Source organism: Sceloporus occidentalis, unplaced genomic scaffold (assembly GCF_023333645.1).
Source record: "Sceloporus occidentalis isolate IW3139 unplaced genomic scaffold, rSceOcc1.0.p SCAF_45, whole genome shotgun sequence".
Taxonomy (NCBI): domain Eukaryota; kingdom Metazoa; phylum Chordata; class Lepidosauria; order Squamata; family Phrynosomatidae; genus Sceloporus; species Sceloporus occidentalis.
This window is the reverse complement of record NW_028317025.1, coordinates 1314010-1374957: the sequence shown is the minus strand read 5'-3', so window position 1 is coordinate 1374957 and position 60948 is coordinate 1314010. Positions and strand designations below refer to the sequence as shown.

At 43.0% G+C, this 60948-nt stretch overlaps 2 protein-coding genes across 2 annotated transcripts; both read right to left on the bottom strand.

Moving 5' to 3' along the window:
- Window positions 1–10018: 10018 nt before the first annotated feature.
- Window positions 10019–21858, bottom strand: LOC149289427 (basigin-like). The gene is made up of 9 exons (XM_089490515.1): window positions 21558–21858; window positions 20555–20611; window positions 18327–18674; window positions 16225–16387; window positions 12535–12623; window positions 11893–12029; window positions 11094–11370; window positions 10447–10468; window positions 10019–10076 (listed from the first exon to the last, which is right to left on the bottom strand). Exons 1-9 carry the CDS (start codon window positions 21856–21858, stop codon window positions 10019–10021), a joined length of 1452 nt encoding a protein of 483 aa, XP_089346641.1.
- Window positions 21859–49442: 27584 nt separating this feature from the next.
- On the bottom strand, window positions 49443–56162 carry LOC149289426 (ubiquitin-conjugating enzyme E2 R1-like). Its single transcript, XM_089490596.1, has 5 exons — window positions 55980–56162; window positions 54848–54934; window positions 53280–53377; window positions 50657–50791; window positions 49443–49653 (listed from the first exon to the last, which is right to left on the bottom strand). The coding sequence occupies exons 1-5, from the start codon at window positions 56160–56162 to the stop codon at window positions 49443–49445; spliced, it is 714 nt and encodes a 237-aa protein (XP_089346722.1).
- Window positions 56163–60948: the final 4786 nt, after the last annotated feature.

The following is a 60948-nucleotide window of genomic DNA, read 5'->3' as shown; positions in this document are numbered from 1 at the left end:
ACATAGTGTATATGTAGCATTTTATAATTGCCCCCCTACTTTGGTCCCTGTCCCCCCATGAATACTGGAGACGCCACTGGTACTGAACTATCAAATTTACAATGCAGGAAAGTGACTGATTCACTTTAACCAGCACTGGGATACAAACAGACTTTGTAAGGTTGGTTTTAAAAGAAACCATCGGCCCTAGTGATTGCAGACATGATACAAAATCATTATCTAGGCAACTTACCAAACTCGATCTTACTAAGAAGATTTGTCTCTTGCGACAAAGATTTAGTACATAATCTCACTGCCGGCCAGGGCTGTCTCATTAAACACAATTAATGCATGTCAATTTCATACATTACAAATGTAAAAATAAATTAAAGTGAAAAATTGCTCTATAATATAACTTCTCTATTAAGTTTAACCTACTCTGGATTTTAAATTTTTTTAACTAAATGCACAGTTAAAAACATGATTGTTAGTACTGTCATATGCCCAAACAATTTCTTAAAAACAATAAAAAAAAATTCTGAGTGCTTCTTTCAAGAATAGCACCCGGAGGTACATGACACAAGGGCAGCTGCCCTTCATTCATATATGCCAGAGGAGGCCCCTGCCCAAAATTAACATCCCCTGGCCAAAATTAGTTCCAGGGAAACGGATGGTGGAACTGGGGGGGGGGGGAATTTGCAAAACAGTTTTTTTGGCAAAGTACAGGACCAATACCAAATCAGCTCCACACTCCTCTGAGTCTCTAATATTTAGGGAATATGGTAAAAACTGTACCGGGGGGAAATCAGTAGAAACTGACCCCCCTGTACCTACACACAGAAGTCTTTACAAAGCCAGGGCCCATAGTCGGTAGGGAGGAGGCTGTCTCTCAGGCATCTCCAGGGGCCCCAGTGATGAAGGGTTCCGTCACAAGCGACTCTATTGGTCGCCGGCACAGAGCTCCTCTCCTTCAGCTGACCTTCATTGATTGATGCCAGAGGAAGCCCCTACCGGCGACCAATAGAGTTGCTCGTACGGATCTTTAATTCCTGCATCAAGAGTTAAAGGTCTGTATGTGTGACTCCATCGGTCTCCGGCAGGGATCTCCTCTGGCATCAACCAATGAAGGGCAGCTGAAGTTTTTGTTATACTAAAGGTAATCATGGATTATACGTTCCTCAGCTCTTTAGGCACCAATCCACTCTGGCAACAGATGCCAGGGGGTTATTAAAGTGGCAACACACAGTTGTTGTAAATTCAGCTTGCTAGCATGCTGTTAATAAGGGCTTATCCTTAGCCAGGGCCGCTGTTAGGGGGTATGACCGTTACTGGTGTACTGGGGTTCGGCAAAGAGGGTTGGGGGTGAGCTGTCCTGCTTTTTTAACTTGGTAGACTGTGTCCATCTTGAACCGTATGTAGTGTTTCAGATGCCCCAGATCTATGATGAGCCTCAGTCTCCCTGATCCGAAACGAGGAGTGGACCTAGCCTGAAGTTTCATGCCGTATCCCTGAATTAAAATCTACAGAATTATTCCTGGATGCCTTAAAGAGGATTACTTTGGATGGCTCCTGACGAACGAACCTGGTGACAGATCTTATGAAAAGTGACCATGTCACTACCTCTCCCTCTGCTGTAAGGCAAATGCCGCCTTGCTGAATAGGCCTTCTCTCAAAGACTTCCATCTATGTAGATCTTCTTGATTTCTGAAGCCACAAATTCTTGTTTGGAAACTTCTGAGGCAACCAAAATTTATAGCCTGTTGTACGTTCCAGCAAACACTCCAGCTCTGGCCCAAGAAATGCATAGAACATAACTGCAGATCAGGCCTTTAGCCATAAGGCTCTGCATGCCAGCACAGTTACAACAAAGGACCTAGCTACCATCTCACAATCTTCTTTGGCCATATCACAGAGAAAATCTACAGTGGAGGCAACAACGTACATTACTAGGGATGTCTCTTTCCAAAGCTCCAGCACTCAGGTCCTCTTGCAGCTGCTGCATCAAAGACTTAACTGACTAGGCCACTGAGGCTGAGGAAATATAGAACTGCAAGAAATAGCCACCAAGGCTTTAAGAACACCACCTTCAAGTTTTCCATAGGGTTGGGAAAATCCTCCACTGTAATGACCACCTCCGGAAGAACCCATAAGGCTTATGGAAAGTACAGAGGTCCGCAGAATTGCCTTCCAGTCGGGCAGGCCCCCTGAGTTCCTCCAGTGGACAGAAAGGGTTCGGCTTCAATCCCTTGCAGCTTCTTAAACAAAGCTGCCAAAGAGATCCGCCATCTTTATGGAGTTTACCGTGTTCAGGCGCATGCGTGGTTTGCATGATTGCCTGAACTGTAGTATCTCGCGGGCGCCCCTGGTGACATCCATGGACAAGTTTTGGCGTGAAGTTCAAACTTTAAAAGCTGAATGTGATCCCTGAAGCAGTGAAGTGCTGTGTTTGTGTAAATTTAGTGCTCCCTGCCATCGTATTTTGGTACAGCTCCTTAAGCTAACAGGTTTTCTGACTATTTTTTTGCCTTTTGGGACTATTTATACACTAGCTCTAGTATAATTTAATAAGGGCTGATTTTTTAATTATTTTTAAATTGTTTTCAGGATGTCAGCCTGTAATGATCCTCCCCTGGACACTTGTCTTGAACCAAAACGCAAAGTCTCTTCAAAGTCAAAACATTTAATTTGTGCCTCCTGTGATCACCCCTTGCCTTATAACTATAAGAAAAAACCCCGTTCAGCCTGTATTAACCCCTTAAGGACAATGGATGTTAAACGTAAATTTGAGGAATGCTTGGATATGTCCTCTGCACAGGAATCAGACTTTACTGGTTTTCAAAGAGGAAGTCTCATATCATACTTAGAAGGGGAAATTATTGATGATTTGTCTTTTTTTTCTTCTGTAGAGGATACCCCAGATTGATCAAGGCTGTTCAAACTTATGGAATATGATAACGCTCCAGCACAGGGCAGTTGCTTTTTGCCACATAAAAAAACGTAAAGTATTTCCTTTACATCCATTATTTAGAATGGAAATATCCTGACAAGAAGGCTTTGATTTCTAAACATTTTACATCTTTATTTTAGATGGATAAGGAAGAATCTAAGGCCTTTGAATCTCCTCCTTCTGTTTAGGTTTAGGTAAACACACTACTATTCCTATTGAAGATTCCTCAGGGCTGAAAGACACCATGGACAGGAAAGCTGATTGTGCTTTGAGATGTACTTATCGGACCTTAGGTGCACAGTGCTTACAGCTTCTACAGTCTCTAGGGATCAACATATCTTGTTAGCTCAACTAGAAGATATTTAGACTTCCTTTGCTCCCAAGGACCAACTTTTCAAACCGTAAGGGAATGTTAAAATGGCCAGTGGTTTTCTAGTTGCTAAATCTATGGGTTTGTCTACAGTCGCTAGACATGCCTTATGGTTAAAAGCTTGGTCTGCAGATGCCTCAAAGCAGGCAGGCAGGAAGGCAGGCTTTTCAGCTCTCGTTTGGATCAATTGATTGAGAAACTCTGATGGGAAGAAGACTTTCCCCCAAGATAGAAAAAGGTCTTGGAATGCTAACCCCTTTTCGCTCCTCTTATAGGTACAAGAAAGGATAGATCATCGTGTCAATTTCAGGACCGTTCATCACAGTCTTCCTCCAAAAAATATTTTGGAAGATTCAAGGGGAAAACAGCGGATAAGGAAAAACGTTTTTACTGTCGGTTGAATAGATTTTCTTCAGCTTCCTCTTCCAATTTTTCTCATTTCAGAAAGAAGTTAATCTTTTACTAAGAAGCCCTTTGTGCTAGAAGTTGTACAAAAACTAATAGACAAGAAGGCTGTAGACACAGTGCTTTGGGTTGAAACAGGCACATATTCCAAAATCTTCTTGGTTCAAAAACCAGATATGACTTTTCGAATGGTTCTAGATCTATCCGAAGTAAACGCTTTAGAATGGAATCCTTTATGTCAATGGCTCATCTTTTAGATCAAGGCAATTACATGGGGGCGCTGGAGTTAAAGCATGCTTATTGCCACATCTTTATTTAGCCTTCCTCCAGAAGATTTTTAAGATTCGCAATTCGGAAAAGATCCTTCGTTCTACACATCCAATATCGGGCTCTTCCTTTTGGCTTCTCTTTGGCTCCCAGAGTCTTAAAAAAAATGGTGGTGGTTTTAACAGCCCTGCTTCAGTCACAAGGTATTTACATTATCCCATATCTAGACAATTTGTTCATAAAGGCTTCTGCCAGCTCGTGGCTCAGTCTACATATATCAGAGGTTGTCGCTTCCTTGAAGGGTCACAGATGGATTGTAAATCTCAAAAAGTCTTCTCTCATTCCATCCCAGAGGATCCATTTCCCAGGTATGTGGGTAGACTCCAATAAAATGCCCCCCCCTCCCCCAAGAGTTCTCAGATCAGTCTGGAGCCTAATTAATTGTTCTCGTTGCTTTATTTGAAAGGCTATAAGGGTACTATGCCTTATGGTGGCTGCCATTCCAGAGTTCTCTGGGGCAAACGCACACACGTGGCCTCTACAGATCCTAAAATTCTGGGACGGACGGCCTCACACACTGGAAAAGTGTATTCCCATACTCAGACTGTTGGTGGCTAGTGCATGCTCACCTCAAAAAAGGTATGCCCATCTATTAAGCTTATGGTGCTACATTACCACAGACACCCCAAGATTGGTTGGGGGTGCATATTCCTGGCCGCATAACAAAAGGACTGTGGGGATCAAAAGATCAGAGATAATCATTATTTTTTTTGAGGAACTCAAAGCACATTTCTTTTCTGCAGTTCAGTCCGTTTGTCAAAGGCCTTCCTGTGCAGATCTATTCAGACAATACTACAAAGCAAAGAGGAACAAGATCCAATTCCCTGGGACATTTATGCACAAGAATAATGGCTTGGCCAGGTCTCCTGAACGCAAAGACCCTTGGCAAGATGATCCATCTTTTTCCACCAATTCAGTTGCGATAGAAATTCATCTGACACTGAAGTTTGTATCTAGATCCTCTTCCCATCTAGACCATTTTGTAAAGATTTCTCATTGAAGGGGTCTTATGTGTGCTTTTGACCAGCCGGCTGCTGGGATGCATGCTGTAGGAACACAGAATGCTTATAGCCTTTCTGAAGGAGCAAGTCGGAGTTTGCTGTAAGGCCAATATTTCCTCTTATTTTCCTGATTTTTAACTTTGGGAGAAGGAGACGCAGGTAACTGGAGTCGACCACAAGACCCAGGAACTGCAGCTTTGTGGAAGGCGTAAGGTTGGATTTCCTGAAATTTATAATCCAGCCATGTTGTTCTAAAAACCTGATTTTAGCAAAGGTCTTGTGCAGAACTGGCTTTGATGAGCCAATTGTCAACGTACAGGGCGACATATCTTTTTCTCTTAAAGCCGCTGCTATAGGATTTAAGATTTGTGTAAAAATCCTCGGGGCAGATGATAGACTTGAACTGGAAATGAAGAAGTCTTGATTTGGTCCTTATTGCGAATCAGATATTTTCTGGATGTTACCACAATAGGAACATAGAAATAAGCATCCTTTAAGTCTAGAGTCACCATTTAATCTCCTTTCTGTTGCAATTGGGTGACCGTGAAAATTGCTTCCATCCTGAAATGCTGGTACTGCAGATTTTTCTTGGCGACAAAGCAAGATGGATCCTTCCGTCCAGTTTTGAACTTAAAGACCTTGAAGTCCTTGTCTTCTTGAGACTGTCTCTATAACTCCTTTTCTCAAAAGAGAAATGCATTCCAAAAAAAGGAGCGGTGTGTCTCACTGGCGAAGGATAGGAGGAAATTAGGAACCATGGCATGGGGGTTCTGATAAACCTGATCCTGTATTCGTCTGCAATGATTCTTGGGATCCAACCTTTGCTTGCTGTCTGCTCCCCAACTTGTTTGAACCACTGCAGTCTTCCTCCAACTGTCAGAATTTTCTAGTCTCTTGCTTTTTTAGCCTGGTCCTGGAACTTTCTGTGCTGACCTCGTCTATGAAAATTCTGCACCTTATAAGATGACTAAAAAAGCCTGGTGTTTTTATATGGATATTTTCTGTTCCATCTGCTCTTTTTTATCCTGTGAGAGAGCTCTTTTAGTATGCAACATATGTTTGATAAGCTCTTCTAATGGAGCTCCAAAAAGCTTGTGCCTCTCAAAGGGTAATTCACATAAGGCAGATTTAGAAGTGGTGTCTGCTGTCCAAGATCTGCCATAATGCTCTCCTAGATGACAGACCCATATTTTTAGCAGATAGCTTTTTACCTCAATCCTTAAACTATTGGATAGTCTTAAATTTTTAATTAATCTTGAAATAACATCTGAATCTTCCGAAAGGCACTCCAATGCCTGCAACCAAACATTGAGCTCTAGCTACTGATGCACTAGATAGCACTGGAAGCCTGAAACACACACCTACAAGACGTCTCTGCTCTAAGACTAGACACTTCCCCTATAGGAATCATGGATTGTTGAGCTATCTGCACATCCACTTTAGGGATAGCTTCTCATTTGTCCCTGGAGCCTAAACATTTCCTTAAAGTGTTTAAACAAAGCACCTTTTGCTGGGATTTATCCATTCTTCTTGAATGAGAGGATTAAGCTTGGGTAACAGGGAAACCCTTGGAATTTTTGCACAGTCATCCTGTAACAGCCTGGAGACCTCTTTATAGAACTTGTGCAGTTCTTGTGGAGGAAAGATGGTTTCATCTTCTCAATCCTCACTGAATGAACATGACCTCAACAGACGACGAACCTGATTCCTGAGTTTTTGTGATCTCTCGATCCTTGGATCAAAGAATTAAGCAGAAGCCATTCTGAACATTTCAAAAGTCTGCACCAGGTTGTCTTGGAAGCACTCTAAAAATAGAGTGCATTAAGCAAGGATTGTACAATTTCTTTTTGCAGCCGTCCGGCAGGGGGGGTGGCATAATCTGCGCACAAGATTTGCTTTCACAAAACAAAAACAAACAAAAAAAAAAAGGCTTTTTAGGAGCAGGTTAACATCTATCAGATTTTTCTGGGGAAACCGGACCAGACATCTGAAAACCAAATCCAAAACAAAAAAGTTATACCTTACAACAGGGCAGAGGAACTTTTAAGGCTAAGAGATTTCTTACCTTAACACTCCTAAATCCATGGGGGGGGGGGGATGCCACAGATATCCAGCACTGACAAGCCTTTCTGCTGTCAGATTGAACCACACAACTCAAATAGCATTTCATTTTCGCATCTTGTGGGAGATCTGATAAACACACTCTGTAGCAAGATTAGATCTCCGATGGGATGCAACGCCTCCAAAAACATTTGGTAGTCTTCAAAAGGATCTGCCAATACGGATGGATGCTCTGCCTCACTCTGCTCGCTGCCCGGGGAGCAACTGGAGGGATCCCCCCCCCCCCCGACACAAGCCGCGTGCCCCACCAGACTAAACATCAGTCCCAGCAAGGGACCAGAAAGAACTTGCTTCCTTAGAATACCAGGGATACTTTGTTGGAGGGGTTGTTAACATTTGTTACAAGACCTTGTCCCTAAGGAAGAACGATATCCCAGCAGTTACTGCCACTATGCCAGGAAGGAACCCAGAGATTCAAAAGGGAAATCACTAATACTAACTTGTTACGTACGTGCATGCAATTGTTCATAATGTCCAGTCTTTAACCCTTTCAGTCCCTGTGCCAAGAAGCCCATTAGGAATTACAGGCATGTTCTGACTTTGTTACAGCAGCAGGGAAATCTCCCTGCCTCTACACAGATCAGACTGTCAATTGACCAATGGCGCTCACACCTAGCGCTAGCACACATTCAAGGAATGCCCAATTGCACAATTGGGTATTCCCTTCATGTAGATGTCACTGCTGATAACTACTGGAGGACAGGAGAGCCTCAGCAGGGTCTTCCCGCTTGTAATTGGCAATGGAGCCCTGCTTGCTGATCAGTGTGTTTAGCACAAAAATCAGTGGAGAAGACAGTTTCACCCCTTTCAAGAAATTGAAAATAAAATCTCTAGCCATAGGGTACTAAAAAAAAAAAAAAAAAAAAATGGGGTTAAGTATGGACGTAGCCCATTTAAGCAAAACAAATATCAGAGGTCCGACTAATCAGATTATTAATTGGGTCATTCAGCTTTGGAGTTTATAGCATAGAAAAAAGATACAAGGACGATTGTTTTGTATTGCAATTTTAGTATAGTTTTTAATCACTTTATAAAAAAAAGTGGGTTCCAAGAAAATGATACCAAATGACAATGTTTATCCTTTTGGTATGAAAAACTCCAGGCCTGAAGGTGTTCATGTCCACACAAACAGGCAGACAACTTAATGAAAAATTGCCAGATTTCACAAGGATCACTGCCCCCTGAAAATCATTTATAAAGGCAATGTCTGGGGTGCACAAGCCTAGGGCAGAGCAGAACTACAATGGTTTATTTAAAATCTGAATTATGAGTACACAAGGCATAAAAGGGAAAAATTTATTGGTGTAATTTATCACATACAACTTTTACAATCCAGTGTCACATTATAAGTCAAGATGTGCATACTTAATAGGCCATGTAATAGGACTGGGGTGCCTATTACATGGCCTTCCAAAAAAAAATAATTAGTTCAATCATGTCTTCAATGCACATTATTCCTAAAGGATCTTGGAATACACAAAAATATAAAATAAAACAAACAACTCGTGGCCCATCACAGCAGATTGTATGAACTACAGCAGGGAGAACCCAAAACCTACTGGATTTACAAAAAGCAGATCCTAAATTCTCTCAAGGTGGCAGATTATAGCCATTTACAAAATGGACAATTAAACATAAGAAATCTAACTTTTTGCACAAATTGATGCATTAACGGCTATAAACACATAAGGTATGTCAGGTAGAAAGAAAATCTCAATGATACCAGGAAAAAAAAAAACTGATCACAAAGCACATAGACCAGAAAGGGTATTATGGTTGCGGCTATGGATGCTATGTGGCACTGTGGAGGATCAGGAAAATCTTCTGGGAGCAAAATTTGAGCATGATAAGTCTGCTCTCCAGATTCATCTGAAAAGAAAAAAATTTAGTTAATCCATTTGAAAAACACAGCACCAACCATTTGATCATTTAGCAGATAAGCTTTATTGAAATACCTTTACATTTATTGATACAATTTAAGCTTAACAGTTAGCCATTGCTTGAGGAATATGAGAATTTTAATTATAAACCATCTGTTCGACTTTATCCACATGGGTTTAAAAATAGTTCAATTTCTTGATTTAAGAATTTTTGTACAAGCACCATGACAGATCAACATACACGATTACCATGAGACTGCTATATCTTAACATGCAAGGTATTGTAAAGCATCAGGTTGAGTAGTCACTTGTTTAAATACACAATCCCTTAAATGATTAATCCTATTAAATTAGATGGCATGTTGTAGATCGTAAACATGTTTAAGCAAGGCACTCCCTTGCCTCTTCATTCTGCATGTCAAATTGTGATGTTATACCAATGTCCTGTTTACCCACTGTACAGCGCTGATGAATACCAATTCTAGAATGTCTAACATGCCCCCAAATTCTCAAGGAATCCAGAACCTTGCCATTTTGAGAATGCATGGATATTGTGGGCTTGAACTTGTAAACTACCAGCATTGCTTATGCAGAAGACTTCAAACTCTCAGAATCAAGTCAGGAGATAAAGGCTACTGGGTGTACAAATGGCTTCCTAAGTGCCAAGGGCTACTTAAATCGGCCACAATAAAATTTTCTATAATGTTAATACTGAAAGCAATAGGGGTGACCAGCAGTAGTAATCTCAATACATATGTACAAGCGCTAATTGGCACAGATACCTGCCAGCAGTGATACAAGTAGAAATTTAACACCTAGCATATGATTTACCAGAATGGAGCAATCAGTGACCTTTCAAATGCAACACTAGAGATCCATATCTGGACAGCCAGGTGACCAAAGGGAGTTTATCCCCCTGATGCTGGAGCCCCCCCCCCTAGGTACAAAGATGTATTGGGCACCATCGAAACACACTTACCCGCGTGACTCAGCTGGAGTTCCTCTGGCGCACAGCATTATCATGGTTTGGGCCAGCATTGCTTTTCCTGAAATTGACAGATTGCCTGTAGTTACAATCTTCATTTGCAAAAAAAATTTAAATATTTGATATAACACTGCCCAAGGGAACTCAACACGCAGAACATGTACATAAGGGTTCTGCAATTATGCAGGTAATGAATACACAAGGGTTCCCATGTTCCATATATTATAAAGGGCGTTATATTTAATCCCATATGCTGGTCATGTCACTTGGATGATGTACACCTGGATTAGACCATCTGTCTTTGTCCAAGCACTGCATGCTCTTTTAGTGTTCACACTCTAGAGAGCACATGGTATTAGCTTACACAGGAGGTCAACATTATCACATGAATGAATGAATCATGCCCAAAATATATAAAAGTATATACTCACAATGGTGCAGCTCCTTCATCTTCTACAAAAAAAAGAAAAGCATGTTAGGTAAGCTTCTAGAACTTGGAATTTAGGCAATATGTTAGCAATAATCATTATGGGAAGAAAAAAAAAATCTAGCAAATTACTAGATACATGAAGTATTTGAGCCATGGTTACTGCAGATCAACTAGTGCCAAGTCACCCATTACCAGCAAAAATAGGAGGAGGAGGAGGAGGAGGAGGATGAGAAAAATAAATAAAAAAATTAAAAAAAAAAAGCCATCTAGAGTCTTACCAAAGGAACCATTTTCCATTTCCCAGAGCTCAGGCACAGAGGAGAGAATGTTTGGACTGAAAGTCGTTCAGCTCCGATTAACCCACAATGTTGTCTGATGCCAACGCTAAAGCTATCCACTGCATGTCATATGTTAGAGCAACTGTCCCAAAATATATAGCCCTTCCTTCATACCGACAAAGATTGTAACAAAAACAGCAGGTACAGCTTTAGGTTACTCATTTTCACTTGCGTGTTTAGTTACATGTGATGGTCAAATACTTCAGAAAGACTGTTGCAAGAGCTAAATTTAATTTGCGTTCTTCAGATATAGAATATGAGTTTTTCCTACAGAAGACACACACTTCGATCACCGTCTTGACAAACTCACCATCAGGGACTTCATCAGGCTTTCTCCTCTTTTCGTAGATGAAGATTATCGTGACCAAGATCAGAACTTCAGCTACAATGCCTAGGAAGGGCCAGAGGGCAGCCAAGCGACTGCGCACACGCAGGGAGACACTAGCACCAGCGCTGCCCAGTATGTTGGAGCCATTGCATATGTAGTTACCCTGGTCTCTCTCAATGTCCAGTTGGAGGATGCGAAGCTCTGTCTTGTTGCCACTAGACTTTATGAAGTAACGATCGTCACTTCCATTCACTATGGGCTGTAAAAAATAAAATAAAAAGGAATGTTGATGATTACAAGCTGCTTGCATGAACATGTCTGCCAAAACAAGAGTGCAAGAGAGAAACAAGATTAAAATGAAAGTTACATTTTATCATAAAAAAAGCCTAATAAAAATTTTATTGTGGTGCTGCAGCATTTTAATAGCAGGTTGTAAAGCAAGCTCTAAAAAGGTTTATGAAAAGAACCTGAAAATCATTCCTTCTAAAGGTCTACTACATGCAGATGTGCACCACCAGACTTTGGAGCCAAGTCACGAAAGGTGTCCTTTGGTTAAGGTAAGAGCAAGCAGAACATTATCAGGTGCTATATAGAAACTACTTTTCATACAAACATCAGAGCATCTTCAGCATGAGGAAGAAATTTGGATTCTGCATTCAGCATAGAACTTAGGTTGATGATGGGATTATATCCAACATACAGCACTGGTTTAAGTAGTCTTATGTCCCATTTATCATTACCCTTCTACCATTGCTTTATAAATCCACCCACAAGTACAAACCTTATTTTCCTCTGGTAACTCCATGTACCATGTCCACTGTTCCACAGGTGGGAATGAGCTGCTTTTGCATGTCAGCACACCAGTGTCACCTTCGTTACCATGTTCAGATTTCTTGTATGCAACAACATGAGGAGCAACTGAAAGTTACATAAAAATTGTAGAAAGATTTTTTTTTTTTTTATTTACTGAAAAGGAAAACTGTTAAAAATACAGCATTGCGTTGTGAAACACTAACCCCCTCTCCCACATTATACCAACGAAAAATGAAAGAACCACAAATTAAAATCTAAACAAAAAAAGATCAATTGAATGGATTTACTAACTCAGAAACCACTAAAATCAATGGAAGCATGTGTGTGCACATGAGGGTCAAGTTTAAAACATCTCATCTGCAGTATTCGTGTGCACTGAGAAGCATTATGCTGAATGTTTCTTCTGCATGCAAAATAACTGCAGGGGAAGAGGCAAATGCATGAGGCGGGGACAATTTCTAACACCCTCATGCACTTGCAACTGGAACATGAAAATGTTATGGGACTGTCCTACAGATAAACCAGCTACTGGTGAACTGTAGGAGATCGTGTGGCCACAACACCCCCATATACACACACACACACCAGAAAGATGTAATTAGCGGCTTACCCGTCACATTGATGACCTCACTGACTTCAGGCGTAGTGAGGAACTTGCAGGTATACTGCCCAGAGCTGTCATGATTCACTTCTGTAATACTGAATGTAGAAGGGAAAAAAAAAATGTGTTAACCAAGGCCATATTATACTCCAGGCCTGGTCTCTTAGCATTACGCAAAAGGGAACTCAAGCAGCCTATTTTAATCACAACTGAGATGAGACAGGAATTTAGGTCACTGGAAAGCAGAAGCCTAAATAGCCAATCTATTAAGTGAAGGGTGGGCAGATACCGTAGCAGCTGGACATTTGTCATCTTTTTCCTTCAGATTTATGAAGAAACCCCCCACCAGTGTCACACCCCTGAGCTGCCAAATTACTGCTTTTTATTCTTAAGGCAGGCAGTGAACCCTGCAAGATGAACATATGTATGCCATGCATGGGACTAGGGCTGAAACTAATCGATAAAATCGATCATGAAAATCGTCAACGATTGTCATTATCGATCAAATCGATTATCGATTATAAAAATTATAATCCGACCTCAAACAGAGATCGGATTATAACACTAGAATCCAGATCCCCCGCAACGCTGCAGGGGACCTGGATTCCCCTCACTGTCGGCCGGTCTCTCACCCCCTCCCATACACCCCTCTGACTCCTCCCCCCTCCCATACATCACTCTGCCTCTCTACCCAGCTCCGTTACTGACTTCATAGAAGCCTCAGCGTAAGTTAAGGGCAGTAACGGAGGCTGTCTGTGCGCATCGTTAAGACCCCCACCGGCTGACAGAGGATCATCCTCTGTCAGCCGGTGGGGGTCTGCATCACACAGACAGCCTCCGTTACTCACCTTCACTTACGTTGAGGCTTCTATGAAGCTGCAGTAAAAGTTCCTGTCAGTAACGGAGCCGAGTAGAGAGGCAGAGCGGTGTATGGGAGGGGGAGGAGTCAGAGGGGTGTATGGGAGCCACCCTCCCATACACCTCTGGCTCCTCCCCCTCCCATTCGGGAACTCTGCCTCTCTACCCGGCTCCCTGGTGTCTTGTGAAACTCCGTGGCTGACAGGAGGTGGAGTATGGGAGGGGGGAGGAACCAAAGGGATGTATGGGAGCCACCCTCCCATACACCACTCTGGCTCCTCCCCCTCCCATACAGCACTAGAGTGGAGTATGGGAGGGGGGAGGAGGCAGAGTGGAGTATGGGAGGGGGGAGGAGGCAGAGTGGAGTATGGGAGGGGGGAGGAGGCAGAGTGGAGTATGGGAGGAGGCAGAGTGGAGTATGGGAGGAGGCAGAGTGATGTATGGGAGGAGGCAGAGTGATGTATGGGAGGGGGCAGAGTGATGTATGGGAGGGGGCAGAGTGATGTATGGGAGGGGAGGGGCCACAGTGATGTATGGGAGGAGGCAGAGTGGAGTATGGGAGGGGGGAGGAGGCAAAGTGATGTATGGGAGGGGGAGGAGGCAGAGTGGAGTATGGGAGGGGGCAAAGTGGTATATGGGAGGGGGAGGAGGCAAAGTGATGTATGGGAGGGGCCAAAGTGATGTATGGGAGGGGTAGGAGGCAGTGGTGTATGGGAGGGGGAGGAGCCAGAGTGGTGTATGGGGGGTATTATGAATTTCAGGGCATATAGGGGGTATAAGGCATATCAATATTAAGCATATCAGGGGGGCATAAAACATATCTGGGGGTAAAAGGCATATCAGGGGGCTCAGTGGCATATAGGGGGTATAAGGCATATCGATATTAGGCATATCAGGGGGGCATAAAACATATCTGGGGGTAAAAGGTATATCAGGGGACTCAGTGGCATATAGGGGGTATAAGGCATATCGATATTAGGCATATCAGGGGGGCATAAAACATATCTGGGGTAAAAGGTATATCAGGGGGTTCAGTTGCATATCACTGGCATATAAGAGGTATAAGGCATATATGGGGGCAGAGTAACACATGTTCTACACATTGGCACAAAGTGGAGGTGTACTTGGTGCATTTGCATATGGTTTCTGTGACAGTGGTACAAATTGGAAAACTAGAATCCCTGCCCCCAACAATGAACAATGGAGAGGGGGACTGAATGCCATTTGCCTACGTTTTGAGTTGATTCTTACAATTAAGAGGTTTATTGGATTTTACCTAGGTATGCAAGGTTGGGCAAGTCGGGGCTAGCTGCTAAAGCTTGTCAGCCGGTGGGGGTCTGCATCACACAGACAGCCTCCGTTACTCACCTTCACTTACGCTGAGGCTTCTATGAAGCTGCAGTAAAAGTTCCTGTCAGTAACGGAGCCGAGTAGAGAGGCAGATCGGTGTATGGGAGGGGGAGGAGTCAGAGGGGTGTATGGGAGCCACCCTCCCATACACCTCTGGCTCCTCCCCCTCCCATTCGGAACTCTGCCTCTCTACCCGGCTCCCTGGTGTCTTGTGAACCTCCGTGGCTGACAGGAGGTGGAGTATGGGAGGGGGGAGGAGGCAGAGTGGAGTATGGGAGGGGGGAGGAACCAAAGGGATGTATGGGAGGGGGAGGAGTCAGAGGGGTGTATGGGAGCCACCCTCCCATACACCACTCTGGCTCCTCCCCCTCCCATACGGCACTAGAGTGGAGTATGGAAGGAGGCAGAGTGATGTATGGGAGTGGCCACAGTGATGTATGGGAGGAGGCAGAGTGGAGTATGGGAGGGGCCACAGTGATGTATGGGAGGAGGCAGAGTGGAGTATGGGAGGGGGAGGAGGCAAAGTGATGTATTGGAGGGGGAGGAGGCAGAGTGGAGTATGGGAGGGGGCAAAGTGGTATATGGGAGGGGGAGGAGGCAAAGTGATGTATGGGAGGGGTAGGAGGCAGTGGTGTATGGGAGGGGGAGGAGTCAGAGTGGTGTATGGGTGAGTTATAGTGGTGTATGGGGGGTATTATGAATTTCAGGGCATATAGGGGGTATAAGGCATATCAATATTAAGCATATCAGGGGGGCATAAAACATATCTGGGGGTAAAAGGTATATCAGGGGACTCAGTGGCATATAGGGGATATAAAGCATATTGATATTAGGCATATCAGGGGAGCATAAAACATATCTGGGGTAAAAGGTATATCAGGGGGCTCAGTGGCATATAGGGGGTATAAGGCATATCGATATTAGGCATATCAGGGGGGCATAAAACATATCTGGGGTAAAAGGTATATCAGGGGGCTCAGTTGCATATCACTGGCATATAAGAGGTATAAGGCATATATGGGGGCAGAGTGGCAAGCTGGGGGTCAGATGTGCATAACCTGGGGCAGTTTGGTAAATAAAAAAAATTTAAACAAGGCTTTTTTCTCATAGTTTTTATTAAATATGAAAAATAGTTAACATATGAATTAATATTTAGTAATAACTTTGTATTAAAACCTAGTTTGAGAAACACTGTTTGGGTTCTTGTAGCTTATTATTATGTCAGTAAAATAAGAAGTTGAATAGAGAGAGGCCATTGTGATAAAGAGATGAAAGTGTAAATTGTACGTTTTTTATTACATTATTTTAAATTGAAAAAATTTTTTTTATCCGATTAATCGAAAAAATAATCGGCCAACTAATCGATTATTAAAATAATCGTTAGTTGCAGCCCTACATGGGACACTGAAATGTGTTGAGACTGCCTTAATGTCTCAGATGCTCGCTATCCATTCATACAGTCTTTTTACAGATCATTAGTATAATACGTACTTGTAAGTCATCAACGGGGATGCCTCTTCATCTTCCAGGATCACCTTGCTTCCCTTCAGCCACTGGTGGCCAGCAATAGGTAATGTAACATCGGTCAGATTACAGCTCAGGATTGCATTAGCCCCTTCCACCGTTTCTACGGGGCTTGTTAAAATAACTGGAGCTGTAGAGGACAAGACAGCGGAATAAGAAGCGGTCATAGGAACAGGGGAATGAGACGTCCAATCAGATGTTCTACACTGGCACACTGTTCTAGGGTATTTGTATTTAAATGCTTCTATGCAAGAGCACCCACTGTTCCTCCCATAAGTGGAATATTCATATTATCAGTAGGGCACCTGTCAATATGTATCACAATTGCTATAACAACTTGGCATTCTCCAATTTGCTTCCCGAAAGCAAAACATCGTCCTGTGAATTTTCATGGACATTTTACATGACACAAGTTAAGTCTTTTCTATACACAACACCCAGGGAAGCACTTGTATTGGTGGGGAGGGGGGACAAAAGGTCATGGCTTCTAGTACATTCACATGGTGCTCAAACCCATTAGCACCAGCAGTCTTGAAACCTATGTGATGCTAAAGCCCTGTAGTCCATTTTCACAACAAAGCAGCCACATAAGTAAATAGCAATCTTTCATATAAGAAATCCGAGTAAGATTAATATTCTCCCTGTATTTTTAGGCTGGGAGACATCACAAGACTTAGTAGCCTTGTTCTTGTGTTACTAGCACTGCTTCAATTCAAGCTGTGGGTACAAGCTGTTCTAACAAATCCTCTGAAATCTTAGGTATCACTGTACAAAAACATTGATACCCAACAATTCCCTAAATTAACCATTTCTTTTGCTGTGGATTACATAAGGAATGGTTTAGAAAAAAAATACTAAAATAAATAGACATGCTACCTACACACTAACACATGTTCTACACATTGGCACAAAGTGGAGGTGTACTTGGTGCATTTGCATATGGTTTCTGTGACAGTGGTACAAATTGGAAAACTAGAATCCCTGCCCCCAACAATGAACAATGGAGAGGGGGACTGAATGCCATTTGCCTACGTTTTGAGTTGATTCTTACAATTAAGAGGTTTATTGGATTTTACCTAGGTATGCAAGGTTGGGCAAGTCGGGGCTAACTGCTAAAGTTTCTGTGGGAACCACTTTGCTTCAGAAGTACCCAAAGTACCCATTGTCAAGCCCCCAATATCCCTTACCATAAGCCAGTGCATAACAAAATGATGTTGGTGGAAACCAAAGCAATAATTAAAGAAATATGATCATGAATGAGCAGATCATAACAGATTTTACATGAACCTTTTAAAGCAACCAAGGTAAAGGTAAGTTTTACTAAATACCCCAGACACATGTAAATCTGCGTCACAACATCAAAACACTTATAACAGTTGTGAGATAACCAACAGTAACATGATGCAGGAGAGTGTAAGGGAGATCTAATTGGGGTTTGAGGAAAAGCTAGGTTAACAGGAGGAGAAGGAGGAGGAATGCCACCATTAAGCCAAATCTGGCAGTGGACAGACAAGGGTGGGATCAAAAGGTTTAGGGTACAACTGCAAGACAGTACCCATAGGAAAACTGGATATTATGGAGACGAGTGGTACAAGGAAGGAACAAAAGCCAGCAGGTATGGATCTTCTCTTCAGCATGGACCTGGATGTAGGTAGACATCAAGACAAATTCTTCGAGTCTGTGCAACATTGAGATGTGGCAATGAAATCTTGAGAATCCAATATAAGGGGTTGTACAGTGTTTCAGAGGAAAGGAAGGTTGATACAAGTAAAATCTACAGGGTTGCCAACAGGTAAACACTTGTCCAAGCAGTAATAGCAGGAGCCACAGGACCCAAATGTTTGTTAGAAATCCTCAGGAAGGTGAACGGTGTACAAGGAAAGTATCCAACAGTATGTGAGGTAAGAGCTCTAAAAGAGCAGGGTTAAGGAATAATGCTATTTGAGTGAGGCAGTAACAAGAGGGCATGGCAAAAGGAAAGCCAAATTGGTGGTATTGCCACTAGAAAGGGAATACATAGGAATGGGTTTCATCACTAGGGATTCTGCAGCATTCAGTTTTTCACTCACGGTCTATGACAATCACATTAGCCTGGGAGCGGATCCACTTGATGCGAGGGCTCTTTGTTAGATGATTGCGGTCAGGGTCATTGCTTGCACGGCATTCGTATGTCCCAGAATCGTCAGTGCCGAGGTTCAAGAGATATAGCGTGCTGGTAGCATGAAAGACGTAAGTGGCATTCACTTGCACTCTATCACCACGTGCACCATCCCAAAGCTGTGAGAAGCTCTCATTGTTATAGTCCGTCTCAAACCACCACTGAATCTCAGGCATTGGGCGCCCGATTGCCTCACAATGCAGCTGCACTGCCTCCCCAGTCAGCCTGACCTCTGAGAGCGGAGATTTTATGAACCCAGCTGTGAGGGAACAGATAGAGGGGTTCAACAGGAGATAGACAAGAGCAAAGTAGACCTTGGGTGACAATTAGCTACTATTAACCAATACAAATGGCTAAGAACCGGAATGTGTGCAATCCACTTTACTTGATGCCGAACATGTTGGTATAATGAATTTTAAATAAAGTGGTCCTTCATAACATTTAAAGCCTGAGGCTCAAAAAGCTTTTAGGTTAGGGTAGCTATAAAATGCAGAGTAGCTCATAAAATATGCTCATTTGCCATCAGCTAAATAGGACAAATACTAAATTAAGAGATTAGACGAAATAATGTTGGAAACTGACATGATTAAAGTAGAGAGCTAAATCACGAAAAGGTTTGTTTTCAACTTAGTGCCTACCACTGCTTTTCAAGAAAGATTTTATCTTTAACCCTTTACACATTAAGGTCTTGAAGACAGCGTTAACTTAATCTACCTGGCTCAATGAGAACCGAGTGTCTAGACCAGGACACTATAGCCACCATTTGTACTTTAATCTTTAGAATTCATTATGCATTTGTACCATTCCAAGATCCCCTAGGACCTTGGCTTGCATGAAGTGTTTGACACCCAACACATCTCATGCTCATTCGTGCCATTGGTCTAATGAGACCTCACCTCTACAACACATTTGTAGAAAGCACTCTCACCAATTTTAGCCACTGGTTGCTTTAAGCAGTCAAAATTGGCAGGGCATGGAAGGGGTGGTCTGTTGCAGCTTTTAAGGTGCCCATTTCCCCCCTTACAAGAGCATTGAAATGTTTATTCATTGGAGGGACTGCATGGCACAGTAGAGTCACTTTAATGTCAAAATGTTAACTCTACATGGTTAGTAAATTCTCAATACCAAACCTTACACCAAGAATCTACCGAGTCAGAGAACCTAATACAATACGATAAAATGTTTTCATGCAGGGCAGCCTTTTATTCACATATCTGCCATCTTTGAACAGAGTGTCTGGTTGGAGTGGAGAGTGATAATTGATCTCCAGGCTGGTTAAAAGGAAGACCCCAGTTATGTTTTACTGATGTATATGACAGCTGCAGGGTCCTTGCATGGTGGGGATTCTGCAAACAGCCCTAAATTTGCATTGGCCCCTTTCTCTACCCAGCTATATGCTGTGCAGGAGATGTGTTCGGATGAATATCTGCACGCATGCGATATACTTTCCTACAGTGCTGGCTCAGCAAGCACTAGGGGGAGAACATCTATCCCATTTTTCTTTCTTAGCATAGTTTAATACATTCTTTATCAGGGCTGGCTGGAAAAGGGAAGGAAATGCTGAATTGTATTCAGGGCCGGCCGAAGACTTAACGCCGCCTGGGGCGAAGTTTAAAATGCCGCCCCCCGCCGACCCCCCCGGTACTTACTCTTAAACAGTCCTGCGGCTAGTCTCCCTGTGCTGCCACGGTGCCGGCTTGTAATGCTGAGCGCCGGAAATTCGCGTCACTTCCGGCGCTCTGCATTACAAGCCGGCACCGAGACCGAACAGGGAAACTCGCCGCAGAGGAGAGAGAGAGGGGCGCCGAGCGGGTAAGCGAAAAATCACTCGGTGCCCCTCTCTCTCTCCTCCGCTTCAAAAAAAAAAACAAAAAAAAAAACCGCTTGGGGCGGCAAAGTGCCGCCCCTTCTGAAGTGCTGCCTGGGGCAATTGCCCCAGTCGGCCCCATTGTAGGGCCGGCCCTGATTGTATTTAAAAAGGGTACTGCTTGTCAAAAATCGTATTTTATTGAAAACAGTAGATTAAACCAAAACCCCTACAAAATGCTTGCCGACTGAGGCCACTGCAAAGGGGTAGGCTGGCTGTAGTGACATGACATTATGACTCAGCCAATTGTGCAATGTCCAGTTGGGCAATACTTTCCACTAAACTATCCGAGCTGGGAGCAGTCACACGTAAATCTGCACAGCGCAGATCTAAAACATGAACAAGGGAAAAGGAGCACAATGTCACAAGCTGCTTCAGGATATGTCCATTATCCACAAAGACTTGTTTTACTAGATACAGATCTCATGAGCATGAGGACCGTCTACCTTTTCTGTAGAACAAAGAACTACTGTTTTATTTATATTTATATATATTATATATACACACACACACATACACAATTCTTATGTGCAACTTGAAGCTGCCATCACAACAAAAGGAATGTCTCTCACTGAAGGGCTCCATCAGCTGCTGATAAGACCACTTTTCAAACCTTGAATCAATCATTTCCGTACATGAACATCACACATGTAAGATAGATTTCTAGTAAGTTTGAGGTCTTATTCATCATAGCTGCACATTTGCTAAAACCAAGCACATTTTCGGACAGAAATGCCCAGTTTTTCACAAGACACAACTTTTATCTAGTCCTATTAGGATATACAATAGAAACTATAGCCTAAGATCTACAAATTATCTGAAGTTCCCATATAGGCATTCCACAGCTAGATAGTTTGTATGCTATACTAGTCAAGAGCATAGCAGGCAAATTGTAGGTTAAAAGTTTTGTAGAAATAAGCAATTTTATTAAGACACGGAGGCTTTGTATTATGCTATTCTCTTCCTTTATTTCCCTCAGCAGCAAAGAGTTAAGGAAGAAACAAAAAAACAAAAACAACCAATAAGGAGGTAGCATATCAAATAACATAACGCCCGTTCCCATAATCCTCCTCTTTGCTGCTCCCTCAGACAGCTAAGTATCTCAATTTTGCTCTCTATTTAATGCATTTAATTCTACATTTATTCTCCGATTTCAGAAATACATATTTTATTTATATTGCTGTATTCATATTGTATTTTGTATGGTATTTGTTTTGATTTTTTCCCCTGACAGCCTTCCCTCTCCTGTCTTCAGGGGACTAGGAGTTCTCCTACCGTGTTCACCCTCTTCTCTTTGGGTTTTCTTTGCTTCTGGCGTTTCCTTTTGTTTCTGCCGATTTTTCTCGTTGCCGCGCTCGTTTTTCGGTGATCCGCTGTGGCGTCCGCGCATGCGTGGTAGAGTTGCAGCGGTCACCTCAGTGGGAGCTATTTGTGTCTGTCCGGGGTCCTTCGCGGACCGTTTAGGTGGCTTCACTTCTGCCTGTTTATTGTGCTCGCGGCGGCCATCTTTGTTGTGGGTTTGGCGTGTTTTCTTGCCCTGTATAGCGTCTGGTTCCTGTTTCAGTGCGGTGGCCATATTTGTAGTAGGTTCAGCTCCCTTACCTTGTGTGCCTGCCCTGTTCTTGGTATTTTAGGGTTATTTAACCCTTGGTACTTTTATAGTGAGTTTTTGCAGTATTGTTTCATGTTTTTTTCTGCTTATTATGCAGAATACTAGAGATTCAGCCCTTTCTGGGGCTGATGTTCCTACTGCTGACCCCAATGCTCACCTAGTTAGGGATGAACATTTGGTCTCCTCAGAGGAGTTCCAACTTATGATGGACACTACCATGTCCAAATCTATTGATCAAGCTTTCATGCAGGCTATGGGGGATATGTCCTCCTCCATCTCACAATCAATTGCTAAAGCCTTTGCCCACGCTCGCAGTCCTGACCAACCTCCAACTACAGTCTGTGATGCGGGACCCTCTGGGTCTCGTCCGGCAGGGCGTAAAGCTTCTGCCAAGACCAAACATGATGGCGGGGTTCCCCCTGTTATGATGGACAGCTCCCAGACTGTCACAGATGGCGTGTATGCACCGAGCAATAGTGCCCTTGGCCGGGCTAAATCGGTCAGAACTTTGAAAAGGGCATGTGCCCTAGTTGAGTCCTCTGAGTCAGAGGCCAGTGACAGGGAGGATGCGTGTTCGATGGATTCCTACAGGGATCCTATTGAGGACGCAAGCTCGGACGAGCCCGATGTTCCCATGCAACCCTTGGGTCCCTCACCCTCTTTTCTTTCTGAGAATCCGGCTCCAGGTGCCCATTGTGTGGCCTCTAGCAGCCCTATCTTAGATCCTCAAGGGCTTCCGCTCTTCGACCCAGACGATCTCCGCCACCCTCGGTCTGCGGAGTGGGAACCCCCTACGCATATCGCCAAATACCTGGCATCACGTATTCGAACTCCTTTATCCAAGGAGACCAGGAACAAGTTGAGAGCCGAGTGTCCTCGGCCGATTGTTCCCGATGGGGTTTGCAAAACCCCCGAGGTAGATCCTCAAATTGTTCAGTTTCTGGGTAAAACCGGCTGGAAGCCCAGAAAGGGCTTGGAGTTTTCCCTAAAGAACTGCCAGGACAGAGTGTTAGATTCCCTAGGTCCGGTGACTAAATTGTATGAAATGTTGGAGGCCGCCAAAGGTGGCACTCACCCCTTTGATTTTGATACCGCCTTGGGGTGGGTTCAGCGTGTCGTATGCATGTTGGGAAATGCTAATTCTTCCCTGGCTATCGAACGGAGGAAAGCCATCCTCCTAAAAATTTTTTTACCGAAATTGGTTAATATGGCCGATAGCGAACCCAGACCCTCAGCCAAAGGCCTATTATTTGGCGACTCTTTTATTAAGAACTTAGGGTCCTTTGTCAAGACGTTTACTGCTTTAGATAAAGCTCAGAGTTCTATGAAGAGCGTCTTCGCTCCCAAGGTTTTTGGAGGGGCCGGCAGAGTTAGGGGCCGTCTGTCCGGCCGCGGATCTTTCCGCCAAAGTCGAGGCTCCTTCAACGGTAGAGCTACAACTGGCGAACCCAAGACTACTCCTTTCTTCCCGTCCAGAGGACGACCTTGGCAGTCTCTTAGTACCAGAGGAACTTATCCTGGGAAAAGACCCTACGGTGAGTACATGGTTTCTCCCTTTTTCCCATGTAAGAGTGGGAGGCAGATTAGCTTTGTTTGCTCATGTGTGGCATGTCGTGACATCAGATGTGTGGGTCCTCAACACTGTTCGAGCCTATCGTTTGGAGTGGGTGACCGTTCCTTTTCAGGTGGCTCCTGCAAGGCCTTTCGTATTCACAGCAGAGGATCAAAATTTGATCTCAGCAGAGGTAACAGATGTTTCAAAGGTGCCATTCAAGAGGTTCCCTGGGACTCTCCGGGTTTCGTCAGCAACCTCTTTCTCGTTCCGAAAAAAGGAGGTGGAGTTCGACCCGTGATCAACCTCCGTCCTCTGAATTCCTTCCTGGAGTATCATCATTTCAAGATGGAAGGTATCGATTGTCTTCGGGACCTGTTGCTCCCATCCGATTGGATGGTCAAATTAGATCTGAAAGATGCTTACTTTTTGATTCCCATAGCTCTCGAGGACAGGAATTACCTGCAGTTCACATGGCACGGCAAGAAATGGAGGTTCACATGCCTTCCATTTGGTCTATCATCCGCCCCGTGGTGCTTCACCAAGGTTCTAAAACCTGTGGTTTCGTTTTTAAGTCGAGGGGTGCGACTGATTATTTACCTCGACGATATCTTGATCATGTCTCAGTCCAAGGTGCTTCTAATGGAGCATCTCACATGGTCCGTGTCCTTACTTCAAAACCTGGGGTTTTTGATCAACTGGGAGAAGTCGATTCTGGATCCTTCTCAGTCCATAGAGTTCCTGGGATTTCGCATAGATGCGGTATTACAAACATTGCATCTTCCTCAAGCGAAAATCGTGGCTATCAGGAAAGAAATTCGGAAACTATTGCGCCTCCAGCTTATCTCTATACGTCAACTAGCGCGCATGATAGGACTTCTCTCCTCTTCTATCCAAGCCATCTTTCCGGGGCCGTTACACTACAGGGCGTTGCAACGTTTGAAGGCAGCACACCTGAGACAGGGCCTTTCATACGAGGCCAAAGTAACCTTGGACGCGGAGTCCAAGGAGGAGTTAACCTGGTGGCTTTTACACATGGAAGCGTGGAATGGGAGAGCGATTTGCGGTCCGGTTCCGGATCTAGTGATAGAGTCCGACGCAAGCTTACACGGTTGGGGCGCGCGCTGCGGGACCATTTCTACAGGTGGAAGATGGTCTCTAGACGAAACTTTTCTTCATATAAATTGCCTGGAGCTGTTAGCAGGATCGTTCGCTGTTCGCAGTCTATCCCCCAATCAAGCTTCTTGATGGACAATATCTCAGCGGTTCGTTATATCAACCATCTGGGGGGAACGAAATCCAGGGCCTTGGCGGTCCTCGCAAGGGATTTTTGGCAGTATTGTCTTCAAAACAATATCTCGATAGTAGCGGAATATCTTCCCGGCCTGTCCAACACTACAGCAGATTGGAATTCCAGATATCTCCGGGATGCGAGCGATTGGCGTCTTCATCCGCAATTGTTCTTCAGGATAAACGATCTGGGGGGTCCCCTTCACACCGATCTCTTTGCCTCCCGTCTCAACACTCAGCTTCCTCGGTTCTTCAGTTGGAGACCGGATCTGGAAGCTCTGGCAACGGATGCTTTTCTCCAAGATTGGTCTCAGGGCCGGCATTATGCTTTTCCACCATTCAACGTGATTGCCAGGACCCTTCTCCAGCTTCGGAACCGAGTGGACACTCTGGTATTGATCACTCCATTCTGGCAGTCTCAACCGTGGTTCCCTCAACTGTTAGGGATGTCCATAGATATGCCGCGGATGCTTCCGGACCAGACAGACATTTTGACGGATCCGGAAGGGAACTTACACAGGTTAGTATGTTCTGGCACACTACATCTGATCGCCTGGCTGATTTCCCGGGACCATGGTCGATCTCTGGTGTTTCGCAATCGACTCTCAGGCTTATGGAAAATGCATGGGCGCCTGGTACCAGAAGAGCTTATCGTTCATGGGATTCCTGGTCTAAGTGGTGCATGGGACGACACGTGGATCCCGTATCTACACCTCTGAATGATATTCTTAGTTTTCTCACCTTACTGTTTGAAGACTGAAAGGCTTATCGTACGGTGAACGTTTATAGGTCCTCCAAATTATTGGATCTATTTTACCACATATGTTCTCCTCTTTTCAGCTTGATGCATTCCTTTTGACGAGTTCCATTTCCTGGTTTTCCGTTTCTGAATGAGTTCTCCGAGTTGCTGGTTCTTTGGGAGCATCGGTTTCAGCACGAAAGAGGAGGATTATGGGAAGGGGCGTTATGTTATTTGATATGCTACCTCCTTATTGGTTATTTTTGTTTATTTCTTCCTTAACTCTTTGCTGCTGAGGGAAATAAAGGAAGAGAATAGCATAATACTCACCTCCGTGTCATTAATAAAATCATGACTTTACGTCATGAGACTAGTAAAATCTGAGAATTACCAGTGGCATCAACACTGCTAGCTTCAGACCATATGCAATTCACAAAACTTTCACCAAAAGAAAAAATGTTTACCTGTATTAAGGCTTATAACAAACTGCTATTCCTGGTCCAGATTTTAGGAGCCTTCAACTGACTATTCACTTAGTTAAAGGTATAGGTTTACTTTTAGGCTGAAAAAGATGGCCATGTGTCAATCCTCACTCTGAAGCATGCAAATCATCTCTTTAGTGGTCCTGACAAAGGTCACCAGCTGGTTAGAGACAACCCATGACCTTTTCAGCACCTGTTATCAGCAAAGCGTAAAATCACCATACATAAAGCTTGAAGGAGAGAAAAGGTGGGATACGATAAACATTCATGCACATAAGGAGATTTAAAAGTTACAATAGCAAAGCAAATACCGTATTTGCTTGATTATAAGACGACCCCTCAATTTGAATATTAATTTAGGAAAAAAAAGCCTGAAGATAAGATTACCCTATAGGAAAAAAGGTTACTATTAAATATTAATTTATGTGTAAACTATTTTTCATATTTAAGAATCATTGAGAAAATGCATTTCCTGCTGCAGGGGACCTGGATCCTGCTCTGGCAACCTCCGCTGCCGCTCGACACTGCTGCTGGGGCTTCTATGAAGGAGGGCCAGGCTGACATGACCTTCCGGTGCTCCATCATAGAAGCCCCAGCGGAAGTGCCGGGCAGAAGCAGAGGTTATCTGTGCGCATTGCAGAGCTGGTGAATGCCCGTGCAATGGGCACAGCCTCCGCTGCTGCCCGGCATTTCCGCTGGGGCTTCTATGATGGAGCGCCGGAAGGTCATGTCACGCTGTTATAGAAGCCCTGGTAGAAGTGTCTGGCAGCAACGGAGGATCCAGGTACCCTGCAGCACTGCGGGGGATCTGGATCTTAATCTTATAGTCAGACCACTATAAAATGACCTTCAATATAAGACAAGGGGTATTTTTCAGAACATTTGCAATACAGATAAGGATAGGCATCCTCAATTTTAGACAATATTGAACAGGGTTGTCTTTACAGTAGAACTAACAGGCACACAAGAAAAGCCTGTATATTTTGGATGTTGCATTTCAAACAGAGGTAGCTTTTTGTGAAAAGTTTACACATATTCCGGATGTTATAAATGGATACAGAGCTTATTTGCTTTTTGTATATAATTTGCATGACTTAGGGCAAGACATGTGTTCTGATATAAATCAATGTATATATACACACACACCACTTTACAAGATATACATTAGATTTGACCTGTATAGTAGCTGCCAGATGTATCCCAATATAAGCTTTCTGTAAACATGCATCTATTTTTTATCTGCAATGTACACAAATTTAGGCTTTTGTTATTTGCAACATGCGATTACATTCTAGGGTGTGATTTTGTTACAGTAAATAAAAAAAAAAGAGTAGCTTTCTTTTGGAATTCTAATTAAACTAATCTATAGCTACACAACACACCATATGTTTTAGAACAAAACAGCAGGACAGCATTGTCAGCTGGGGAAGCATCCGCTGGGGGCAGGTTGTGACTACACCCCCGACAAAACCATCTGTGAATTAGACATACCACCCCACTCCATCTTCACCGGTTACCACTACAGGTTTCACTGGGCAAAAGCAAGAGTGCAGGTGAATGTAAGACACATGTAGCGACATATGTTGGGAGGGGGCAGCCAAGGAGATTATGAAGGTTCAGCTGTAAATTGAAGCTAAAATGGCTTCCCTGCCATGGCCCCCCAAAATGAAAATAAAGGCAACACTACAATTCCTGTTGCAATCTTGTCTCAGCTAAGGCACTGAGATGTAATGATAGCTTTCATATACTCTTATTTCTGGAATAATTAACTATTACTTAGGCAGCGAATGAGTAGCATTTTTTTTTTTTAGATTTACCTTTAGTGTCGGCACACTGAGCCTCCACTCAAAGTTAAGAAGCCTGGCTTTTAAGTGCGTATCAGCTAGTAAATTAAAAAGCACATTTAGTTCCTGCTGACTGCTAGTTGGACTTTGCCCCCTGCATATGACCACAGTATTAGCAAGGCTACTGTGAGCATTTGTGGAGACTAAACATAAAACAGGAGAAGAGGACATGGTCATTTTCCTTCATGGCATTACAAAGGCATGTTTAACAGAATGGGAGGCTAATCTTGACTACTCTTTGTGAAGGTGTGGTATGGGCTGCAGACCAATGATGTAGCACACCGCACCATTAAAATGTACCATGCTCTCTACAGGTAACCAATCAGAACAGATCTCCATTAAACTCACCAGTCACATGATATACAGCATAACTACAGTACCTCAAAGTCACCTTCACCCAGCACTGAACAAGCACACCCCTCCCCAAGCTAATCTGTGCAGTGGCCATACACACACGCATTAAATCATGTTGACAGAAAAAGCTTACAATACATACACGCATTACCAAAATAAAAGGTTTCATTAAAAAAAAATCTCCATAGCCTTGTACTTGTCTTTTTTGAGAGGGGGGGGTAATTTATTTGGAGCTCAATGTTAAGGATTAGGCATAAGAAGCCTAATACTGAATAATCACATTTCACTGGATGCCCTGAAGTAGAAAGTGATCTTAAGTTATTTGACCAGAAATACTAAAGCCTCATGTTTAGCAAAAACAGGCATCTGTAAAGTTGTATTTCAACCCTGGTGGCTTTTTTATATGTCAAACTTCCAAGTCATTACTGTGGCCCAATAAGTTATAAATGAGTACATGTTAATCGTTTGACACATTATTAACCTACTCTTTTTAAGGGGGCAAGCAACACCCATAATGCCCACAAGGCACTGCCAGGTACATTAGCTACAATTTACTCTACACTTAGGGTTAGCTTGTTAAGCAGGGAAATTGCTTCGCCAGAATCAGACAGTGAGAATATTCCTCAGTTGCCGTGTGTGTGTGAGCTAGATATAGATATCTATCGCCCCACTGCATGGATTTCTACCAGGACAGTGCCAAACATTGCAGTGAACTGGAAACAGACCAGCAGGAGACCAAGCCTAGGGCGCCGGTGGAGTAAACTCCTACACGTACACCACAGTGACAGTCTGGATTTAAACAATGGAAACACAAGCCTGCCCAGAATTTCTGAATATGTTTAGTTTAATCGTTCACTATACATACCATTTTGTCTGTTGTGCAGCTACAACTGCTCAAGTATAGATTTCCATATTCTTGTAGCTTACTTAGATGCAATTCGAAAAAAGCATCAGAAGCTGTTGAAAGACAGTAGAACCCTTCCCAAAGAACATTTTGTTTGTCTCAAAATTCACAGGAGGTTCTTGAGGTGTTTCATAATCTCACTGCTGTTTTAAACCACAATTCAGGTACCAGATTACCACAGTGACAAGGGACAGGATCATAAAGCCTACTGTTTCAGCCAGTAAATGTGGAGGCATCCTTTTCTTTGCATGTGCCACCGGGAAGAGCTCAGCATAGTCCACAACACAGCAGCGCCAGGATCCCAAGTTTGAAGTAATTTTATTAATCAATATTTTGCCCTGATTCACAAATACCTACAAAAGGCAGGCCAAAGACCACACACGCTTTCTGACAACAGTACTGCCCTTCAGTTAATGTACTTAGTCCATGTATTCCATACAAGTTAGAGGAATATGCTGACAACAAGTAACCAACTGTTCGAGTACTAAAGTCTTGTCATCAAGTATTATCGCATGCTAGATTGATTCCAACGAATTCTAGCTGGGGCTCTCACGCCAACACTCCCCACACCATGACAACATAGAGGGAACCATTTGGCAAACAGGCTAACCATTAAATAGTGAAAGCAAGGCTTACATAATGCAGCTAGTAGAAGTCACTGAATTTCTTCCTCACTGTTGGAAATGCCAGACAGCTGGGTGCACATTTCAGATTGTGAATGTAAAAATACAGAAGCATGATTTTTAAATTCTGTATTGGAGAACTGGTACTTTTAAAAACCAATGGTTGCTTATACAAAGCCATATCACTGACCTATCCACCCATTCCACACAATTTACAAAGATGTACAGAAATCACTATTTACCAATATATAGGACACAAGACATGTTTGCCATCAAGCCGTTGTCAAAACAGACCAAAAATAGGGATTCTGTACCCCCAACAATTCAAGTTTTTCAGGATCCTCACATAAGCATGAGCCATCAGCCAAAAGCCATTTTGACAGCACCTTACCATTTTTAGGATGCATGCCACAGGTTGTACAGTTTTGCAAAGCAAGTTGGGAATTTGCTAGCCAATCCTGTCATAATCAGCCAATCAATAGCAGAGGAAGCGGCGAGATTGGTGCACAAGTTGTCTAAACCCACACGCCAGCTCTACAGGTTGCACTAGTCCCATCCGAGGTCATATGTAAAAGGTGTGCTACTCAGGAGATTGTAAAAGGCTGCACATCTAAAAACATTGCATAAAAAAAACAACACATATATATATGTATATATATATATATATATATACATACACACATATATATACACACACATATTTACTGTGCCTCTATAGCCATGAAAAAACCCTATTCACAGTTTTGCATGTACAGAGATTGACCGATTTATTCCCCACTGTGAAATGTGTGCAACATTACACTACTGTAGAACTATAACACTATCCAGAACAAGCACAGTTTCATCTCAGACCTTAGGTTTCTTATTAATGCTGCTTAGTTACCCTTAAGCAGTAAAAAGACAATGACTGCTTGTCCTAGGAAAGGGGTAATAATTAAGAACCAGGATCTCTTACACAACCAATTACACCAAAATATAAAAAGATGTTTTTGTTCATGAAGTCATTATACAATGTATCCTTGTAACATGTCATTCACATTTACATTATATTATGCCACCCCATGAAAGTACATAGGACATTCATAAGAGTGGAAAAGGTCAGCATAAGAAACAATCCTAAAGAAAAAAAAGCAACGCATGGATACGTCTTCGATCAGAGTAAAGAGGATTATATTTAGAGTAGCTTACATTGAAACAGAGCCTCAACAATCGCATGCAACACTTGATGATCCCTAAAGAAATGGCCCATTGAGAGTAGAGTAAAAAGTTTAGATGAAACAGGAAAGTCTTCCTCTCTGGAAGGAGGAGATCTACTAAATTCACCCCAACCACACTACTATTGCTACAACAGAAATACAGCTCGTGAGTCAGTCTGCATATAAACCTAGAGTTTAAAAAAAACAAAAAACTATAACCTCTATCTTCCGGTTAGTCGCTCTAATAATAGGCCATGTTTAAGTACATTAGAAGCTAATATATATATATATATATATATATATATATATATATATATAAAAAAAAGGTAACCTCGATTTTATCCAATCTTAAATAAAAACCGCCGCGTCACACACTTTAACACCAAGATTCCCCAAACCCACCGAAGGGCACCTAGGGCCTACCAAGCCAACCACTCCACCGACGCCTAGGATTTGCTGGCACAGAAAACATCTTGAACGAGCGCTGTCCCCCCGTCAAAACCCAGGCTGTTTCATAAACCGCTCCGTGGTTTACCTGATGCCTCCGTTTCTCTCCCGCATATTATCAGCAGCACGGCGGACAGGGTGACCAGCCCGAAGCCCCTCATTTTACCGCTCGCCCGCTACCAAACGCAACCACGGGTTACCTTCCCACGGAAATGTCTACGAGCCAACAAACCCCGACCTCGAGAGCAAGCAGGCTACTAATAGCAAAAGGGGCGGGACTCGATACCGCCCCGGCATGTGAAGCCTCGCTTTCAAGACAACAGCTGACTGTTTTATACTTTTTTTTTAAATAACTTTATTGGACCCGACTCAGAATTGACAATTCTTCAGAAGTACAGTTTGGGGTTTTTTATGTAAATTTTAGTTTCTCAGGCAAGTCTAATGCAGACTTTTGTCCTGGTTTATATGCATTCTAAATATATTTATTTATAATACATTTATCCATTCCAAGTGGAATGTTAGAACAAGAGGTCATAATCTAAACCTAGAAGGTCAGCGGCTTATATTTAATGAAAGGAAGTTTTACTTTACTGAGAAGGAGATAAAAGAAAGTGCAATTGCCTTCCTACCTCCCAGCAGAAGTTCTAGGTAATAAAATAGTGAGGAAATTTAACCCCTTCAGGCCTGGGGGTTTTCATACCCTAAGGACCAGATTTAATTTTTCCATATGTTTATTAAACCACCTTTTTTTTTCCATATTCGACAAACCCGCACAAATTATACATCATTTTGTTGGGGTCTTATTTTAAAGTCATAGAAACACGTGAAACATAATAATTATTAGTGATACTAGATCAAAAGAAATATACTTTTCTATACTGTAGGTTCCACAGCTGAACACTGACCCAATTTATATTCAGTAACATCTCCTACCCTGCATACATACCCTTTGCTACATATGTTTTAATACTATTGGCTTAAGTGGTTTGGGGTCGTGATTTTTTAAAAACTATTTATTACATATATTGGAAAGGCCTAGGGGGCACTTTAAAGAAAAAATCTATAAATCCCTAGCGCTGGAGTCTAACTTTATAGCTCACCTTGAGAAAGGCGCTTTGTGTGCCGAAACCAGTCGCTGTATGCAGGACTGGAACTATGTGGTGTTGATATCCTATTATGCCTCCTGAATATTGGTTTTAATGACTTGAAATAAATGTTTTATACTATAACAGAAGAGTATGTGGATTCTATGAGTTATGTTTGTTAAAGGATATGTATTTACAGTGTTACATTTGTCAATTTAGTACTACAACACCCTGTGGATATAGTTAGCATTAGAACAAAGGACTTGATCCGGTAGATATGTTATATCCACTCCCAACTGTGCTACTTGATACAGTATCTTATCTTAAATTCACTTTTTATTATTTATTAATTTCCCTTCTTTTTTGCACTGTTCACAGTGTAGTATGGCTCGAGATCACCTCTTATATTTTTGATGCTAGTGATGTCATGGTGACATCACTGGGCTCCCAATAAAACATTTTTAATTCTTTCCATTAAACTATTATTTCCATGAGCTTACTTGCCACTATGGTTAAGGTTGTTTTACTTATCTGCTCGCCCACCAGTGCCTCGGGTTCTGCTTTTCTGTATAGCCAGTATTTTACTTATGCCAGCACCGTCTCCAAAGGGTTTATTACTGGCGGTGCAGGTAAAATACTGACTGGGTGGCAATCCTGACTATGGTTCACACTCTGTACTTGTGAGACCTTCTTATGTTATTTTCTGATACTTACTTTACATATATTTATGGTTTAGTTTCTTTGCGTATGTGCGTCAAGGGCGTGTAATTTTTTTTTTATTTGGCCCCTGATAAATTGTATAATGACAAATATATCTGAGAATATTCATGTATTAACCCTTTAAGGGTCTGTCACAGTATTTTATTGTAGTGACTCACTAATTGTGAACAAACTGCGGTCCCTATGAACAACCCTGTGCAGAGGTACTGTAATTATATTCTGAACTCTATTTAAGCAGGATTTTAAGCTGTAATACCTTTCTGAGATTCTCCACTTTACATGGAAGTCGTGAGGGTTCATTAGTCATTTCTATAGAAGAATACGAAATCAATACGACTTGTTAACCGTAATTAGTTGTACATCTGCAATGCAGGAGCAAGCAACAATACACTGAAACCCCCTTCACACATAAATGCATACACACCCTTAAAAATGGCACCATTCTTTTGTTTTATTTAACCACCTTTACCCTTGTTCTTCCAATTTGCATGTTTTATTCACCAGTTCCTCTAGTTTTATATAACCTTTACCCAAATTTTGTTTGTTGTGTTTTTTTTAACAATGTATGTTTATTCATATTAAGGGCTGTTTGTTTTGCTACGTGCACACAGACACACAAACACATGCTCATTTCTACACACCTTATTATTTATACCCCAGTTGTATATGTGTAGGGACAGAAATAGGCAAAATAGCCACACTTGGGCACCAGTTTAAGAGCGTTATCATATGTCATTGCTGCCTATGGGTATTTTAGTGAAATGGCTGCCACAAACAATACCAGTGCCTACCCCTCCATAGTAGCCCCAAAATATAGTAGAGAGGCTCATTAGGACCTTAAGCCTGTCCTAAAGGGCTACTTTGTGATCCCCAGTCCGACCCTGTGTGTGTATTTGGTTGACCACATTGGCCATGTTTTCCAGGACACATATCATACAGTTTGTGGGATGTACTGACTTATGGAAGGGAACCAATTAGTCAGTTATACAATTATTAGATCATATCTCTAAAGAGAGGACTAGTGTTTGGCTTGATCATGTTCCTTTTTTTAATACTGGTGATTTATAATCTTGCACACTGCAACATTTACAGGCAAATGCTGCAGTGTTTACACTACTGATATGATAGAATACGATGTTTGTAGTCAAGGGTAGAATACTCAGTTAATGCACAAGTGTGGTACAGGTATGGCATGCAACAATGCTTCTACATTTATTATATGATCTTAGAGAAGCATTATATAGGTGGTGTTAGCACAATTGTTTATGTTGTCTTGGAGAAAGGAAAAAGAAACAGAAATGTTAAAGGGAAAAGAAGGGAGGGTAGTCTTCAGATAGGAGTAGAAGTAGAGTGGCTTCACAACTTAGACCAATGGTGGCCCAGACTGTCATAAGGGTCTAGTCCTGAAAAAGGCACTTTACCCAGCATATTGATTTTAATGCTTATAACAATTTAGTGTCACTTTTAAATTAATGTTCAAAAGCCCCTCCTGCTTACTAGCACTGGCTCACATAAAAATTCCAGGGGGTTTTACTACACCTCTGTGTGTATGCCAAAGAAAGCTCTCATTGATTGCAAGGAGAACACTTTACTGCCAGAGTACTTTAAAACAGAAATGAGAAAAAAGTTTAAAAGATGAGAGAAAGATGAGGGGTGAAAAATGCTCCTGTCATTCACTTAATGGTAGCTTGTCTGGGTTTGGTGGCTGCTAACGCATTTGCACAAGCACCAGGGGAAGGCTGGGCCGCCCTAAATGTAAACTAAACGGCCGTGCACTCAAGTGGCTTATTCGGCCAGACGACCGCCAGGGCTGTCTTTAATGTGAAGCAAAAGTCTGCAGCACCCGCGGTAGGCTGGCCAGTTTGTGGGCCTGCACACAGAGATGCCATTACAGCTGATGTGGCTGCGAGTTTTAAAGCGGCCGTAAGACCGCCTCCATCGGCCACTTAATGTTTTTAAAGAGGCTGACGTGTCTGCACCATGCCGCCCAGTGCCTCAGTGAGGCAGGCTCACATGAAACGGTTCCTCGTGACAGCTAGAAGAACATGTCGGAGGAGAGCAGTCTGCAGGGGAAGGAAGCCAGCAAAAAAAGTATTTAAAAAAATAGTTGGGGTGAGAGATATAAGGGGACCCATATTCAAAGGGGGGCTTCCTTGGGACAATTAAATAGAAAAAGGGGGGCTGGGGGTATAAGTACACAGCTGTTGGGGCATCACATCAATCAATACAGAAAGGGGGTAGGTGGCTGGGGGCAATACACATGGGTACATTAAACAGTACAAAAGGGGGCATCAATACACAAGGGGGAGGGGCTGGCTGGGGACATAACATAAATCAATACACAAGGGTGAGGGGGCAGAAATGCACAATGGGGAGTGGCTGGGGGCACAACTACACATGGGCCAATACACAGAGGATGGGGGGAGATTCAAACTAAAGGGGGGCTGGCTGGGGCATCAATACACAAGGGGGGAAACACACAAACAACAAACCAGGGTGGAAAGCATTTTTTATGCTTTGTGTAGCTTAACCCGTACTGATGCGGGTGCCAGTGTGGCAAAGCCTGTCCTGGTGTGTGTGTGTGTGTGTGTTTGGGTGTCGGTGTGGCAGAGCCTGTCCTGGTGTGTGTGTGTTTGGGTGTCAATGTGGCAGAGCCTGTCCTGGTGTTTGTGTGTTTGGGTGTCGGTGTGGCAGAGCCTCTCCTGGTGTGTGTGTGTTTGGGTGTCGGTGTGGCAGAGCCTGTCCTGGTGTGTGTGTTTGGGTGTTGGTGAGGCAGAGCCTGTCCTGGTTTGTGTGTTGGTGTGGCAAAGCCTGTCCTGGTTAGTGTGTTTGGGTGTCAGTGTGCCAGAGCCTGTCCTGGTGTGTGTGGGTGTCAGTGTGTAAGAGCGGGTCCTGGTGTGTGTGGGTGTTTGGCTGTCGGTGTGGCAGAGCTTGTCCTGGTGTGTGTGTGTGTTTGGGTGTCGGTGTGGCAGAGCCTGACCTGGTGTGTGTGTTTGGGTGTCAGTGTGGCAGAGCCTGTCCTGGTGTGTGTGTTTGGGTGTCGGTGTGGTGGAGCCTGTCCTGGTGTGTGTGTGTTTTTGGGTGTTGGTATGGCAGAGCCTGTCCTGGTGTGTGTGTGTTTGGGTGTCGGCGTGGCAGAGCCTGTCCTGGTGAGTATGTGTTTGGGGGGCTGGCTGGGGCATCAATACACAAGGGGGGAAACACACAAACAACAAACCAGTGTGGAAAACATTTTTTATGCTTTGTGTAGCCTAACCCGTACTGATGCATGTGGCAGACCCTGTCTTGGTGTATGTGTTTGGGTGTCAGTGTGGCAGAGCTTGTCCTGGTGTGTGTGTTTGGGTGTCGGTGTGACAGACCCTGTCCTGGTGTGTGTGTTTGGGTGTCAGTGTGGCAGAGCTTGTCCTGGTGTGTGTGTTTGGGTGTCGGTGTGACAGAGCCTGTCCTGATTTGTGCGTTTGGGTGTCGGTGTGGTGGAGCCTGTCCTGGTGTGTGTGTGTTTTTGGGTGTTGGTATGGCAGAGCCTGTCCTGGTGTGTGTGTGTTTGGGTGTCGGCGTGGCAGAGCCTGTCCTGGTGAGTATGTGTTTGGGGGGCTGGCTGGGGCATCAATACACAAGGGGGGAAACACACAAACAACAAACCAGTGTGGAAAACATTTTTTATGCTTTGTGTAGCCTAACCCGTACTGATGCATGTGGCAGACCCTGTCTTGGTGTATGTGTTTGGGTGTCAGTGTGGCAGAGCTTGTCCTGGTGTGTGTGTTTGGGTGTCGGTGTGACAGACCCTGTCCTGGTGTGTGTGTTTGGGTGTCAGTGTGGCAGAGCTTGTCCTGGTGTGTGTGTTTGGGTGTCGGTGTGACAGAGCCTGTCCTGATTTGTGCGTTTGGGTGTCGATGTGGCAGAGTCTGTCCTGGTGTGTGTGTCTGGGTCTCGATGTGGCAGAGCCTGTCCTGGTGTGTGTGTCTGGATGTCGGTGTTACAGAGCCTGTCCTGGTGTGCTTTTGGTCATTAGTTTCCTGGCACTTTACTTTCTGTAAGAATAAATTGAACTATTTAATTTTTACTCCTGAATTTGTAGTCACTACAGAGGACAAAACTTTCTAGGCCCCGAAATCAGTGAGAGGAAAAGTAAAAGTTTTGTGTTATTTACTCTATTTCAATCTGCATATTTTATAAAAAAAAGGGTTAGTGGCACTAAATTGTGAGTTAAGGCGTCTCGTGTATGATGACTTTTTTTTAGTTTACTGATGTACTCCCAATCCCATCATGTTACATCAATATGTGTTAGAAAATCAGGAAAAGATGGACATGGATGGTGGGCTGATTTGGTGGCGCAATGGGCTACTTGACTAGACTAGCCCCCCAGGCCTTAGGCTGCCAGCCCTCCCCTGACAAGCACTGTGAGCTTGCATCATACTGTCGCTTGCTCACAGTGCTTGTGTTAATGTGAGCCTCTATGTGCCCCACAGTTAGATTCCTAGAGATGCTGCTGAGTGTTTCCTGGAAAAAATGACCTATGTACCCATGCTGCTGGAAATCCTTTATCTATATCAGCTTTGACAGGACCTATGATATTAAACATATGAAAGAGGGCTTCTCTATAAATATTATTTTAAATGCAGCAGCAACAGCATATATCTGACTATATTATGTTACTTGTATTGTTTCTGCTAAATGTTGGAAGAGAGAAAGAGACCTGCATTGTACGTCACTCTGGCTCCAAGGCTAAACTGACCAGACTTCTTAAGCAAAAGTGAGGGACATGTTTATGCAGTAATACAAGTAATATAAACATAGCTGCAAACATAGTGTGCTTGTTGCTTAGAATAGACTGAGTATTTGGATGGAACAGAATAGTCCATTACATTTTGCCAGCATAATAGTTAACTACATTTTAATTTTTACTTTTTAAATATTACATTTAGTTTTGATATTTAACAACATGTATTATAGAAATTTATATAATGAATTTTAACGCCAATGCCAAAATAACTTCTGAAACAAGTTTCACCTTTTTCTTATTTAGTAGACACTTCCAGGGCCAAATAAGAAAAAAAGACTCATTATGGTTACTGTCTTAAATTGGAGATGTCTGGCCACACTATCCAAGGTCGTATGCAAAATGGAAGGCTTCTTTTTAGGAACATTCACAATCTGTCATTCTACTAAGGTCTACTACAAAATATTTCTATGTTACCTAACAAATATGTATTTAGTTATGGTGATAGCATGAGCTACCATTACAATAAATTTAATAATTTATTAGGTCAACTAATATTACTTAAATCAGTACTACGTGCTACTACAGCAACTCTCATAAATTATATTTTGGAATGACATCTCTCCATTTGAATAGTATGGTTTATTTGTTGATTCTAATCTTTTGGTTTCTCGGCAGCATGCTGGCAGGCGTTTCTTAAAAAAACACTTGAGAGCTGCTGCCGAGAATGAGCTAATCAGCGTTTTTCAAATGTATTTTGTAATTTAACAAGAAATTGATATCTTTCTCAAGTGTTATTTGCAGTAATCGTACCAGTCCAATGTTTATTTTTATGTCCGGTAATTGTCTCAGCGCCTTTAAGATTGACTCAGTTTCCAAAAAAAACAGGACGCTACAATGGTCACCCGTGGATAGGCCATCTCAAACAATCAGTCCACAGTGTGTTTTCAGTGTGTAGATATAAACATACATGCTTGAATCAATATTTTCTTTACGGTCTGTTAAGCTGGCCATGCACATTTTCACCCAACACAATGCATTTATTCTAGTAATAGAACATTAGAATAAAAGAAACAGTCATACTTTTAAGCTTATTTTAAAAAATAATTTATTAAATAATGAAAGTTCTCCTTTTGTTAGTCTGTAAGAAAGGCTATATGGACATTGTGTCCTTCCTGCTGCTATTACTCCCTCAAGAGTTGAGTGAGGATTTAGAAGTGCCAGATTCACTTTTCCCCACTGAAGGTATAGGACAATTTACCGTATTTGCTCGATTATAAGACGACCCTGATTATAAGACGACCCCCCAAATCTTAATATTAATTTAGGAAAAAAAAGAAAAAGCCTGAATATAAGACGACCCTATAGGAAAAAAGTTTTACCAGTAAATTTTAATTCATTTAAACACTTTTTTTAATAAAAGCTATGCTTGAGAAAAATATTTTGGTTTTATTTCCTTCTATTTTCCAACCTGCCTCCTAGTTATGCACATCTGCCCCAGAAGTGCCTTATACCCCCTATATGCCACTGTGCCCCATGATATGCCTTTTAACCCTCTAAATGCCACAGTGCCCCATAATATGCCTTTTAACCCTATATGCCACTGTGCCCCATGATATGCCTTTTAACCCTATATGCCACTCTGGCACTTAGAGGATTAAAAGGCATATTATGGCATATAGGGAGGTTTAAGGCATTTCAGGAGGCAGAGTGGCATTAAAGGGGTTAAAAAGCATTTCACAGAGCACTCTGCCTCCAGAAATGCCTTACACCCCCCATTTAACACTCCCCCTCCCTCTTCCAAACTTACCGGTGCTTCTGAGTTGGGGGGGGCGCATAACACAGGAGGATCCAGGTCCCCTGCATCTGAGCCCCCGGTGCTTAGTCCGGGCAGCATGTAGAGCTCCACGCGATATAATCGCGTAGAGCTCTACACGATACAATCGCGTAGAGCTCTACACGCTGCCCGGACTAAGCACCGGGGACTCAGAAGCACCGGTAAGTTGGAGGGGGCATAACACAGGAGGATGCAGGTCCCCTGCATCCTCCTGTGTTATGCCCCCCCCCCCCCTCCAACTTACCGGTGCTTCTGAGTCCCCAGTGCTTAGTCCGGGCAGCGTGTAGAGCTCTACGCGATTGTATCGTGTAGAGCTCTACGCGATTATATCGCGTGGAGCTCTACATGCAGCCCGGACTAAGCACCGGGGACTCAGATGCACCGGTAAATTGGGTCGGGGGTTAACACAGGAGGATCCAGGTCCCCTGCATCTGGGTCCCCAGTGCTTAGTCCGGGAAGCGTGTAGAGCTCTACGCGATTGTATCGTGTAGAGCTCTACACGCAGCCCGGACTAAGCACCGGGGACTCAGAAGCACCGGTAAATTGGGGGGGGGGGGGGTTAACACAGGAGGATCCAGGTCCTCTGCATCGCTGCGGGGGATCTGGATCTTAGTCTCATAATCAGACCTATTTGAGGTCTGATTATAAGACGACCCTGATTATAAGACGAGGGGTATTTTTCAGAGCATTTGCTCTGGAAAAAACCTCGTCTTATAATCGAGCAAATACGGTATATACATAGCACATACCACAAGCCATTGAGAAAAAGAAAATTGAATAAATTACCGTATTTGCTCGATTATAAGACGAGGTTTTTTCCAGAGCAAATGCTCTGAAAAATACCCCTCGTCTTATAATCAGGGTCGTCTTATAATCAGACCTCAAATAGGTCTGATTATGAGACTAAGATCCAGATCCCCCGCAGCGATGCAGAGGACCTGGATCCTCCTGTGTTAACCCCCCCCCCCCAATTTACCGGTGCTTCTGAGTCCCCGGTGCTTAGTCCGGGCTGCATGTAGAGCTCCACGCGATATAAGCACCGGTAAGTTGGAGGGGGGGGGGCATAACACAGGAGGATGCAGGGGACCTGCATCCTCCTGTGTTATGCCCCCTCCAACTTACCGGTGCTTCTGAGTCCCCGGTGCTTAGTCCGGGCAGCGTGTAGAGCTCTACGCGATTGTATCGTGTAGAGCTCTACGCGATTATATCGCGTGGAGCTCTACATGCTGCCCGGACTAAGCACCGGGGGCTCAGATGCAGGGGACCTGGATCCTCCTGTGTTATGCGCCCCCCCAACTCAGAAGCACCGGTAAGTTTGGAAGAGGGAGGGGGAGTGTTAAATGGGGGGTGTAAGGCATTTCTGGAGGCAGAGTGCTCTGTGAAATGCTTTTTAACCCCTTTAATGCCACTCTGCCTCCTGAAATGCCTTAAACCTCCCTATATGCCATAATATGCCTTTTAATCCTCTAAGTGCCAGAGTGGCATATAGGGTTAAAAGGCATATCATGGGGCACAGTGGCATATAGGGTTAAAAGGCATATTATGGGGCACTGTGGCATTTAGAGGGTTAAAAGGCATATCATGGGGCACAGTGGCATATAGGGGGTATAAGGCACTTCTGGGGCAGATGTGCATAACTAGGAGGCAGGTTGGAAAATAGAAGGAAATAAAACCAAAATATTTTTCTCAAGCATAGCTTTTATTAAAAAAAGTGTTTAAATGAATTAAAATTTACTGGTAAAACTTTTTTCCTATAGGGTCGTCTTATATTCAGGCTTTTTCTTTTTTTCCTAAATTAATATTAAGATTTGGGGGGTCGTCTTATAATCAGGGTCGTCTTATAATCGAGCAAATACGGTATATTAGGGGAGGGCTGGGACAGGGAGTCTAGCCCAAGCTAGAGACCAAATATAGTGTCCCGAAACATTGGCTTACAATCAGGCAACAATGTTTATTGCAAAAAATTGGCTCCTGTCCAATACATATTTCTCAAAATTGACTGCATAAAAAGACCACATAAAGTCAAGGTTAAAATAGCATTTGTCACTGTAGACATCCTTGTGGTTGTAAATGGAACCCCAAGGAAAACAGACTCCTGGAAGCTAACTGGGCACAGAACTCTATAGTGTAAATGGTAACGTTTGTCCCATTGAGCAGCACTGCAACAGGGAGCTGTTCACCCATTTCGTATGTAAAAAGCCTGGTTACAATATGCAATTTAGAGTGACAAGACCAAAATAGAGCTTATTGTCACAACCATAAGCACTATGTTTGGAGAGGGGTCAACAAGGCCTATAACGAAAGGAATTCCATCCTCACTGTGAAGCATGGTGGTGATTCACTGATGTTTTGGGGGATGTGAGCTCTAAAGGCACAGGGAACCTTGTGAAAATTGATGGCAAGATGAATGCAGCATGTTATCAAAAAATACTGGGAGACAATTTGCATTCTTCCGCACAAAAGTACATGGGACACTCTTGGACTTTCCAGCACGACAATGACCCTAAGCACAAGGCCAAGTTGGCCCTCCAGTGGGAGAAAAAGGTTCTGGAGTGGCCATCACAGTCTCCTGACCATTATTGAATCACTCTAAGGATATCTCAAACATCCGGTTAATGCAAGACGACCAAAGACTTTGCATGACCTGGAGGCATTTTGCCATGACGAATGGGCAGCTATACCACCTGCAAGAATTTGGGACCTCATAGACAACGATTACAAAAGAGTGCACGCTGACATTGATGCAAAGGGGGGCAATACACAATATTAAGAACTAAGGGTATGCAGACTTTTGATGTATCCTTAGGATGGTGAATTTATAAGACTTGGAGGGAACATTCTTCTGATAACCATTGATCAAGTAAGATAGCTAAAAAGAGGAAGCATCTGTGTTAACCTTAGGAGAGGTATCACAGGGGAGAGGAATGAACATAGGACATCCATTAAAATTTCTAAGAAACCTGGACTATTTGCCTAATTTGGAGTTGGCTGCCTTGTCAATACTAATGACCTCTGATTAGCTGAGAGTGAGGAGATAAAAAATAAAAGCACTACCCTTTGAGGCGATCTTTATGGCTCTTTTATCCTATCGAGTTTAGCTGAGGTGACAATACAAAGTCTTGGCTAAAATATCAAACAACTTTAGACTACTTCTATAACCAAATGTCAATTTGGTTTTAGAAGTCAAAATGGACTATAGACTGAATGGCTTTATAGATTGAGGTGTACTTTAGTGAAAACTTGGGTATAAGAAACTTAATACTGGTAAGGGTATTCCTCATTTGAGTTAGGTCAACGGAGGCTGTCTGAGGGGAATTAGACCTGAAGGGTTGAGGATCTAGGAAACAGTAAATGGAACTGGAACTGGAATGGACTGCCTTTCCTCAACAATTCAGCAATGAGTTTAGGCCTGGTCCATGTTCTGAGCGATGGTGTCAGAAACTGGAGCAGGTGAACGTGGTCTGACAGATTAGACATTTCTATAATTTACATAAACAAGGGGGCTAATTAGCATATGATGCCAAGCCTAAACTTCAACCTTTCATGTATGAACATGTGCATAACTAGATCGAGGGACTAAACCTCCTACGAGGAGAGTAAAGCCTCAGGGGAGGGCAGGGGAACTTCCTAACTAAAAGGTGAAGGCAACTAAGTTTGAGGTGTCGTAAGTGGGTTACGAAATTCTGCGATAGAATACAAAGCATCCTACCTGCACACCTACTTAAGTGATAAACAACACAGAGTGCTCAAGACTTATTCACCAGTTTGTTGCATGACCCTAATAAGTGAGGAACCAGAAAATTGGACAGAATACATGATAACATATACTAAGAAACAATAAGCCAGAACAGGTTATAACAATACCTGTGTCTGAGAATACTTTGGCAAGAATAGACCGCTACTGAATAACAGTAAGAATACCTAAAGTGTAAAACAACATAACACACGTAAAAGAAAGATCACAGAATGCAAAAAACAAACAAAAAAACCCACTATCTGTACTAATTAACACCAACCTGGTAATTAATTGGAAATCTAATGAACCCTATATTACAAAGAAACCTGCAAGAGGAGTATCCGATTGCCACTAGATTGCATAAGAAAAAAGAACATAGGTTTGCTGCAGAATGGTATACACTGCTTTCTATGGGGCAAAGTTCCATATGCACCGCAAGTACCTTAGCAATCAAAGGAATTGGTTGCTCCAGAAGCACTGTCACCCAGAATTGTAAATTATATATGTTATATCTGCACAGTACATCACCATTTTTCTGCATATGAACTTACATATTTGCAACTTGGTACTTTTTTTTTATACTTTATTTGATGTAGAACTGGATTTGTCTTATTTCTGTTGCTTGTCTTAATGCTCTGTAGAGTTAAATAACCTAGCACAGCATGAGTTACTTATTTACACAGTAAATTCCATTAGTTAATCTTCATAAACTTTGTAAATCCTTTACACCAGACACCAAGCTACAAGATTAAGTAGACCAGAGCAATTTTCCAGAGTAAATAGAGCTTACAACAGGTAAAACCTTCATAAAGAAATTTAAGATCATTACTATCATGGCAAATAGGAATCAGGCAATAGTATCATCCATTCCAGTGCTCTTTTTTCACTGACCACAGTTGCAATATAATTATGTCATCCCTGACATTTATCCATGTATTTGGGCTGGTTTTTATAACAAAGCAGTTTACTCATGAGGGCTGCATTGCAGCAGTCACTGTGGCTGATGCAGACTCTAATACTCATACCTTGAACTCAGGTACTTCAGTACTGAACCCATTAATAGTCCACAAGGTTCTATTGTAGCGACTCGCCAATAGCGGCAAGCAAATGGTTCTAATGATAATGGTTCTTGTGAAGGCCATTACTTGCCAGGTGGTAAATATATTGTGAACGGTTTATTGAAGAAGGGGTTCCAATACTGGTATACCAGTGGGACATGTACTTATTGTTAGCCTCTAATAGCATCGAAGTAGAATACGATATGAATGTCAGCTCCAGATTGCAGGATCATGAAACTGGTATAAAAATCCTGAGAATAGGGATGTTTCTAACATGTAAGCAGAAGCTAAGGGCTCCCAATTGTTCAAGGGACCTACTCAGAGGATGTGGGAAAGGTGAGACACAGATGTGTCATAAACTTATACCATAAAACTGTCACTACACCCCCTAAAAGCACAGCATTATCAAAGAAGACACTTAGAGAATTAAGTGTGCTCTAATGGCCAGAATGCACCTACCATATCCCCTTTTATTCTCAACACTTATGAAATTATGCTAATGCAGGGCCATCTAGCCCTTCTTGCCCTAGAATCTTGCTAGTATTGGTCTTTCATAAGAAATAGTGACTTGAGAGTGTTTAAAACCACAACACCTCTTCAAACTCGCCTCTTGAGGGAATAAACCTCAGGATCTCCCCTCATTTCAAGTCATCTGCCCAAGAGGGCGATCTGCCCCCTGAACCTGCTACCCAAGGCCTAGACAAAGATACATCTCTGTATATAATGTCTGAAATTGGTAAATACATTTCATGACATTTAATGTAAATACCAAATTGCTTTTGAAATATAATTTGTTGGATGTTTATGGGACACACATTGTCACCCTAGACACTCAGCGAGATTTACCCATTTGTTATACTGGTACATCACTGGTCGGTTTATTAGGTAAAGCACCTAATAAAACATTCCTGTAGAAATTGGTTAAACCTATTTTCCCATTTTCAACGGGGGGGAAAACTTTCTTCCTTTTCGTCAAAATTAACCTGTCTCTGTCTTCGTATTCGAAAACTTGCCCACCATTTTCATTTTCGGAAATCCCATTCAGCCCTCCAGTTGCCATGAAAACAATAAACACATAGAAGTTGAATTCAAATGGTGAGATTCTCCTCCTCTTAGTGTAGTTAAAATGGCGGCTGCAGCAGCGAACAAATGGCACACTTTTTTTTTCTTTTTCGTCCAATGTTGCATTCATCCTTTTGTTATTCGGACTAATGGACGAAAAGGTAAAATTCGGCACAAAAACGCATCTGTACAAAAACGAATATGCAAGCCTAGTGTTTGTTTTTACTTTTACGCTATTGCTAAAGACAATTGATGTCAGTTTTTATACCATTCTTTCTATTCATTTCAAAAAAATACATAAGCAGAATTATTTTTAGATTTGCACAGTGATCCCAGCTCCCTGAGTCATTTTTAAATGTGTAGCTTAAATGATTGCTTTTGATCATCACAGGACCTTACAGAAGTGGAGCAGCTAAGAATAAGAACACATAAAAATAGTTTCACAGTACCAGATGTACTGTGCATAGAATCAGTGTAATCTAAATTAGATCTAGTGAAACCCAGAAGAGTTTGGAATTAAGCTCCAATGGGATGCAGCAGTACCATCATTTCCAGGATGCTGGCTGGGTTTAGCACTCCGGTATGCCTATGCAACCCAACTATCAAATTCATATTAAAGTACTTAAAGTAACCAGTATCTGCCTAGTGCAGCACATACAGTAGCTGGCCTGATTGTACACTGGTGAAGTTCCTCATGGCAAAAGATGGAGGAGGCTTTGTCTTCTGGTAAAGGGAAAATAAAGATAGCGAGGGGTAGTTACGAGTGCTAAAAATGGGGAAGCAGGCAAGGGGGGCAAATGTGAGATGGTAACGTGGATAAGTTGACATACAAAAAATATAAAACTTTACTCAGTTCTGGGATAAAAGCATTGTTATATGTACAGTAAGGGTTAAAGACTGATTGTAGATAACAGTTTAAGAGCCACACAAAAACCCCACAAATACATCCGTTCTCATTGATGGTCCTTTCACGCAGTGGTACAGAAATGTGCAGGATAGCAATTCCAACTACCTGACATTATAAAAGACCAATTGTGTAACCCTACTAAGCTTTTCCTACAACAGGGCTCAACAACTGCAATCTTCTGTCCTTGCCTGAAAGAAAGCAGTTTAAAAAATAATTGAGATGCCTGTGCTAAAACTGGGATACCCTGTTTACAGCCCTCGAGGAATTGAGCAGCCCTGTCCTACAAAACAGCTTGAGATGGCCTTGCCATACTGATATCACAGAGTTAAAAGATCAACTCTTCTACCAGTATAAATGAATATACCCAAAAGGCTTCACTATGTATTTTGAAAAGTACACTCCGTCAGAAAGGTCATCATGTTGGGCTTACGCAATCCGTTGTTGATTTGCGAAGATGAAATTCAAGAAATGAGTGATCATCCAATTTATCTACACATTGTACAAGACAGTTTGCATCCGTCTCGAAAGAGTAAACGTGCTGGGGTTTGGTCCCTCCTGATGCACAAGGTTTCAACTCTTCACACCCCACAGTTAAGTGAATAAACCTCATTATGCTCTTGCTATGCTGGAAAAACGTGCACACAGGAACTTTGGAAATTTGAAGAGCAAGACAGAAGAAATAAATCTATTACCGTGTGACCAGCATGCCAGCTACAGAGGTTCTACTCATTAACTAACACAGGATTCGTAAGCTGGCTTTATTACATGTTTTGTGAGATACATATACTAAATATATGACAGGAGCAGGCCTAGTCAGGTGGAAAAAAAAAAATTACCCAAACCCCTGCGTTGAACAAAACAATTTTGCCTTTTGTTTGAAATACCCTACAAACAAACTATTTCACACACCCTAACCTGGATGCTAATCTCAGGCTCCACAACCACTCAAAACCCCTACCTTTCCTATTCAACATTCACAAACACACAAGCTACTCTCCTTCAAACTGAGAGTCAAGCAGAGCTTTTCCCAAAGCAAAGCACACGTTTAGACTCAGGGCTTGAGAAACCACAGGCACCAGTTCACCATGGTGACTATAAATTACTTATTTGTGCCCCAGTAAGCAGAAATGTTGCACCCTGCTTGGCTACAGGGGGGTGTTGAGGCAAGTGCACATGAAGGTGCCCACGTTATGTAACCTTGCAGTTTTAGAGAGGCAGCAGCGGGCCGCTCCCACACAGTGCAGACAGGACTCCATAAGGTAAGGGGGAGAACATTGTATGTATGTATAGTGCTAGGGTCATGTAAGTGTATAATAAATATATATATATATATATATATACATACATACTTACATACACACACTGACATACACTATATGCTGACATAATCACACTAGTGTAAGTGTGTATATTAGGCTGTGGTGTTAGCTTGTGTGACTGTGAGGTGTGTCTGGAGACGATTTTAGCCTGTGTGTGTCTGTTGCTGTTACAATTTACCAATTTAATATTGATCACTAATTTAATGTTAGTTTATCAGATTATTGAATTAATGTTATCACTAATTTATCAATTCATTCTAAAATTGATTAATATATTTGCCAAATATTTATGTACTGATCCATACTTTTTCTATATTTCACATATTTTGTGAGATATATTTTTTAAATTAAGATTCATAGAATATTTTATATTAAAGGGACTTGAAATTATGAAGCATTACCCTAAAAGGCAGTTTGGGCCAAAACATTAAATATATACCAAACCAAATTTGTCAACCCCTGCCACAACTTTATTTCCTTTAGAGGGTTGTCCTTATATCTGGTCATCCAGCGGTAAGCTGTACTTCCAGGATGTAGTACCATATCTTGTTAATCAGCAGTCTATCGCTAAACATGGTGCAAATGAGTGGACGGGGCGGATCGACACCACCTAGGGCCCCGGCCAACATGACGTCACTCTCCCATTTCCACTAGGCTACGGTACTAAAACAAGGGTGGACCCTACCAACTATATTCTACAAAAACATTCATCTACTGCTAATCTCTGCAAGGGTCCCCTAATTATATATTAAAAAAACCCTCAAGTACTCACAGACCTGTTTTAAAGGAACACATCCCGAGTATCCCTTTCACCTGCCTTAATAAAAAGCCCACTCCACATTCTATGTTCAATACAAAGCCCACCGCATGTTCTCTCCACTTCCCGTGCAAATCAAATTAGGGCCCTTTTAATATCATTTGCAGACACAGTGCAGATCATAGTCTGGGTTCTACAGTAGATACCAAGACCAGCTGCCCTTTGAAGACTGCACAGAGGAGCTATGGCTAGGTTTAAGGCTCCCAACTGGTCAGACTTCCCTGTGGGCAGTTACTTAAGGAAAAACACACACACACCTTTCCAGCCGTGCACATTATTACAGATGTTTCTTCTGGAGCGGATGCACATTTTTTTTTTAGGATGTTTATTATTAAATACTTTCCAAAAAAACACACACTATATACCCCATACCAACTCATGCCTGCCCGAAATGCTAATCCAAATCAGTAAATACAGCGTGATCAAACCTATATTAACAGCAGAAAATAACCACCAAAGCAACCCCTCCACCTTACACCCAAAAGAAAAATTAGACCAACCCTCTACCACCCTTGCCCTACTTCAAATCTGCACTGCAGCCTGAGAAAAACGAGCAGTAATAGGGAGGGTTGTGGGGGAGCAGCAACTCCAGCAGCAGAACTTACAGAATATGCTACTGCCATCCTGTGGTGCAAACGCAAACTGCAGCAATCTCACTCTACAGCAGAATCATGAATGCTTTGTTATGGGAGATACTAAAGCCTTGAAAACTCCACCCTCTCTAGCGCCTCCCACATTCACCAGGTGATATCACTTGCTGCTATTTTGCTCAAGGAAATAAGTGGAAAATACAGCGTCTGTTTTATTGTCAAGGAGAGAGGGAAAGTGTTTAGGGCTTTGGATATTGTACACTGCGTCAGGATTCCTCGTTGCCTGAATCATCCTGGTCTTCAAAACAGCTGTCCCCTTCTTCCTCCATCTCATCGTCCTCATAGTAGTCATCATAGAACAAGTCAGACCCTTCATCTGGTGCTGGGGCCTTTGTCTTCACACAGTATTCTGCCAAAGTTGTAGGAACCTTGACTCCATCATGCTCAGCATCAGCCTTGGTGGAAAGGACTTGTTTTCTACAAAATGTTATAAATTTAATTTATAACTATTGCATTTGAAAAACAATGGTTCTGCTTATATAATCCTACTATAAGGCACTACAAAAACGCTATTTTGCTTGTACAGACCTTCAGTTTCAGAACTGTTAACTGTGGTTAACTTTATACAGACTGGTATGCATCAGGCTACATGTAGGGTACAAGATATTGATCGCAATACACCCAAAACAAAATCACTATGAAGTAGTAATAGTATTATCATCAAGGTTTACTGTTTAAGTATAGTTCAAGGTTTCTTACTGGTCAATAGAGGATGTAATTAGAAAGCAATATTTAAGGGTTATGGAAACTAAGTGTACAAGAATGTATTCCATTCTCGCCAGTGCTGAGCTCCTGCTGCACAACATTTCAAGGCAACCTGTCCCTTTCTTGATGCACAAATCTATGGAGTCTCAAAGAAAGTATTTAAGTTTATATCAAACAGGCACATGATCTGACACTTATTGCTTCAATGACTTCCAAAAGATGAGAAACATTCAGCCCGTCTAGTCTGCAGTTATTTCCTGCTGTAAAAACCTCAAATCTTACTTGGTCTTGTCGAGATTACGTTTATGTCTAAACTCTATGCACTCTTAATTTCCATTTCCAACTTGTAAAGAAACATCTCTCTTGAACTTTGAGAAATCCCTTTGTACATTTAAATGTTTATCACATACTCTCTTCTCTCAACCAAGCTATACATATTGATACCTTTCCTGATAGAATGTTGAAATACAAATTAACAATCATTCTCTGAACTCTTGTCAGAATAACTATTTCCATCTGGAGATAGGGTTCTCTAGAAAAAACACTAGTGACCTGCAAAACAGTATTAGCACATCACTTTGTTTGCTACAAAAAAGGTCATACCCTTCTGTGTCAGTCTGTGTTATGCCCCTCAGGTTAATCCATGGAAACACAGTCAAGCACCAGGCCCTAGTTTCTAGCATCATTTGGGACGGCCAGGAACGATCTTACTTACCGGATAATATCTGTGTATTCTCTGTCACGTCCCTTGCTGTCCTTCCATTTCCGGTACATGACAGATGCATCCACATTAGCTGGCGAAAAAGTGTTTGGCTCATTCAGAAGAGAGATGACACTAAGAAGGATTGTTCTGTGTCGGAATAAGACAGGAAACAAGAGACTTAGAAATAAAGCAGTTTTGCTCTCAAGACAACATCCAATGACCAATGCTAAAAAAATATATGTGCCTTTACTCACAGTAAGCCCCTCCTCCAACAAGGACTGAGCTAGTCCCATATAGGGCTGCAACTGATTATTTTAATAATCAATTAGTTGGCTGATTTTTTTTTCTTCGATTAATCGGATAAAAAAATGCAATTTTTTTTTATTTAAAATAATGTAAATTGTACGTTTTTTATTACACTTTCATCTCTTTATTGCAATGGCCTCTCGCTATTCACCTTCTTATTTTACTGACATAATAATAAAAGCTACAAGAACCCAAACTGTTTCTCAAACTAGGTTTTAATACAGTTATTAGTAAATATTAATTCATATGTTAACTATTTTTCATATTTAATAAAAACTGAGAAAAAAGCCTTGTTTATATTTTCTTTTACCAAACTGCCCCCAGTTATGCACATCTGACCCCCAGCTTGCCACTCTGCCCCATATATGCCTTATACCTCTTATATGCCAGAGATTCCACTGTGCCCCTGATATGCCTTATACTCCTTATATGCCAGTGATATGCAACTGTGCCCCCTGATATACCTTTTACCCCCAGATATGTCTTATGCCCCCCTGATATGCCTTATAACTTGCAATATGCCACTCGCCCCCATTTATGCCTTATACCTCCCTATATGCCACTGTGCACCCTGATATGCCACTCCGCTCCCCATAAATGCCCTGCACCACCCTGAAATTCTCCCTGATTCACCACTCTGCCTCCCCCAGATATGCCACTCTGAAATTCATTATATCCCCCATACACCACTATAACTCACCCATACTCCACTCTGCCTCCTCCCCCCTCCCACACTCCACTCTGCCTCCTCCCCCCTCCCATACTCCACTCTGCCTCCTCCCCCCTCCCATACTCCACTCTGCCTCCTCCCCCCTCCCCTCTCCCATACTCCACTCTGCCTCCTGTCAGCAACGGAGGTTCACAAGACACAAGGGAGCCGGGTAGAGAGGCAGAGTGGCGTATGGGAGGGGGAGGGGCCAGAGTGGTGTATCGGAGGGTGGCTCCCATACACCCCTCTGCCTCTCTCCCGGCTCCCTGGTATTTTGTGAACCTCCTTTGCTGACAGGAACTTTCACTGCAGCTTCATAGAAGCCTCAGCGTAAGTGAAGGGCAGTAATGGAGGCCGTCTGTGCGATGCAGACCCCCACCAGCTGACAGAGAAGATGATCCTCTGCAGGAGACCTCGATTCTCTGTCAGCTGGTGGGGGTCTGCACGATGGGCACAGACAGCCTCCGTTACTGCCCTTCACTTACGCTGAGGCTTCTATGAAGCTGCAGTGAAAGTTCCTGTCAGCAATGGAGGTTCACAAAATACCAGGGAGTCGGGAGAGAGGCAGAGCAGTGTATGGGAGGGGGGAGGAGTCAGAGGGGTGTATGGGAGGGGGGAGAGAGACGGAAGTGAGAGACCGGCCGACAGCGAGGGGAATCCAGGTCCCCTGCAGCGTTGCGGGGGATCTGGATTCTAGTGTTATAATCCGATCTCTGTTTGAGGTCGGATTATATAAGGATAAAAGCGATAAAAATCGATTCGACTAATCGATAATGAAAATCGTTGACATCGATTGGTTGTTTCAGCCCTAGTCCCGTATAATGCATATTTAAGATGTAGATGTGTTCACGAATGTCTCTTCATCCACTGAGCTACGCATTACGTGGGACCAGCTCACTACTTACGCAGGAGAAATGCCAGAGCGGGTGATTTTTATTATTGGTGTTCAGACAGGGATCTTGGATGAATGAAATTCTGAATGAAAAATCAAGTTAGTTCTGCTCCATGGCCATTTGTGCTATATACTATTGTAAAAATTTTGGAAGATTATGGCGCATTTGCAGCCAGATTTGCATTAGCTAGAACAATGGAAAGGAGAATCCAACATTCCATGCTTAAAAAAGGTATACTTCCCACATTAAGGTTGCTAGGCATGGTAATTAGGTCCGCTGGACATTGTGGTTGCCTTAAAAATATCTAATGAAAAAAAGCATGTTTTTTTTTTTTTGAATACTTGTATAATACAGCAGTAGCTGTAGTAGGGAATATCTGGAATTTAAGTCTGGCAGTGGCTTATACTGTTTCACTCCCTCCTCAACCACCGATTAGATTGTAAGCTCACAAGAGCAGGGCACTGTTCTCCTTTTGTACCAGTTTGTCATTGTGTGTGATTTTAGATTACTGACTCTGCTGTGACAGCAATACAGAATCTGTTGGTAATTTATAAATGTAATAGTGTTGCAAGAATATAGCAAAAAATGTATATACATCAATACAGAGGAGCAATCTATCATACCGCAGTTAGTGAACATGCAAAAATGACCACTATAATAATACTTTTAATCAGTGACGTGTTTAAGGAGTAAACCTGCATACCGCAAGCTCTATGTGCTGCCTTACCGTACGTTTTGTGTAGGGTTCCATCTTTCAGATGGGAGTTCTCCACTCTGTGGATCATCTACTGGAGGGTGCAGGATAGAAATACACACATCTCCATTCTGCAAGAGACATTGTACTTAGCCAAAATGTTCAACTTTAATGGGTTGAGATTAAATCGTGGTATTATGTGAAAAAAACCATAACTGTTTTAGACAGTATGGCTATCATGGTTGAAGAAAAGCTAGCCATATCTTAAGCTTTACTCATCTTGTTTACAAGCTATGTATCTTTCTCTAAAGGGGTTTACAGACTGGATTATTAATATATACACACTCCGTGTAGGTAGCTCATTATAGCCTGAATTGACCGTTGGACATTCATAATACATAAAAGAAACACCCAGGTTAAAAAAAACCAGAAGCTACGTGATGAGGGCGAGACACACTGTGGAAAAGAATATTATACCTTGTAACAACATGCTGTAAAGTTCTCACTAATCCTAATTCCTTTTCCCCTCCTCCTCAGCTAAATGCCATGGGGAAGTACCGTATTGGGTCGAATATAGGCCGCACTTTTTTCCCCCCACTAAGTTTTTAAAGTGGGGGTGCGGCCTATATTCGGGGTCTAGTGCCCGACGCCCGGGACATGCAGTCCCGGGCACCGGGCAGGCAGCGGGGTTTGGATACAGATCCCCCGCAGCGGTGCAGGGGACCTGCATCCTAATCCCTGATACGCTCAGACAGCCTCCACTGCCAGCACTTCCCACGGGGGGGGGGGGGGCCGGCACGGGAGGTTGTTTTACCTCTGCCCCCCCCCCCCCCCAACTTACCGAAGCAGACTCCAGGGTGTCTTGCGGGGCCGGCGGGGGACATCTACGCAATACGCGAGATATCTCCTCCCTCCCATGCAAGGACCAAGTTTCTAACATTCATCAGTGTACATATTCCTCTTAGTAAGTTTAACCCCTTAACGACCAATGACGCACCAAGCATGTTACGGAAAAGGGTCAGTTAACGACCAATGGCTGCAGGTGCTCCATGTGGCCCCTTTCTGGAGCCTGCACGTGCGCCATCTACAACAAAGCAGCGGAAGTCTTCTTTAAAAGAACTTAGGAGGCGATCAACTATTGCCTCCTGACCTCAAACGGTTTTGCTGAAATGGTTCGATATCGAGGCATTCAGCGACAATGAAAACCATGTGTGGGTAAAGAAAAACTACCACAAACTGTGGCAAATGCTAGTGGTATAATTAGTGCATGGAAAGTGCAAAAATACATGGTTTGATTTGAATTGGTGTATATATATATAATATATATAGGAAATTAGATCATACGATCAAGAAATCCCTTCTTGTCCTGGAAAAACAAAATGTTATATAAACTTAGGTACACTAAATGAGAGGAACAAAATGACAGCTTAACACAAGCACAGCAAAAAATATTAAAACAGCCATTGTCACAAAGAGTACAAAAAACCCCCCCAAAAAACGTGGTCCTTAAGAGGTTAAGCAAGCCAACCATTCATTTATGATTACAGCGCTCATAAACCGTAGAGTGCTTACATCCCAACCTGTGGATTTGTATCACTTACCTCGTAGATGTTTGGATGCCACATTTTTGTAATGAACCGGAACGCAGGTGGAGAGTATGGATAATCTACTGGGAATTTTAGGCGAGCCTGAAGCAGAGATAAACACCAGTTAAAAATAAACACCAGACGCACAATAGATCTACTCAAGGAAGGTCTGTAAAAATATCTACTCTTATATTACTAAAAATCGGCCATAACACAATCAAAGGACAATGTTTTACTTTACCCAATTGGTCACCTGGAAAACCATACACAAATTACCAGGCCTAAACAGCGGGGGGATGGGGAGTATACAGATGGAACTTCCCGTTCCCACCACTAAGTGCAGGCTTTGTTCTGAAAAACCTGCTTTCTAAAGCCATCAGAGCATTACCAGCATATAGAGGAGACATGTCTTACTTTAGAATTTAAAAAAAATTGATGTAAAAAAAAAAAAAAAAAATATATATACCACCCAGTTACATAACAAGCATAGTTTGTTTTTTTTGTTGTTTTTTTTTTTACAGATACTCCAATAGTTTGGCCTACTATGTTGCCCTCCAAGAACTTTTAACATGGCCATGGATGGGAAGACAAAATTCACACAGAAAATGCAACATTTCCTTGTTGTATTTTTAAACGTTTTGCTTTTCTATTCTGGGTCACACCGGTACTTTCATCTGAGAATAATAATTTTATGAAGACGAGCACATAGTAATTATCTCACTTTTGTATTTTTTTTTTTTGTACGTAAACGCTTATTTCTACATCTGCTCTGATGTTCTTCATACGTTTCTCTATCTCAGATTTTAAATTCTTGTTTAACCAGCCCAAACAGAGTTAGAACAGTACTTATTTGCACAATGTTATACAATAAGTTTTTTTTTTGTTTTTTTTACCAAATACACCAATGATTTAGTCAGCATTTTACACAGTACAGAGGCTATAACAAAATACTATGAAAGCAGATAAAGCCACAGTGCTTCACCATATACCTACAAAGACTTACATATAACAAAGAAATATTTACCTTTTGTTTGCACATCCTGCTTACACAGTAATGCTGAACATATAACCAGCCCAGCCCCTGAGCCCTAAAGGCATGCACTCCATGACAACTTCCATTTCACCAACTTGAACCCCCCAATCTCACCTTGAAGTAACCCCCCTCATAGAAGGTGTTGGGGGGACCAAATATGGCCACCTCCCAGTTGTACAGGTCCCCCTCATCCACAAGGGTGACTCTGAAGCCCTCCACCGGTTCCTCCTGCAGCCCCTTAAGCTCCAGCAGCAGCGCTTTGTGCGAGCTGGGCACCAGCATCACGGGCCGGGCCATGTCTATTCCACTCGTAGCCGGGGACCTGCGGCCTGCCGAACCGGGTTACACCGAACTTGGTACGGTCTTACTCACTAAGGCAAGACGTATGACCGCTGCTGCCGCGACATAACGCTACAACAAAACTGTCGCACAGTTAACGGGAAGAAAAGATAACTCGCGACTGAACGCTGCTAGGGAGGGGAGAGAGATAACACTGAAGAGGAGGAGCAAACTACAACCCCCACAAACCACTGCTCCAGGCCTGATTTTGACGTCACTACTGAGGAGCTATTGGCAATATTTGTAGCATGGCCTGGTTGAGAGAAGTAGGAATAACATGGATATTCGATCTGTGTTAAGTTGTATTTGCCATGAGTTTGTAGGGAGGCAGATGGCCCGTGCACTAACCACTAATAGTACAGCACTCATATTGGGCAGACATTTGTTATAAAAACAAATACAATGTGGCTTGATACAAAAACACCTTTGTTAGCATGGCCTAACAATTCCTTTTCCCAGTGTAGGGTGCGGGTAAAATGTTAAACTGCAGTGTGTGAGATTAGGGTGACCGCATATCCTAACTGCCTTTCGGGGACACTTACCTTGACGAGTGCATCGCATCACGGTTATGCTTGGGACCGGTCAAAACATATTTGCTGGCTCATTTTCAGTATTTCCGCAGTTGCTACATAATAAGGTCATAATTCTATGCATGTTACACATCTCATGCTATATTGTTTCTCAAAGAACTTTTAAAAAGTATAAATTACCGTATTTGCTCGATTATAAGACAACCCTGATTATAAGACGACCCCCCCAAAATCTGAATATTAACTTAGGAAAAAAAGAAAAAGCCTGAATATAAGACGACCCTAAAGGAAAAAAGTTTTACCAGTAAATGTTAATTCATGTAAACTATTTTTTTAAATAAAAGCTATGATTGAGAAAAAATTTTTTTAATTTTTATTTCCTTGTATTTTCCAACCTGTCTTCCAGTTACGGACATCTGCCCCCAGGCTTGCCGCACCGGTGCGGGGAACTCTGATCTCTGACAGTCGGGGAAGGTATCCGCGACGGACGCAGACAACCCCCGCTGCTAGCCACACCTCCTTCCGGCTGCAGCGGATGTTGTCCACGCGGATCGCGTAGACGTCAACCCGCTGCCCCGGCAATACAGCAGGAAGCACCGGTAAGTGTGTGGGGGGGGGACAGGAGGATCCAGGTCCCCTGCAGCGGTGCGGGGGATCTGGATCTTAGTCTCATAGAAGACGACCCCGATTAGAAGACGAGGGGTATTTTTCAGAGCATTTGCTCTGAAAAAAACCTTGTCTTATAATCGAGCAAATACGGTACTAACCGTATAATTTATCAGTGCCAACCTTGTCCCAAACACAGCTTCCCAGTGCCAACTTTCAGGGGCGTAACTAGAAACCTCAGGGCCCCGGTGCGAGAATCTGTTAAGGGCCCCCCCACCCACTATCTACCCTCTCCCTCCCTACCCCCTTCTCACGATCTCCCCTCTCCCTCCCTCCCCCCCTTCTCCCAATCTCCCTTCTCCGTCCCTACCCCCCTTCTCACGATCTCCCTCCCTAACCCCCCTCTCACGATCTACCCTCTCCCTCCAAACCCCCTTCTCACAATCTACCTTCTCCCTCCCTACCCCACTTCTCACAATCTACCCTCTCACTCCCTACCCCCTTCTCACGATCTACCCTCTCCCTCCCCCCCTTTCTCACGATCTACCCTCTCCCTCCCCCCCTTTCTCACGATCTACCCTCTCCCTCCCTACCCCCCCTTCTCACGATCTACCCTCTCCCTCCCTACCCCCCTTCTCACGATCTACCCTCTCTCTCCCTACCCCACCTTCTCACGATTTACCCACTCCCTCCCTACCCCCCCCTTTGTAGGTCACTTACCATCAACTCCTGTGTTGGGAGAGTGAGGCGTTTGTCTCGGGTGCCGGCGCTTCACTGCTCAGCGTGAAGCGCCAGCACCCGAGACAAACGCCTCACGCTCCCAACACTGTACTCTGGGCAGCGCTGAGGCAGGCGGCGGCGACGTCGGCAGCAGTGGCAGTGGCAGAGGCATCCTGGATTTCTGTCAGTCAGGGGGGCCCAAGAGTTGCCGAGCGGTTTTCAGCAACCGCTCGGCACCCCTTGGGCCCCCCTGACTGGCCGAACTCCAGGGCCCGGTCGCAGTCGCGACCCCTGCGACCCCGGTAGTTCCGTCACTGCCAACTTTGTCCCCTAACAGCTTCCCAGTGCCAACCTTGTCCCAAAACAGCTTCCAAGTGCCAACCTTGTCCCCACCCTAGTTTGCAAGCTTATCTGGCTGGGCCTCACTTTGTCTTACTGGTTTCGGGGAACCTGCTGCCGTCCCGGCGCCGCCCATAAAGATTATTGAGTTGAGGGGCTCAATTCTGTTTCAGACATAAACTTTAGGTCCGTCTGAAAATAATTTGAGCCTGCGTGCCCAATAATTTTCAACGTGAAGTGCCACCCGAAAAGTTCATAGGTATGCTGATGTGGTCTTCCAAATTTGAGTCCTCCATAGTGTTTCTGTGTAGAACTTGTTTTCTTATACCATATTGCACCCACTTACGTTTAGAGGGTCCTTTTGTCACATTGATCTTCTGCTGCAAGGGGAGCTTGTCTGACCCGTGCCATTGAGAATTCTTGCAAGTCATCTTCTTCCATGGCTGCTAAGCCCTTTTTGAAAAATCAACTTGCCGGGCATGGTCCTTCACTGTCAGTGAGCTGAGATTACAACTGCTAACTACCACTCTAGTGAATAAACCGTCTTGTGATTTAGTGTTATGTGTTCCTTGTGAAAGAAGACCACATATTCTCAATAGAATTTGGGGCATCAATCTCTGTGAGGTTTTGTTGGCAGAACCCTTAAAGCAGCTTATAGTTTGAGAAACCTTAGTCTTAACTTTTCTTGAATTATGGGGCTAAGAATCACAATCATAGCAAAGTTCAGCATTACCATTACATCATACATTGCTGGTATGTACTGCTGCTTGGTTTGTGCACTAGTTTGAAGTTCCTTTTAATGTAAGACTGTGTATAAAACATCTCAATGGCTGGAAAATTGCCATTCTTGCTTTAAAATGCTTTTATTTTCTCCAGGCGTCAATGTGCAAGGGGTGGTGCTTGATCATTTTTCTCTGACTTCTTATTTCCATACCATCCCCAGCGTCCTTGGTGGTCTAGAGATGATAAGGAGCAGAAACACATGTGCCTATTATTGTCATCCCCTGCCCTTCCTCCATCTTGTTTTTGTTTTCACATTATTGTCACAATGGTTTTCTTGCACCACCAACACTATCCTGGGAGCTTTCATGAAGGACCACCCACATTGGCTTAGAAAATCTAGTGAATTAATGCTTATTATCTTGTCATAATTACCTAGTAGTTGTCATACCAGGGATGTCTATTCACTAAGCCAGGCCCGGACTGGCCATCGGGCAAATGGGCCAGGCCGCGGCAGGGCCGGATTGACTTAGGGGCTGATGGAGTTGCAGCTCTAGGCCCCTACCTTAAAATAGGCCCAGTCAGGACCGAACTGACTGGGCCTATGCGGCCTCTACGACCGCATTAACGCAGGGCATAAGGGGCACCTGCCCCTTAAGCCCGCCGCAACTGCGACCGGGTCCGCCACTCTAGGGGGACAGGAAGCCCCCACCAGGGCCGGCCTTACGTGTGTGCGGCCGCACAGGGTTTAAATTAAAACTTTGGGGGGTTTTTTTAACTTTATTTAACATCCTCCATGTTAAATAAAGTTTTTGTTAACTTTATTTAACATGGAGGATGTTAAATAAAGTTAAAAAAACCCCCAATGTTTTAATGTAAGCCCTGTGTGGCCGCAGACCCCTAAGGCCGGCCCTGGTTGCTGGTTGCGGGCCCGGCCGCAGTTGCTGCTTGCTCCGGCAACAAGGTAAGTAGGGTGAGGGAGGGGGGTGCAGTGAGAAGGGGCAGAGGGGGGTTAGATAGTGAGAAATGGGGAGAGGGGATAGATAGTGAGAGGGGGAACATAGTGAGAAGGGGCAGATAAGATGGGGAGAGGGGGTAGTGTGAATGCGTTTGAGAATGAATGAATAGATGTGTGGATGAATTGTGTGAATGCGTATGACAATTAATGAATTCATGTGTGTATGAATTGCTTGAATGATTTGTGAGACTGCATTAATGAATGTGTTAATGATTTGTGTGAATGAGTAAATGCAAAGATGGTACATGAAGGGTGGGCTTTAACAATAAATAAATAAATAAAAATGGGCTGCTCGGGCTTAAATGCCGGGGCCTATTTTTTGTCCCAGTCCGGGCCTGCACTAAGCTGTGAGAACTTGCAGACAAAGGACCAATTTGCATTTAGTTGATGTGAGCAGAAAGAAGCAAGGAACTTGCAAATTTAACTTGGCACACCAAAAATATATAAAAATAATCCATATGGGACATGTAGGGGCCCCGGGGAAATTTTCACACCGGGGTCATGTGGTTTCTAGTTACACCCCTGCTCATCCCCACCTTTTGTTTATTCAGAAAGGTTTCCTGGCAAAAAAAAATTATATGACCACCGTAGTAGTAGCTTTAGACAAGCACGGACCTGAGCAACATGAGAACTTTAGTTTACAATAGCGGGGTAAAGATTAACTACCCTTTAATTGTAAGAGCCCTCTTCACTCAGTGAACCTGTGCCAGGTTGTTATTGCATATGATTCAGAATTTGGTGGCACTATATAGATCAATGTAATGTAATGGTTCACTGTATATCATGGGAGCTGCCATCAGTGTGAAGTGTA

Coding starts and splice junctions, on each gene's coding strand:
- LOC149289427 (XM_089490515.1), bottom strand. CDS start 21,858: ATGGCCACCGCACTGAAACAGGAACCAGACGCTATACAGGGCAAGAAA. Junction 16,388..18,326: donor TAATGTGATTGTCATAGACC/GTGAGTGAAAAA, acceptor TGTCCTCTACAG/CTCCAGTTATTTTAACAAGC. Junction 10,469..11,093: donor GCCTGATGAAGTCCCTGATG/GTGAGTTTGTCA, acceptor TTTTTTTTGTAG/AAGATGAAGGAGCTGCACCA.
- LOC149289426 (XM_089490596.1), bottom strand. CDS start 56,162: ATGGCCCGGCCCGTGATGCTGGTGCCCAGCTCGCACAAAGCGCTGCTG. Junction 50,792..53,279: donor AACCCTACACAAAACGTACG/GTAAGGCAGCAC, acceptor ATTCCGACACAG/AACAATCCTTCTTAGTGTCA. Junction 49,654..50,656: donor GAATACACAGATATTATCCG/GTAAGTAAGATC, acceptor AACATTTTGTAG/AAAACAAGTCCTTTCCACCA.